At 35.2% G+C, this 72,089-nt stretch overlaps 3 protein-coding genes across 8 annotated transcripts; 2 read left to right on the top strand and 1 right to left on the bottom strand.

Annotated features, from left to right (window-relative positions):
- The first annotated feature begins 3,948 nt into the window (after positions 1–3,948).
- On the top strand, positions 3,949–25,049 carry LOC129927278 (uncharacterized). 4 transcript variants are annotated; one of them, XM_056035647.1, is made up of 9 exons: positions 3,949–4,108; positions 11,144–11,565; positions 13,176–13,323; positions 18,076–18,267; positions 18,934–18,999; positions 19,621–19,902; positions 20,481–20,590; positions 21,792–21,888; positions 24,355–25,049. In XM_056035647.1, exons 6-9 carry the CDS (start codon positions 19,878–19,880, stop codon positions 24,789–24,791), a joined length of 669 nt encoding a protein of 222 aa, XP_055891622.1. In that variant the 5' UTR covers positions 3,949–4,108; positions 11,144–11,565; positions 13,176–13,323; positions 18,076–18,267; positions 18,934–18,999; positions 19,621–19,877; the 3' UTR covers positions 24,792–25,049. The 4 variants fall into 4 exon arrangements, with proteins under 4 accessions (XP_055891622.1, XP_055891621.1, XP_055891623.1 ...); XM_056035646.1 differs by lacking the exons at positions 3,949–4,108; positions 11,144–11,565; positions 13,176–13,323 and adding an exon at positions 15,084–16,284; XM_056035648.1 differs by lacking the exons at positions 3,949–4,108; positions 11,144–11,565; positions 13,176–13,323 and adding an exon at positions 15,084–16,284 and having other exon boundaries at positions 19,627–19,902.
- Positions 25,050–26,132: 1,083 nt separating this feature from the next.
- Positions 26,133–39,025, bottom strand: LOC129927276 (protein PFC0760c-like). 3 transcript variants are annotated; one of them, XR_008778918.1, is made up of 3 exons: positions 31,816–32,133; positions 28,555–28,615; positions 26,133–28,028 (listed from the first exon to the last, which is right to left on the bottom strand). XR_008778918.1 is itself a non-coding variant. In XM_056035631.1 (3 exons), exon 1 carries the CDS (start codon positions 38,231–38,233, stop codon positions 34,865–34,867), a length of 3,369 nt encoding a protein of 1,122 aa, XP_055891606.1. In that variant the 5' UTR covers positions 38,234–39,025; the 3' UTR covers positions 26,133–28,028; positions 28,555–28,615; positions 33,090–34,864. The 3 variants fall into 3 exon arrangements, 2 of the variants coding, with proteins under 2 accessions (XP_055891606.1, XP_055891605.1); XM_056035631.1 differs by lacking the exon at positions 31,816–32,133 and adding an exon at positions 33,090–39,025; XM_056035630.1 differs by lacking the exon at positions 31,816–32,133 and adding an exon at positions 32,983–39,025.
- A 1,771-nt stretch (positions 39,026–40,796) lies between these two features.
- On the top strand, positions 40,797–41,564 carry LOC129927164 (uncharacterized). Its single transcript, XM_056034408.1, has one exon. The coding sequence runs from the start codon at positions 40,797–40,799 to the stop codon at positions 41,562–41,564; it is 768 nt and encodes a 255-aa protein (XP_055890383.1).
- The last annotated feature ends 30,525 nt before the right edge of the window (positions 41,565–72,089 follow it).

A 72,089-nucleotide genomic window follows, 5' to 3' on the forward strand; every position in this document is an offset into this window, starting at 1 on the left:
TATTATGGGGTGTTCGCTCAAAATGACCTTTTTAACTGAAAACCTATTCAGCGAAACCCCTATTATAAGCTTAAAAAGCCATTAATAATAATTTAGTTACTGATTTAATCTGTTTTTCTTTTTGTCTTATCTATTGTTATTGTTTGTAAACTGAAATATTAAAATAATAGGCCTATTTTTAACCTTAACCCAACGTCTTCGATTTCGAAGATTAAGGATGAGTGCATCACTACGTGTTTCACATGACTACGCCCAGTTGCGACCAGCATATTTTCCTGCATTTTCTTTCCGTCTAAAATGTTTGACTCGCAGCTCTCCAACAGTCTCTCAAAGGTCATATGCTGGCAGCTACTTTCCTCTATGCCAGTGAGGGTGAAATGACGCTTCAGTTGATCTTAACAGCGCTTATACCTCTGTTTTGCCCTCCTCCTTTTTTTTTAACTGTCTGGTTAACCTCTTGTTACTAATTAATGAGATAATTATGTGTATAAATGTTTAAAAGAAGTGCAGAATTCATTTTCACTGGGTTACCCCACCATTCTGAGATTAGGTTTTCAGATCTCCAACAGTTTTCCAGGAGAAAATATTCGATTTCAGGATAGGAAAAAACGCGAACTATATATTTAGTAATAAATATAAGAGTTACCATATAATATACATTTATAAAATTACAAGATCTCTCCTGAGCCTTTCGTCTCCATGCCCGAAAACCAAGCTGTTGTAGATCTGTCTCCATACATCATCAATCCATCGCATTCAGGATCTGCCATTGGGTCAATCAGCTTGTGTGTGTGGGGGGGATCGAGTTGATGGCGCTTAAGTGCACTGAACATAATTTCTTAAAAAAAAAATAGTTGAGTAACGAGAGTTTATGAAATGGAGAGTAGTACGACGTGGAGTAGCCTATAGGAAGGTGGCGTGATAGAATTTTGTAGTTTCTTTATTTCTTTTAAGAAAAAAAATTGATCGCAAGTTTCGTAGGCTATATAGACATCAGTTCCAAGCAGAGAAAGGAGATGTGGAGCACGAAAAAGTGAAAACAAATTTAGGCTTTATGCCACAAGGAGGACAATAGTTATAATGCTTCATGGAAGAAGTTAGATGATAGAACTAATTGAAGCATAATTTCCTATATTTTAACATGCTATTTCGCTATTTTTTACGGCCTTTCGCTCATTATGACTCCCGCGAAAATTGCGTTAGCTGATTATGTCCGACCCATACCGCAAGTTGACTTGAATTATAAATTTAATAGCTGATATGGAAAAAAGAGTCAAATTTAGTTTTATAGCCCAATAGCTGAGGAGTCCGCAGATGTTTTCATTATAAAATTCTAAACTAAAAACTGGCACAAAAGCGTTCGCTATTGGTCCTATCCCATAGATATGTATAGATCTAGATCTAATTTTCTTCTACAAGATGACTAGTCTAGATTCTAGGTCTAGATCTAATTACCACTTTGATATTCACTTTGTAAATAAGACATCAACTACTCAGGTCAAACATTTGTTATTGTTGAAATAGATCTATATAGATCTATAAATAAATGTTAGCACTATTGTAGAAAAAAACAAACATAGAGTCTGTATAGATTTAGATCTAAATCTAAGTGATTTTTTTATCTATTTTTTTTTAAGAAATTATGTTCAGTGCACAGTAGCACCATCAACTCGTTCCCCCCCACACAGGCTGGGCCTGTTCTAATTCTATATACAATAGATACTTAATCTCTGGATATATAATATAAATAAAAAATAAATCACATTTTATTTTTTGTATCGGCAGTCTAGAATATAGAGTTAGATCTAATTTTTGATTTCTAATAAAAATGATGGTAAAAGAAATTATTTCGATACGACTTGAGTCTATTGACATTGCATTTATAAAGCTAGAATTTTTCAGAATCTATAAATAGTAAAACTTTCATTTTCTAAGACTTAAACTCTGTCCAACACAACATTCATCACATTTTATATTTTTCAGATGAAGATGCATAGCGGGCTTCATTATATTGCTTTTGGAACAGAGCCACATACAGATTAATAAAACCAGCTTTTTTGAGTAACAGGAAGGACTTGAAAACTACATATTAAAACAACAAGCAGCAAAGAAGAAAATTTAAGGCAAGTTGTTTTTCTAAATATTTTGATTTATTATTTAAAATGAACTTCATTGTTTCTTTTGTTGTATGCATAATACAGAACAGGCAAATTATGAAAATAATCTTGACTAAAATCTTTCAATCTAGATTAGATTTAGATTTAACTTTTTAGAACCGATTTCCACAGGGGATGGGAATGGGCAGGGTTTAAACCCGGAACCATTGGTAAGTCTGAACAGTCCATCACACAAAATGCATGACCAGGCAGATATCTTGATTTGAATTACTAACTAAGATACTTTATAAAAAACAACAACTAGTTCTTGGCGTCCATTGTTATTCAAACAGTTACATAGTTACAAAAATTGATCTTGAAATAAAATGTTTTTTTTTTTAAAATAAACAAGTTAACCTTAAAGACCTTACGATCTATAAGGCAGATGATGTAAAGGTCACCTGTTTCTGTGGACCACGGTTAACGAGGATGTCTTGGCCAGCACAATGAACAACCACCTTACTTTTCCCCAACTAATGTCAAATACCAATTAAACCTGGTTGGACTCAGAGGTATCCCAAAATTCAAAATACCAGTCTTTAACGAGATTCGAACCTGGTACTGCAGGTTTCACTAAGGGCCTCTTTTGAATGAATAGATCTACAATTTTCATACTAATAGATAAGATAATAATAATTAATATACAAACAATACTTCAATTCATTTCTTTTATTTCCACAAATAAATGAATGCATATTATGATTTGAATAAATATATCTATATATTAAATTATATAAATATTTCTCATTGGATAGCTTGGATATAATACAGGTACAAAAAAAAAAATACACTGTCTCACATTTACACATATTTATATATAATTTAACTACTATAATTATGAATGTACACAAATTATTTTTTTTAACACACATTATTTCAAATATTCTAGGTAAACCAGCCTATTCTTCTTTTTTCTTCTTCATCGTTCTCATTGTTATGTTGGAGTGTTCATATGACTAGACCAATACATGAGATGAACTGCGCAGTGGTTTCCAAATCAGGGAGCTCTCCATATAGTTTTCTTTCTATTGGGGTGATTTGGGGCCAATGTCTTATACGGGCCTCTTGGTAGAGAGAGCAGTTTTGGAGGACGTGGTCGGCATTTTCTGGTGATACTCCACATGGGCAGATTTCACTGGTTCCAATTTTGAGCATCCGGAACATGTGTTGTCGCATTCTGTTGTGTCCGGTCCTGAGTCGAAAGATTAGACGTTGGTCTTGTCGGGATAGCTTATAGTATGCATCATCTTTCTTGTGATTTGGATGGGAGCTCGTCCATTTCTCATTTATTTTATCTACAATTAATTTCTTCATTTCTTCTGGATAGAGTGCAGAGTTTACTTGTGAGTTTGTTCTCCCACTCTTGGCGAGTGTGTCAGCCTTCTCATTTCCTGCTAGTTGTATGTGAGCTGGTATCCATTGAATAACAGTTTTTTTGCTGTTGTGGTTGAGCTTTGTGAGTGCTGTTCAACCAGCCTATGTATTAGCTGACATGTTTAAAATTCATCCCACAACTGCATCTAAGACAGGGGTGGGCAAATGTGGCCCAGCGGAATGTTTTATGCGGCCTGCTGACACCTACAGCAGACATGCCTATAGTCCCGCATTATGCGGAAATGGCCCGCAAAATCATCAAAAAAAGCTCACATGTTCCGCCGTTCCGCATTCACGATTTTTTGTTCCAAGTCTGAATTCCGACACTAAAAAAAAATTGCCATTTTATTATTATTTATTAATAGTGCGAATTGAAAATACTGAGTGCAAAATAAAATATATATATAGGTCTGTGTTTATTGTTTACATTTCATCTACTTCCGGACCCGGTGTGTCCTAAATTTACGAAGAAATGGTTGAAGACTAGATCTACATCTAGTTCTAGACATAGATCTCTAGATCTACTGATCTAGTAGTCTAGGTCTAGATATTAGAATTAGATCTATTCTTAGAATCTAGTAAGTGCTAATTAGCCAAATATTCCATTCAAATCCCTTTCTTTTCACGACAATGGCTCTACTACAGTACTCTAAGTCTACTAGAATTTACTAGATCTAGTCTAGATCTATCTATCATCATCTAGACTCTAGACCTAGACAATCTAGGAATCTAGTCTTAGTCTAGACTAGGCTACTAGATAGGTCTAGGTCACTAGACTTCTAGATCTAGAATCTAGACTAGATTTAGATTAGAATGAATAGATTTCAATAGATCTAATCTAGTCTAGATTGTTTTTTAGATGATTTGATAGATTATCATACTTTCATAGATCATGCTAAATAAGGCTATTAGATCTACTTTTCTTATTACATAGTCTAAATTAGTTTCTAGATCTAGAAGTAGGGCTAGCACTAGATCTAGAAATAGACTTAGAAGGTGATAGATTTCTAGATTTCTATGTATCATTATGTAAATTTAGTTCTTAATAAGTCTATTATAGACTATAGATTTAGACATAAATATTTAGATCTCTAATATAATTATTATAGTCTGTGTTCTTAGACATAGAGGACTTATTAGATATAGATCTAGACTAGTACTAGTAGACTCTTAAATTATTTTAGATCTAGAACTATATACAAGATCTAGTGTGACTAGAGTAGAGCCCTAGAATTAGAAAAGGATAGATAATCAAGTAGATCTAGAATAATCTAGACTAGATTTCACTAGATCTAGTCAATAGATTTAGACCTAGTAGTAACAAATAAAAATTATTTGTTTTTTTAGTTTTTGTTCTTTAGGAGGGTTTTTGGGCCAAAGTCTTGTTCGGGTCTCTTGATTTAGAATGCAACATTGAAGGACATGGTCAGCATTCTCTGGTGATGGGCAAGTTTCTCTAGTCCCGACATTTAACTTCCAGAACATATATTGTCTCATTCAGTGAACAAGCCTTTTCCTTTGTGGAGACTAAACAAGCATTACTACTGGTCGATTTTGACTGACTGTAATTTGACAGCATTCACAAGGATAGAAACTAGTAAGCTAGTTCCACAGTTCCGGAACATCATGCACGAGTGTAAAAAGTAAAATACTGCACATCAAGTACAACTGTATATTTGTCAGGATATTTTAATGTAAAATGACAACAACAATTTGAAAAAAAAAATCGTAAAATTGGTTTAAATAATTGCTAACTCTTGTTGTAATTCCTTAACGTGAAGTGTGGGGAAAAAAAAGAAACGTGAATATAATACAGTGTAAATATGAATTAAAAGACATTCTACACAGTTAGCTTAGAGTGTCTCTATAAGTTGTATATAAATATGCGGCCCGCCATTCCCAATTTTTAAAATAATGCGGCCCTCGATACAAAAAGGTTGCCCACCCCTGATCTAAGATATTCATGTACTGTTTTGGATGTTATGTATGTCGACATATCCGATTTGATTTTCTGGCCCAATAAGGAGAGTCTCAGGCCCAAAAAATTTATTTGTACTTATGACAGGAAGATGACAGTAATAAATGACTGTTTTGAAATTTTCATTGAGAGACCTAGCAGCGTTAAAGCACAGGCACAAACCTATTCTTCCTATTAGCACAACACAGTAAAATCTGATTGGAACTCATTACTTTCAATAAATGAATTAAAAGTATTTATACTAAGCTTTATAGTTTCTTTGGATTTAATAGCCTTTAAATTTTTATTTTTAGAAGTGATGTTGTTCACAAGAGAATCAAATTTAACTTTTTGTTTTTTAATGAGGTGATATCAATCTCAGAAACCTTAGTTGGCTACACTTTTTTAAGCTCTGATGGATTTATCCAGTAAGATAACAAGCCTGTAACTGTCTTACTCTCTTTTAGCCTGGTGTTGGCTTCCAGCATAAATAAAGTGTCTGCCACATTTCTTCTTCTTCTTCATCGTTCTCATTGTTATGTTGGAGTGTTCATATGACTAGACCAGTACATGAGATGAACTGCGCAGTGGTTTCCAAATCAGGGAGCTCTCCATATAGTTTTCTTTCTATTGGGGTGATTTGGGGCCAATGTCTTATGCAGGCCTCTTGGTAGAGAGAGCAGTTTTGGAGGACGTGGTCGCCATTTTCTGGTGATACTCCACATGGGCAGATTTCACTGGTTCCAATTTTGAGCAGTTTTTTTGCTGTTGTTGTTGAGCTTTGTAAGTGCTGTTCTGAGGTTTTTAATATGAAGGGAATCAGAGTTTTGCAAGCTTTGGAGGGTTGTTTTCACGTCTGTTAGAAAGACAATCTGACTGTGAGGGGAACTTGGATGATTTGCTAACATGGTAGCAGCTAGTGCTAGTGCTTCCCTTTCTGCTCTGTGACTGTCAGAGAACTCTCCAGTTGCAATGGATTTTTCTAGTTTTCCTCCATCTGGCCATTCGATAAGTATTCCAGCTCCTCCATTTGTGGTGGCTTTATGGGATGAGCCATCCGTGTAAACTCTGATCCACTGATTGCTAGGGTAATTGGTATGTAGAAAACAGTTCACTATTTCCTTGAGCTCTGTTGGTCTGTAATCAGATTTTCTTTTTATGTTTTCAATATGGTCCCTTGTAGTAGGAAGAGGGCTTTCGTCCCAGGGTAGAGATTCATTATAGTGTATTGAGGATTCCAGAGTAATTTTTTCAAGTTGGTGTTTCTTTTTTAGGTTTAGAGATTCCTGTATGAAATTGGTCCTTTTGAGACGTTTTTTTGTGCCAGTTTTGTGGATTTTTGTTCTGAGTGGGTGCCTCTCCAAGGTTTCCAATTTAGTGAATTGGGAAAGGATTTTTATTTCTCTTCTTTCATCCAGAGAGATCAGGGCAGCGGTTTCCTCCATAGCTCTTATGGGTGTTGTTTTTATTGCTCCTGTCATTATCCTTTGACCAATATTTTGAACCTTGTCTATTTTTCTTAGGTTGGTTTGGGCTGCTGAGCCCCATGCTTTGGCACCATATTCTAGTACAGGTCTTACATAACTGGTATAGGTCTTTTTCAGGATGTTGTGATTAGCTCCCCAATCTGTGCCAGCTAATTTTTTCAAGAGGGATAGTCTCTGGATGCCTTTTCTCTGTGTTTTATCTATTTGGTTTTTCCAGGTTAGTCTCGGGTCATAGGTGACTCCAAGATAAGTAGGGCTGTCATTTTTATCTAAAGCTTCCAAATCTAATGTTAATTTTATTGTTTGTTGTTTTGTTGACAGTGAGAATATGGTATATGTGGTCTTTTTTGTGTTGATGGACATGCCCCAGTCTTTGGACCAATTATTGAGTTTATCAAGAGCATCTTGTAATCGAAATTTCGATGTTCCTACATATTCTTCTGTGCTAATTATGGCAAGGTCATCTGCATACATGCTGCTTTTAACTTTTCTAGGTAGGGTTTGATTTAGATCGTTTATGAATATTAGGAAAAGTGTTGGGGATAGGACTCCTCCTTGGGGGACGCCATTTTTTATACCCACTGTGTGGCTTCTTTGTCCTTGCATGCAAACTAAGGCTTTTCTATTATTTAGGTATTCCTTTATCCAGTTGTACATTCTTTGGGATATGTGATGCTGGATTAGCTTGAGCAAGAGACCTTGTTCTCAGACTTTGTCAAATGCTTTTTCTAAGTCAACCCACACATTTGTTGTTGGTTTCTATTCTCGAAAGCCGTCTTCTATTTCTTGTGTGATGAAGGCAATTTGATCTTCTGTTGATCTGCCTTTTCTAAAGCCAGCCTGGGCTTCAGTGAGTAGGTTATTTGACTCAAGGATCCATGTCTGCCACATGAGTGCAGGACTCACCAAGTCCAACTATACAAGAACAGTGGGCTGATAGAATAATACCATCTTCTTCTTATATAATACAGACGTTACTTCAAAAAAGAAGATGATTACGTCCTACTCGTCATGCATATTAACCAATGACTTAAATTCTGCCAAGTCCCTGGTTTTCCTGGCTAGCTCAGGTAACCCATTCCATGCTCTAATAGTACTAGGGAAGAAGGAGTATTTGTACAAATTTGTCCTAGCATATGGGACGAGGAATGTGCCTTTATCTTTGTGTCTTTCAGAGTATTTTATTAAATTTTGTTTTTGTATTTGAAGATTATGGTTCAGTGTTTTATGTATGATTGCTACTTTACTTTTGAGCCTTCTGTCCTGAAGGCTTTCTAAATTTAGTGATTTTACTAAAGGTGTTACTCTAGTGAATATTCGTTTGTTATGAATCTCACTGCTCTATTTTGTGTCTGTTCCAGTTTCTTAATGTTTTCTTGAGTTGAGGGGTCCCAAACGGAGGATGCATATTCTATTATTGGCCTAACCAAGGTTAAATAACATTTTAGTTTTATGTTCTTATTTGATTTATAGAAATTTCTTTTAATAAATCCTAATGCTTTGTTTGATTTTTTTGTAGTTTCATCAATATGTGGATTCCATGATAGTTTTTCATTTATTATAACACCTAGGTATTTTGCGTATTTAGCCTGTGTTACTGGTTTGCCATGAATAAGATAAGGGGAATTAATTTGTTTTAGTTTTTTTGTTACTCTTAACAGCTGACATTTTTCTGGGTGGAAAGACATGCTCCAATTTGATTCCCATTTCTGTAATTCATCTAATTCTCTTTGTAAAATATCTGTGTCTTGTGTTGTTTTTATTGTTCTATATATTATGCAATCGTCTGCAAATAATCTGACTTTTGTTCCTGAAGTAATGCAATTTGGTAAATCATTTATGTAAATTAAAAATAGTAGTGGACCCAAGACTGTTCCTTGAGGTACACCTGAGTTTACTGTTATCGGTGTTGATTTAGAGCCATTTATTATTACAGTTTGTTCTCTCCCTATCAGAAAATCTTTAATCCACTGATGCAGTGGACCATTAATGCCGAAATATTTTAATTTTTTAAGCAAACTATGGTGGTGAACTTTGTCAAAAGCCTTAGAAAAATCTAGTAAGATAGCATCTATTTGTTCACTATTATCTTGACTTATTACTATCCAGGGCTGCAGTACATGCTAACCACTGAGAGTGAAGACCTATTAAAAAGAAAAAAAAAATATTTAAAATACCTGTACATATCAAGACATTGGTCTCATATACATGTAAATACCTTTGAATATCAAGATATTAACTATAATATAACAATATTTATTACTTACCTTTGCTAGTGGTTTAAAAGCCATAACATCTTGAACCCAACCATCTAGGAACTGGTTGTAAGCTGCTAAACTCTTGTAAGCCTGTAGACATTTTCAAAAGTAAAAATAGCAATAACATTTTAATAATAGATGTAGAACTCTTGTAATATAAAGAATTGGTTGGACTTCGAAGCATCCTAAAAATATAGAAATTTAAAAATCCTAGTTTACACCAAAAATTCAATTGAGACTAGTGAAGTGCTTCAGCCGCAACAGCCAAAAGGTTTGGGCTAAGGTGTAATTAGCTTCAAATCTTAAAGAGCATTTGAAAGTTGTAAAAGAAACACAGATCTAGGACCATTAGATTTATCAACAAGTTACTAGTCTTGATGAGCCTAGTCCTAAAAAAAACTTTAAAAAGTCTTCAGCCCTAGACTTAGATCTAAACTGGATAGTAAAGTTTTCTTTGGTTTAGATGCTAGATCTGATCTATATAATACTAGTATCTAATAATAAGTAACTATTATCTGTAACTATAGTCCAAATATATCTTGTGCAGAGATGTGTTTAATGAGCGCCTAAAGGCAGCACTGAAAACCTCCCAGATACCCCATCCCCTCCGGTCCACCAATGAGATTGGACCATAGCGCTCTGAGCATGCTATAACTATAAGCATGAAAGTAGTGCTACATAAAAGCTAAATTTATTTATCTTATCAAGTGACCTAGAAGTGAAGACTAGATCTAGCTATATCTATTAGATAAAAATTTTCATATGCTTAAAATATGCAGCAACAGAGAGATGTAGATTTTAGATGTTATCTAGATTTTCTAGATCTATTCTATAGAGTCTAGATGAGATCTAGAATGATCTACTAAGCCTAAGCATTATGTAGGCTAGACTCTAGATCTAGTCACACTCTAATCTGAGACATCATCCAGATTTTGTATATAATATATCTATGATCTATGTAGCCATAGATCTACATCTAGAATACTAGACCTTGAAGGCTTGAGTAGAGAGTAGATCTCTATCACAATCTATGTAGGCCTACATTATATGTTACAACAATGTTGATCTAGCTCTAGACCAGTGTTTCTCAAACTTTTTTGTCTGCCGGCACAGTAAACAAACTACAAAAATTTCGCGGCACACCACAAAGAGCAACAGATGTTTTATAATAAAAAGGAAAAAAGATTTTGCCTGTTTTTCAGTATTATGTTTAATGTGAATGTTGTGCCTGTTTTTGAGAGCAAATGCGATCTAATCGAGGCTCCAAAGTCGACAAACAAACTCGCATTTCATCGTCTATTGTAAGAAGTCTCTCTCTTTTCTTAGATTTGATTTCAGTCAGTGATGAAAATCCAAACTCACAAAACCATAAAGATGTAAATGGAAGAATTATTTTTATTGCTTTTAAATTGATTACAGGATATAACTTGTTGATTGAAATCCAAAACACATCCAGGCTTTCTCTGAAAACTTGACTTAAGAATTGCATCGTTTTTTAAATCATTGAGCTGCTCTTCTTCTTTAGTTGTAAAATTTGTAGCTTCATTGTTTCCAAATGGAGAGCTGACCCATTTATATTCATTACTTCATACTGTTGAGAAGTAATGCTGCAATACTGACTGCAGGTGTTTCAAAGTGTCCAGAATTTCGGGGGTGATTTCTTTATTTGAAGCACATTCATTGTAAGTACGAAAGCAGTCCTTTCGTGATTTTACTTTGCCACAAAGACAATCAATTTTAACCAAATGATTTTAGTTTTGAGGATGCAATGATGATGGTTTCTGAAGGTCCTTGAAGACTTCAATTCAATGAATTTAATTTGTCAAATAAATCAGAGAGAAATGTCACCTTAACCCACCAAATCTCGTCATGAATAGAAAATCCAAAGTCTTTTTTTTTTTTTTTTTTCAGCCTCCAAGAATGAAATCAGCTCAGCCTTGAGTTGGACGACATGCTTTAACACTTTTCCCCTGGAGAGCCAACAAACGTTGGTGTGATACAGGAGACATTAGTAGTCTGAATCCATTGCTTCACAAAGCTCTGAGGAAAGTCAGAATGCAAGCGGTCGAGATTTGAGGAAGTTTACAACTTGAATCACTTGATCCAGAACAGACATCAAATATTTGAAGGCAAGAGCTTCTCTGTGGATCATGCAGTGAACAACTAATACATTTGGATTTTCTTGACGCACAAGAGTGAAGAATCCCTTTCTATTTCCCTGCATGGTAGGACAGCCATCGGTGCAAATGCTGACACAGTTTGTCTTCACTGTACTTTGAATAGCAAAATGTTTTCGTTCACCACTTAAAAATCTTCGCCTTTGGTCGTAGTTGGTAAGTCTTTTCAAAATAAGAATTTGTTGACACATTTTTCATCCTTTATGAACTGAATAAAAGCTAACAACTGGGCTTTGCACTAATGTCAGTGGATTCATCCACTTGAAGGGACCTGATGTTTTCGAAGTATTCCTTCGGTTGCGCTTTTACAGCTGGATGTTTTGTTTCTAAGTGTCTCTTCAATTTGCTTGGAACAAGCGCCTCATTCAACAGAGCTGAATTGCAGATCAGACAGAATGACAATGGAGAATCTTCAGGTCCTGAAGATATGAAACCATATCCGATGTAATCTTCTTTGTACCTTTGTTTGGTTCCATGCTTTTCATTGAACGCTTTCGCAGTTTCATTCTTACCAACGTATTTCTCCATGGATAACAATGACTAAGGCTTAGTAATAATTTGTTATTATTAGCATACACCTACAAAATTTACATGAAACACATCGCTTATTATAATCGTTACCAATTCAAGAACTGCTGAGCGTCTGCTAAGGCGGCCTACATTTGAGTCATTATAATAATATATGTATAGTGGACAACTCCATAACCTGAAGAGCTAACACCCCTTTCTGTCATAATGTAGCGGTCCACTACTATTACTGGTCGTTGCAAGTTGGGATGTCGTCGCAAGGTAAAATAAAAAATTAATAGTACGCAAACCTGTGTAACGCTGCACGTGTGGCATTCTGAAAACTCCTCGGCACACCTGCAAATCTTCGGCGGCACACAGTTTGAGAAACACTGCCCTCGACAATAATAAATATTGACTATTCAATCTGATTCTACATTTATGTCAAACAATATTATGAATGTAGTAGTCTAGATATGCTAACTTAAATAGTTAGAATATAGATCTAGAATCTAGTCTAGATTAGTTATTAGTAGATCTAGATCTAATCTAGGTCTAACAATAAAATTGATTCGGAATACCTTGAACTCATCCTTTGTGATTGTGTAAGCACTTTCAGTAGAACAAGATTATAAGTGAAGAGATCTGGATAAGCACGCTGGACTGTCGTTCGGACTTATCGATGGTCAGGGGTTCAAACCCTGCCCGCTCCCATCCCCCGCCGTCCTGCGGGAGGTTTGGACTAGGAAGTAATTATCTTCAACTCTGAAGGAACATCCGAAATAAGTAAAACATTTTACAAAACATGTATTTTTTTATTTTTTTTTATCATGAGGCCCATACAAAATACTGGCCCCCCAACAGTCCTTTAGAATAAAGATTGTATGGAAAGCTGCCTGATCTGAAAAGAATGGAGTTCATCTTCGATAAATATATATATATCTGAACCCTACAATTTATAATGAGAACACAGAGAAAAAAAAAACGCAAACAGTATGTAATATTTAAGTTAAACTTTTGTCACACGTCTCATATTTGTTTATATTGACTTTAATATTCACATTTATTCAAGTAAAATAGCTGTATATTTTATACATTTATCCTTAAAATGTGGTGCACTATTGGCCACTAGTTCAAATGTTTGATGTGTTTAAGGCTATATAAGGTTATAACTATTCCTTTGGCTCACATTGAATTAAAATCATACATTGTAATAATTTGTGTGTCTACATCCTCTTATTGTTTATTTGTGTTTTCAGGTGGTAATTTTATTGTTTACCATGGAGTTGTCTACTTTTCAAATTTTACTGACCAAGTTTGTACAGTGACTGATCCATCTGCAGTTTCCGAACCAGTAACTGATATCTCAAAAAAATATTGCTATACTGATGGTGTCTGTCACCTCAGGTAATCTTTCTCTTTTTCTTTTAAATATGTAAAGAAAATTATATGTATGTATTTTTTTATTTAGAAATGGATACTTTTTGTCTAAGGTGGATACTGTTTGTCTAGGGTGGATACTGTTTGTCTAAGGTTGATGTGTTTGACCATGGTGGATAAAACAGAGCATGATCTTTGCAGAAGATGTAGAACATTTTTCCACCATAGAATCCATACATTGAAATGAAAATGTTCAGATTTTATCCATGATCACCTGTCTGAAGATTAGGAACTAGATATAGGTCTTGAAGTATTACACTTAATGATCTATTTAAACAAATAAAAAGAACTCTACTGTTTAACCACAAATATTAATACAATTCGGAAAGACCTTCACATAATCCTTGTTAATTTTTTATTACCTTTTCAATATGTTTAATTTGTTGATTTTTTCTTGAAAAATGTGTAGTTTTGGATACTGGATAGACAACACTTATACCCACACTCTCATTATAAAGTAATTAGTTTCTACTTTTGGACATTATGACAAATAATATAATCCATTGGCTTTGTGGAGGTATCAAAATGCTCTATAAAAAGGAACTTGATTCAAGAAACACAAGGAAGGGAAAAGAGAAATCTATTATACATAAGTAAGAAGTAATGGGATGGAGTATGCACAGTGGATATTAATTTTAAAAAAAGTATTACAAAAAGTAAAGTTTACCTTTCAGACCTTGCGATCTATGGAGCAAATGATGTCAAGGGAATGTTTCTATGGCCAGTGGTTAATGAGCAGGTCCTCATGTGTCCAGCACAATAACTAACCACCTTAATTTTCCCCACCTAAAGTCAGTTACCCATTAGAGTTGGGGGACTGAGGGGCACCCTAAAAATTCAAAATCCCAATCTTCATTGAGGTTCAAACCCTGGACCCCATTGTTTTCCTATGAGGTACACAAATCATTTAGCCGACAAAAAATCAAAATATTGATATAGAAGCGAAATGAAAAATGACTGAGCTTTTGGCCCATGACTTGAAATGCTAATATCTATGTATACTTCTTTATGTTGGCAGATGATCAACATGATTTGTTCATTGAAAGACACTTGAAGGTGTAAGTTGTAAAATGTTTTGAAAGACTTGCCAAAGCATGGCATTCTTGACAGGGATAAACATTGGGAGCAGCTCTAGCTGACTCAGCTCAGAGGATGACATCACAGTTAATTGACATCTTTCTGTTAACAATGCATGGATTATCTTATCTTCTTCATTCTAGGGGAATTATGCATTGAGTGAAGACATCTTGCTGTAGAAGAGAAGAACAATTCAGATAGTTCACATGATTTACAATATGGCTTTGATTGTCTTATGTTAATGGCTGGTAAAGAACTGAAACATATAGGCTGGAGATCACTTGATAGAAATCAAAGTAGGACTGCACTTTTGCACAGAGTAAAGTTGAAGCATGTAGTTACCAAGTGTAAAATAATATTCAAATTGCTATTAGCTAAACTAGTGAAACCTGTAATTAACATTCTTTTCTTATTTGAAGTCTACTGTTAAATTTCAATTATAACATTAACCCTATCAAGTAATTTACAGGTCATGTTTCTGTCTATCAAGCTATTTACTTCTCATATTTCTATGTATTCTTCCATAAATTTCTATGAATGAATTCACCCTTGAGTGGTATATTTTTGTCTGTATTTGCAAATACATATTTGTGTTGCTTTTTGTATTTCTGACTTGCAACTTCTGAATTGAATCTCCTTTCTTTACACAGAAATCTCTGATCTACATTGTATGAGAAAATCATGAAGTGGTTGTTGTCATTGATCCAGAAACTAAGTTGCAATCTGTCTTGATAAATATATCATACAGATTTGATGGTGGCCTATTCAACCCGAGGCGGCTTAAAGCAAAAACAAAAACAAATGCAGCAGTAATCAGAGACTTGCTATTTGCTGACCACTGTGCCCTAAATGCCTGCTCTGAAAACAATCTGCAGATCATCGTCAGTGACTTCTCAAGAGCATGCTCAGACTTTGGCCTTACCATCAATACGAACAAGACTGAAGTCTTATATCTACCTGCTCCTGGGAAAGCCTACTCGGATCCAAGCATTGCTATAAATGGACAGGATATAAATGCAGTGGACAAATTCACATATTTTGGCAGCACACTCTCCAGAAATGGAAAAATCGATAGTGAAATCGACCTGCGTATCGCCAAGGCCAGTGCATCCTACGGCAGACTGTCTACAAATGTCTGGAACAGACGTGGTATCACCACAAACACCAAGCTAGGGGTCTATAGAGCCGTCATCCTCCCTACATTGCTATATGGCTCAGAAACATGGACAGTGTACAGTAAACATGCAAAGAAACTAAACCACTTCCACATGACATGTCTGAGAAAAATACTAAATGTCAAATGGCAAGACAAAATACCAGATACAGAAGTCCTTCGAAGAGCGTGTCTGCAAAGCATCCACACAATCCTGATGCAGTCCCAGCTGCGATGGGCAGGTTACATCTACAGAATGGAAGACCACCGCATCCCTAAACGACTCCTGTATGGCCAACTAAGCGAAGGAAAGCGCTCGCAAGGTGGTCAAAGAAAGCGCTTCAGGGACACCCTCAAAGCTTCTCTGAAGGCGTTCAGCATAGACCCAGGCACCTGGGAGACAGAGGCACATGACAGAGCATCATGGCGTCGCGCTGTGAAAACTGGCGCACAGGTTGCTGGGGAAAAAAGAACAACGCTGGCAGAAGAAAAACGCCAGAAAAGAAAAGCAAGGCCCACGACACTAGCTTCAGCTGGAATAACCTGCCCAGTGTGCGGCCGAACATTCCGGGCTCACATAGGTCTCACCAGCCACATGAGGAGGCATAAAAACCCAGTGCAAAGCCCTCAGCCCCCTGGATGACAAAGTGGTCATCATCAAACCACAATGGACGAACTATAAGTTGCAATCTGTCTTGGTAAGCAGTATTGAAGTTAGGGTGATAGCTTTCTTGGTCACAATAATTTAATTTGAAAATTAAAGTAATTTTTTTTGCTTTAGTAGACAGATTTATAATCATTAAACATTGTTTTAAATGTCTAAAAGATTAATTAAAACTTGTAAAACTGTTGTGAAATTATTTTCACTGTTATCAGTATTTTTTATTCCTAGATTTATCACTGCTTTTAGTTTCCTATATAATCGTTGTGTTACTATTCAAATGTTGTGTAAACATAATTCTTATTACTATTATGCTTTACAAAAAAAGTGAATTATGTTCTTAAAGGCTCACTAAATAGTTTTATTCAACACTTCATACAGTTGGAGAATTTAGGGGAACACTTAGCTTATTTTTTTAGGATGGATTATTTCCTTTTATTTAAATTAAACTATAAAACTAATAAACCATATTCATATTTAATACTTATTTTTAAATATATATCTAGACCTTCATAAAATGCATACAAAAACATGTGAAAAAATTAGGTTGATTAACTTTGATGAAATTGTATACTTGATGATCATATTTTTGTCAATATCAGGAATGATATTTGTCAAATGAATTGTAAAATGTGTTGTGGACTCAAGCCTGTTTTTAGACTTTGACTTTGTTACAACATAATCAGAAAATCCTGCTGCACTTAAATAGACTGTAGGAAACTGAAGTAATGATAGCTTGTATAAATTGTTTGAAATGTTATGGATTCAGACAAACTTGACCAGAGATCATTTAATGGATGATCTGTCAGAAACTAGATCAGTTCAAAGTCCATTGTGATGTTGTAAGGAAAGAATTTCCCTTATGGAGAAGGACTAATAAAATCAAATTGTTTTTTTTTTTCTGCTTTGCTTAATAATTAATTCATGTACTAGTTAATTATTCCAGTAGTTTGTGAAACACCTAGTCAGGCTTTCTGTGGGCAAACAGTTTGGGAAACATTGACATACTATATGAAGCAGATAGTGACTCAAATTATCATATTGACAGCATTTTAACTTTATTTCTGTACAGTTGTAATAGAGTTTTAGAAAAGAACTTTGATACATGGCTCTAGCTTTAGCCATGCATTAATGAATTTAAGTAGTTTTTTTATTTTAGTTGTAGGCAGGGAGTTGATTGGTTGATGTCTCAATATACATGATCATGTATTATGGTCCGGCACTTACGCTGGGTAGGGCATGTATCCCGTATGGAAGATGAACGTATGCCAAAGGCAGTCTTTTTTGGTGAGCTAAAAGGTGGTTGACGTAACAGAGGCGCCCCACGGAAACATTTCAAAGACCAACTTAGGCATCAGCTTTCCTTGGCTGACATAGAAGAGAGCACCTGGTTGCATGTGGCATCTGAAGGATACAGCTGGAGGTCACTCACGAAGGCCGCGGGATACACATTTGAGACCAAAAAAAAATCCGCTGCCGAGGACAAATGCAGACGGCGAAAAGAAAATCTGAATTAACCACCTGCAAACAATGGTTATGCTTGCCCTGGATGTGGCAAAATATGTAGGTCACTGCTGGGGCTGCGCAGCCATGGGAAATACTGCACTCCTCACTAATCTTTGGACTCCAAGACAAGCCTTATACATGATCATTGTTAAGCTCACTATCAGTTCATTATTTAGAATTTTCTTTAAAAAAAAGCATAAAAAAAAGTTCCCCTTTCAGACCTTATTGTCTATAATAATATAATATTAATAATACATGCTTTGTCCAATACAAGAAAAAATAAATATTAATTGTTTTTTATATTTTTTTTATTTACTGTCAGATGTTTAGTCACTTTGGGAGCAGTGATCTTGAGATTTCGATGCTAGATACTCTCAGATTTGAAAGCCGGTATCTTGGATATTTTCTTAGCTCCTCTAGATCAAGATGGCAAAGAACTTTATAAGGATAGGTCTCCCATCCATCACACAACATTCAAGCACCAATGGGTTTCTTTCAAGGAGTTGAAGATAAGGTTTGAATCAGATTTATCTTTTTACTACCTCTGGCATTTTTTTTATTCGTCTCATGCTAAAAAGTGATAATTTTTTTTTGCAAATTAGAGGACAGAAGGTAATATCAACACTGGCACTGGTGTAGATGAGAGGAGCTGGCAACTGATGCTTTCTGATAGAGACAATTAAACTCTCAAGAAGGCAGTGGAACACACATTTAAGGCCAAAATAAAACCTGTTTTGAAAGACAGGTGCAAAATTCAAAAGGAAACAATTGGATCCTTGAAGGACAACAGCTTTGTCTGCATCAGATGATGAAAAATATGCATGGAGAAAGAGGCTTTGCATAATATTGATGTGTAAAAACAAATGTCACAGATGACAATCTCAGCTCTGCATGGCCTATACAAATGTCTTCCACACATTAGGCTGATTGTTGACAAAGGGCAAAAGATTAGCAGCAAAATCTCAAGTGTGATAATTGAAAAATAGAGTTAGACTTGACTCAAAACATTTTGAAAGGACTTGTAATGACAATATCAATGCAATTTCAGATTAAAACAGAAGGAAAGGCTGGATGAAGACTTGGAGAAAAGTTCATTTTCTAAATAACTTTTTTATGTAAATTTCATTGACTTTCTAGAATTTGAGTTCAATCTATTTAACTGTGTTTATTTTGTGCATAGGTAGTTCCCCTTAACGAAGCTGAGATGAGGCAGTTAAAGCAAAAGGACTGCAATGTTTGTTTCTAGGTAATGTTTTATAGACATAACATTTACCATCCTTTTTATTTATGAAAGTAAAAAAGTTTTTTTTCTTTTCTGGAGAGGGGGGGGGGGGTTTGTGTAAACTGTGGTAAAAAAAAAAATAATAAAGTTGCCCTTTCCAATCTTGTAGTCTATAGGTCAGATGATGTAAAGGTTATCTGATTCTGTGTCCTACGGCTAACGAGGGTGTCATGTGGCCAACAAAATGACAAACCACTTTACTTTTTCCCTAACTAATGTCAGGTACCCAATAGAGCTGGGTCTTTACCAGGATTTGAGCCATGGACCCTGGTTCAGAAGCTAAGCGCCTTACTACTCAGCCACCGCACCTCCCTGTTTGTGGTAATCAGGGTTTGAGTTTTGAGTTTAGGCACATGGGCACAATTTAGGCCATGTCGTTCCCAGGCTATTTTATCTTGATAGGCTATAAATATAAGTGTCAAATATGTTTAAATGTGTATAAGATGCATCTCCAGATAAAGGTGCTACAACTGACCAAATTTTTACAAAATTCATATATAAAGATAAACTAAATCATGAATAGTGATGTGCCTTTAGAACTGTTTCATGGGAGAAAAACATCTAAAATCATTTTTTTTTCTGCAGGACCAGACACAAGAGAATTCGACAACATATGTATCAGAAGATCAAAATCAGAAACTGAAATCTGCCCATTTGGAGTGTCACCAGAGAATGCTGACCATCTCCTCCAAAACTGCTCTCTTTACCAAGAGGCTGTACATGACACTGGCCCCAAAACACCTCAATAGAAAGAAAACTATATGGAGAGTTCCCTGATTTGGAAACCACTGCGAAAATAATCTCATATACTGGTCCAGTCATCTGAATGCTCCAATAAAAAAATGAGAAGGAAGAAGAAAGAAGATTGTATGTACCATTTTTGTTTGTTTGAGGATGGGGAGAAAAGTGTTCTTAGAATTCAAACACCAAAAGTATGTGTCTTTATGAATTCAATGTAATTGATACTAGGCTTTTTGGGCTGAAAATAAAATGCAGGAAATTTTATTGGAAGTGCAGAAAAAAAAAAGAGTTTTTAGCCAAAATAAACACTGTATAGCCTGAGAACAAATCAGGCGGAAGAACCAAGGGTAATGCTAGTATACTATAGAAGTAGAATCTTTTTTTTATGCTTGCAACTTCATTGATGCATAAGTGTCACAAACTGCTTGTTAATGTGATATGAAACATAATTTGTTTTTTTTTGGTACACATATAATCACTCTAAAAAAATTATTTCTAAGATAGATAACTGTCTCTAGTAACCTGCTAGTGGACCATGATGAACCTTTTTCTATCTTGCTTTGTATGATATAAACTTTCCTAGTTTTGACTTTAAATTGTCATTCTAGTTGTGTCAGTTATGCTTATAGGCTGTTAGACAAAAATAGTGAAAACAAGAGTACATAACATTTTCTAAAGAAATTTTAAATATTTTGCATTTTTAGGGAAGCAACATGGCTATCAAAAAGCAGAGACGATACAAACCTCATTAGATGGAGAGTTTTATTTTGTTGGTAAAGTCCTTGGTTTTGAGCCAGCAGAGAAACATAGAAAGGTAATTTGTCAACATTTCAGATTTATCACTAAGAGAAAAGCAGAAAAGCTTTGATGGGCAGCATCTCTGTTGACCCAGTGATCCATCAAACTTGTGGAACAAGTGATGGTGAAGATGTTCATTACAGTGCTTATGTCTGGCAACACTGAATGACTTACATTTTTAGTTCATGCTTTTCAAAATTTAGTGATGAAAGCTGAATTGAAGCCTTCATCTCTGGCCAGTAGTTTATTATTGCTTTTGATTAGCACAACTTCCATGCTCCTATAGCAAGCACAGTGCATTCTGGTTCAATAACTTTTGTTGACATATTGGGGGGGGGGGGGGGAAAGGATATTGGTGAGTCCTTCCTTTAGGCTCTCAGCAAGCACAACGTGGAATCAAATCAAAAATACCTTGTCTACAATGTGATTTCAATTGAAGCTCTCCTCACATACATACTCAAGCAGTTTATAGCTTAGCATTTATAAATTGTATAATGTGTTATGTTTATATGTGTGATTTTTTTTTATGATTTAAAGAAAGAAACTTAAGGATTTTAATTTTTATTCTTTTTGAAATATGTAAGGAATGTTAGTGTATTGTTGGCAACATTGTTGGTGTAAAAATGTACTTTCACTTGGTAGCCAAGAATGCTTATAACTGATATATAATTAATAATAACAATTAATAATAATAATTAACAATAATTTAATACACAAAATGTCCAAAGACACACAATTGTATTAAAAATGTCTGATATTTATGTTGCCAACAATTGCTTTATTGTTTCAATGTTATAGACATTGGAACCTCAGCATTAGGGTCAAATGGTCAGTGCCCCACCAATATTTTTTTTAGATTTATCAATTGGCTATGAACTAAACTGCATTAATCGGAAGCATTAGCTTTCTAAAAAGTAAAATAAAGTCTATTGGCAGATGATGAAAAGGTCTGTTTCTCTGGCCCATGGTTAACAAGGTTGTCATGTCCCCAGCACAATGACCAACTGGCTTTTCTTTTTCTCTAACTTATATTAGGTACCCATTAGAGCTGGGTGGACTCCGAGGTATGCTAAAGATCCCGAAATTAAAATACCTGTCTTCAGAAAATTAAATGTTTAGTTTTTCTTTATGTTACTACAACTTTTTATTTGTTATAACTTTTTTTCATTGAATATAAACATTTCATGAATTATTACATAACACTTATCATTTTGCAGGGCCGTACACATATATGTAAAATACATGCTAGATCTATGAGTGTAGAGAAAGATATTCATTATGAGCTGCTGGCTAGATTATGCCCAAACAGTACAGGTATGTATTCACATTATTATGTCTATATTTATGGGGCAATTAACAATGTTAAAAGAAGTGGGATGTGTAGCTGTTTTGGATAAAATCTCTCGGCTCCCTATCAATGGGGCTTGAGCTGAGTTGTGTTTGCTGAGCCTCTAAATGCAGTACAGAAACCTTTTTACTCGTTTCCACTAAAAGAGATTAGACCATGAGCATGTTATAAGCATGAAAGATGCGCTCTATAAGAAAATAATTAGAAAAATAAAGGAATACCTTGTAGTGAATGGAAAGAGCAAGGATATTTATTTGGTAAAAAATTAAATGACTCCAGATTAATACATTAAAATCCTAAATAAGAACCCTTAAAATGCAAAGTAGCGAAACTTTATTGAAAACTTATAATCAGCCACTACATAAAACATTCACTAACCCTAACATATGACAATCAATGACTACAAAACATTTATAGCTGCCTTTTAGCCTTTTAAGCCAACAATCAGTTGCCTGTTTGCAACTTGCTTAGAACATAAGACTCCATAAAGTTATTAGAGCAATTGAAACTATTTTACCAAGCTGGGTTCAAAGAAGTACTCAAATTTAGTGTTGAGATATTACAGTGAGACTTTCCTAATCCTATTTGATGTTGAGATGAGACTTTGCTAGTCATATTTGGTGTTGAGACATTACATTGAGATTTTCCTAGTCATACTTTGATGTTTAGACTTGACTACTTTCTCTTTCTTCCATTCAAGTTTATACTTTCACTCTGCAATCTAATACTTGATACTCTTTCTATTATTGACAAATTCATGTATGAATACAAGCTATTTGATAGCAATTACTTCATTTTAATGTACATTAGCTTTAAAAACTGTGTATTCATCATAATGTAGTTACCACAATGATAGTTATTGTTTACAAATTTAATTCTCTCACAAACTATGTTCTTTCCTCTCAACAAACACTCTTAATGTTAATCTTCTCATCTACTCTTGATAATGGTATACAGAAGTAAACCTAGATTTCCATTTGAATCAACTTACATTTAAAGAGAAATTCTTCTTCTTCTTCTTCGTTCTCATTGTTATGTTGGAGTGTTCATATGACTAGACCAATACATGAGATGAACTGGGCAGTGGTTTCCAAATCAGGGAGCTCTCCATATAGTTTTCTTTCTATTGGGGTGATTTTGGGCCAATGTCTTATGCAGGCCTCTTGGTAAAGAGAGCAGTTTTGGAGGACATGGTCAGCATTCTCTGGTGATACTCCACATGGGCAGATTTCACTGGTTCCAATTTTGAGCTTGCGGTACATGTGTTGTCGCATTCTGTTGTGTCCGGTCCTGAGTCAAAAGATTAGACGTTGGTCATGTCGGGATAGCTTATAGTAAGCATCATCTTTCTTGTGATTTGGATGAGAGCTCGTCCATTTCTCATTTATTTTATTTACAATTAATTTCTTCATTTCTTCTGGATAGAGTGCAGAGTTTATTTGTGAGTTGGTTCTCCCACTCTTGGCGAGTGTGTCAGCCTTCTCATTTCCTTCTAGTTGTATATGAGCTGGTATCCATTGGATAACAGTTTTTTTGCTGTTGTTGTTGAGCTTTGTAAGTGCTGTTCTAAGGTGTTTAATATAAGAGGAATCAGAGTTTTGCAAGCTTTGGAGGGTTGTTTTCGCATCGGTTAGAAAGACAATCTGACTTTGTGGGGAACTTGGATGATTTGCTATCATGGTAGCAGCTAGTGCTTCCCTTTCTGCTCTGTGACTGTCAGAGAGCTCTCCAGTTGCAATGGAATTTTCTAGTTTTCCTCCATCTGGCCATTCGATAAGTATTCCAGCTCCTCCATTTGTGGTGGCTTTATGGGATGAGCCATCCGTGTAAAATCTGATCCACTGATTGCTAGGGTAATTGGTATGTAGAAAACAGTTCACTATTTCCTTGAGCTCTGTTGGTCTGTTAACAGATTTTCTTTTTATGTTTTCAATATGGTCCCTTATAGTAGGAAGAGGGCTTTCGTCCCAGGGTGGAGATTCATTATGGTTTATTGAGGATTCCAGAGTAATTTTTTCAAGTTGGTGTTTCTTTTTTAGGCTTAGAGATTCCTGTATGAAATTGGTCCTTTTGAGATGGTTTTTGTGCCAGTTTTGTGCAGCGGTTTTCTCCATAGCTCTTATGGGTGTTGTTTTCATTGCTCCTGTCATTTTCCTTAGACCAATATTTTGAACCTTGTCTATTTTTCTTAGGTTGATTTGGGCTGCTGAGCCCCATGCTGTGGTTATAAGAGAAATAAATCTGAATAGTATTTATTTAGAATCTTGTCATACTGATTATTTTGATAGTGACTCCATATTGTCTGTGTTTTTATGCTTTTTTTCTTCTAAGTTTTGAATTAATCTTTTGTTTGTTAATGAATTGGTTAAAAAACAAAAGAGGTCTATTGTTGTTTTTTTTATTTTTACTTTTTTATTTGCTTTTATCAATAGGAGCGGAAATTCGTAGTGTTGGCACAGAAGCTGGAATGTTTGCTATCAGGGTTCATAGGAAGATGGCTACAGAGAAAGATTTTCTGGAAGCAGTAAATAAAGTCATCAAAGCCTACGCCAAATCTAGTGCAACTCCTTGCTACATGACTTACAATGAAATCAATAGTAGCTTGATAGAAATGGCTACTAGAGAATCAGTACAGAACTTGTGTTTACTCACTGATCTGATTTTAAACTTAAGTGAATCATTGTTTGTATTCATGATGTTTTATTTCAACTTATTAAATCATGGTATCTTTCTTATTAAATATGTTGTCAGTGTGGTTTTTACTTTTGTCAGTAATTTGTTACATCTGGATGTTCCTTTGCAATTTAAGATTATTGCATCCCAAACCTCCTGCAGGATAGCTGGGAATGAGTATGGGCATTTCATCTAGTAGGGTAGCTAATAGAATCTGAACATGAATGAACTAGATCAGTGTGCTTGATACTCAGGGCATTAAAAAGCAATGCATGAACAGTACCCAGATGTGGCTTAATATCAATTGATAAAGACACTAGAAAGCATTATGAAAATAATTCTTCAAAAATCAAGTGTACAGAAATAATTTTTTGGGTAAATAGGTTGGCATGTCTTGAGCTTATTTAAAACATAAAAATATATTTTTAAAAATTTAGACAATTAGGTTCCAAACCAAATTGTTGTCATTCAAGTTTGTAAAATTAGGCTTCTAATTACTATTACAATGGCTGCATTGTATATATAAGTACTTGCTTAAATCAATAAGATTTGAGCATTTCTTGTGTAACAGTTAACAGTTGAAAATGTAATAATGCTGAAAAGCGTGCTGCAAATAGTAACAGAGGATCTAGACATTAAAATATTTATGCTAAATAAATTTTAACTTTGGGATGCTGTGGGTGAGAGGTTAAGTGCTTGTCTTCCAAACTGAGGGGATCTAAGGGTTCAAATCTTGCTGAAGAATGGGATCTTTGATTCTTACGATGCCTGAGCCCCTCCTGCCCGAAGCTTACTAGTTAAGGCGCCAGTTACTTGCCTTTACCCCTTCTCCTGATAGTGAGAACAGTTCCACCGGACTCAATATCTGAGCCACACATGAAGGCCATGAGTTGGACTGGTTGTCAGAGGCTATTCGAGATGCATGCCATTTGGAAGCATTTTATAGGTAGTGGAGTGCTTTCATCCAGTACCACTTCCGGCAATAACAACCTTGCTGGCTACCCACCTAGGAGAAGGAAAACTCTGAATTCAAACCTCTGTTGCTTTGCAGCTATACCCAATCATGGAAAAGACTTCGGGAGTCAACCCTGAGGAAAAATCAGGAGCTGGCGACCCTAAGGCAGTTTGCAGCACCCAGTGCTACACTCTGGCAGAACCTGCGACGCCGCTAACCCCAAACTGTATCGGCACTGCCGTTCCTTTGGATACATCAGCTGCATGGAGAGGGAGGAACTGATGTGTGGGCAACATCGTTCCAACCACAGCTAATGCCCAGACATTCATCTCACCGAGATGATCCATAGGAGGCCATAGAATGATGCCTGAGAGTCCAACCAAATCTATTGGGCACCAGACAGTGGTTGGGGAAAGTAACGCTAGTTGGTCATTGTGGTACTTTACTTCTTACAGGGTCATTATCTGTAGATAAAAGTTGCATTGTATAATACGATTTTTACAATAGAGTTGGGTGGCTAATATGATTAAACACAATTAAACTTCAACTATAATTCACAAAAGTGGACTAAACAAGAAGATGGAACATATTAAAACTCTTTTATTGTCTCCCCTACTTACTATTATTTTCTCTAACATTGAACTGGTACTCTTGTGTTCAACATTCTAGGCCATTTAGAGTAGGGTCATAAATACAATTGACTGATGTTTCACAAAACCAATGTTTATGTAAGCATCCAATGTATACATCTCATGACAGTGACACATACATTATATAACAAATAGCAGTATTAACCTGGATTTTAATAGCCAAGATGTAGGTTTTGTTTCATTTAATTTTTTTATTTGAAAAATATTTTATTACAATATAATTATTCTACAATGCTGTCAGAAAGCAAACATCCCAGTCTACAACATAGTGCCCCCCCCCCCCCACCCCTGGGTCAAAACAATTAGGCTTCAAGGAAGTAAGAAAACAAGACTTCATTAGGAATGGAAAAGCATTGCTCTAGTCTTGGTTGGGAAGAGAGTCTTTATGACCATGTCAACAATCCCAACATTCTGTTTCACAAATGGAATGGGGATTGTTGAGTGTGGTAAAGAGCAGGAAGATGGCAGGAGTTCTTGGTGTGCTTAGCAGTCTGCCAATCTCTAGCCCCCGTGTCTGGAGCTTCTGAAGCATTGGAAATAGTAGTGTGATACAGACACCAAGTAGGATCTCTTCCAGACAGAACAATCATTTCAGTCAGGCTGGTGAGAGGAAGCTTTTGTTATTTTTTGCTGGCCTATTGTTTCACAAGCCTTCAGTTCAACTCTTCAGACAGTTTTGAAAAAAAGCTTCAATGAACTAAAAAAGCTTCAATGAACTCAAAAACCTTAGACCATGTAAAATTTTATAAAAAGAAGAATTCCATCAAATCAAATCATAGCTATGTATACAAATTCAGCTTGTAAGTAAAATTAAAACTTAACAAAAATGTAAAATAAAAAATTAATAAAGTACAAATTTAATGAAACCTCTGTGGTTTTACACAAATACTTTTTAAAAAATCATGATAGAAACTAATGACTTATACATGTGACCAACACAAATCATGTCACAAAAAATTACATTATTAATTCAATAGATTGTGCACACACAAAATGAAGAAGCAATAAAGTATAGCTCGGGAAGAATCAATTCAAATGCATTTTAGCATCCAATACTTTACAGTTTATATTTTTAATAATAACAAAAAGCTTTACGCAGTTTATAGTTTGTATGATTGTGAAATAGATTAATGTATGAACTTGGTTGTATATAAACTTTGTACATTGTCAATATCTATATGTTACAACATCTAATCACAGAAAAAATATACCAAGACCACATCATAGCATCATTATCAGAAAGACAACTACAGTGGTATTTAACATTGAAATCATGTAAAAAATTAAAAAAAGGAAAATTCCAACCTTAACAGCTAATAATCAACCTTTGCATAATATACACACTATCCATATGGATATTTACAACAACAAAAACAATCAAAGCTAGCTTTCCCAGTTCAGTGATAGGATTCCAAGGTTGAGTAAATTACTATTTTAATATATATAGAGATTTTTTTTAAAAATTTTGCTACAAAATTTCAAACATCTTTTTTACTAACATAAAATATAAATTTTTAATGGTACAAAATAATAGACTGGTACAAAATAAAATAAAGTGAAAAAGAAACATTTTCCTAAAAGAGAAATATGATAATTAATGAAATGGTGGATACTTGAACATTCATCTGTCTAGTGGATACTTGCACATTCAACTGTCTGGTGGATACTTGAACATTCATCTGTCTAGTGGATACTTGAACATTCAACTGTCTGGTGGATACTTGAACATTCATCTATCTGGTGGATACTTGAACATTCATCAGTCAGGTGGATACTTGAACATTCAACTGTGTTATTGCTTTAAAAGTTAATAAATGAAACTTTTGCGCTGAAAAATAATGATACAAATATGTAATTAGTTACTAGCTATTTGAATTGTATATAATTATTAAATACATCTTGACACTATCATAATGATAACCATTCAATATGCCCATTTCTTCCCAGATTCAACAAATTAGAATCTTTCAAAGATAACAGAAAAAAAAGAAAAGTTTTTAAAGAAAACTGATTAGATACTTAAGATTAAAAAAAGGACTCCTTATGACAAGGCAATTATTAGTTGTTGAATATAAACTTAGCAAGTTGCAAAATACCATAAAATCAGTTTTTCTAGTTTTTGAGATCTAAACATGACAGTCAGATGGTCATACTACCACACAAAACTAATAGCAGCTCTTCCATTTTTGTAAGCCAGTAATAATAAGGCTTGTCTAAGAGTCCGAAGATTAGCGAGGAATGCAGTATTTCCCGTGGCTACACAGCCCCAGCTGTGTCCTACATATTTTGCCACATCCAGGGCAAGATAGTAAAATATGTCTATAAACAACTTATATAAATGTTTATTCACAAACCTTCTATTTACTCAACTCTCCTTGGCAACTTTGACTTTGTTAGGTCAACATATGAAGGGGCCTTAAAAAAAAACAATTTACAACTCATGTTAAAATGTCATTGCATAATTTTATACAAACACTTATATTAGAGCTATTGTTAACTTTACAAATATATTATAGTTACTGTTGATGTGTGTTTTATATAGGTTGCACCAATCGGTGTTTGGGAGTAACATCCTTTGTAACTGTTGTTGTCAACCAATATGGCGTTAGATTAAACAGCTGATTTCATAAACAGCTGATTTCATGTCTTATAAGTTATATCCAGAGTCTTGTTATTATTCGTTCATAATAATCAACATGGTGGCAGCGGTAACAAGAACTATATTTAGATTTATATCAGTGATATAAATCTAGTTAAATTTAAAAAAAAAAATAGATCTAAAGTGTAGATCTAGAATCTAGTAGATTCCAGAGTCTCAGTCTAGAATATTATTAAATATATATATAGAGGCTCAGGGTTATTCAGTTACGGTAGATATACTATAGTGAAGTTTTCGTGGAAGATGGCAGAAGGTCTACTTAAACCACCAACAGAGTTAAAAGTGACTGAAGGTAATGTCAGTGAAAACTTTCGCCAATGGAGAAGACAAGTGGAACTGTTACTGTTAGCAATAGAAGCTGAAGAAAAACCTAAAATCAGACAAAAAGCAATAATATTACATTGTGCTGGACCTCAGGCCCAAGAGATTTGTGAGCAGTTGCAGCATGATGAGAATGAAGACGTAAATGACCCGCAAATATTACTAAAGAAATTACACGACTATTACAACCCCAGAAAAAATGAAGTTCTGGAAAGTTTCAGATTTTGGAACATAGAAAAGGTGTCATCTTGTGATGTGTTCATTACGCAGCTTAGAGCTCAGGCTGAAAAATGTAATTTTAAAGAAAAGGATAGAATGATTAGAGACAAGATTATATTCGCTGTGGAGAAAAGATTGCAGGAGAGATTACTGAATCACGATGATCTTACCTTGAAGAAGTGCATAGAGATATGCCAAACATACAAGCAAACTGCAAAAGGATTGGCAGAGATAAATAAGGAAACTGTTGTGAAGAGAGATAAGATAGAACAGAAGAAAAATGACAACAGAAACAACCTAATAGATTGCTGGTTTTGTGGAGGCAGACATGCAGTGAACAGAACAGCATGCCCAGCTTGGGGAAAAAATTGCAATAAATGCAAAGGCAAAAATCATTTTGCAGTTAAGTGTAAGACTAAGAATAAAATACATATGCATAATGCAATGGATGAATTTGACCAAGAGGAACAATTAAACTCAATTAATGTGTTAAACATAAATAGGGTCAGAATGACAGCACTATTCATAATAAATAGTCAACAAATAAGATTTCAACTGGACACAGGAGCAGATGTTAACATTATATGTAAGAAATACGTTAAAAAGACACAAATTAAGAAGAGTGTTCAAACATTAACAATATGAAATAATTCCAAATTAAAAACCGAGGGCACTGCTAACTTAATAATAACAAATCCTAAAAACAAAAAGAATTATTTGTTAACATTCACAGTTGTAGAGAACCACTATCAATCCTTATTAGGCGGTGAACATGCCAAAGTTTAAGTCTGATCACATTAAATGAAGATAGATTCATATCACAAGTAAACACAATGGATTGTCATCTGGGAGATTTAGGTGAAACATCATTAACTATCAATGAGAACATAGCTCCGGTGGTATCACCTTGTCGTAATATACCATTTGCATTTCAAAAGAAAGTGGAAGCAGAAATAGAGACATTAGTAAAAAGGAAAATATTAATTCCTGTAAATGAACCTACAGATTGGGTCAGCCAGATGGCTGTGGTTCAAAAGCCAAATGGGGATTTAAGGATCTGCATTGAACCAAGACATCTAAACACTGCTTTAAAAAGAGAACATTTTAAGTTACCAACTATGGAAGCTGTAATGCCACCGTTCCTAAATGCTAAAATATTTTCTAAATTGGACGTAAAGGAGGCTTACTGGCATGTACGTCTAGATGAAAAGTCTAGTCTACTAACAACCATGATCACACCATATGGGTGGTACAGATGGTCAAGACTTCCTTTTGGACTAAGTGTAAGTGGAGAAATATTCCAGAAGAAGTTAACAGAAGCATTGTTAGGATTAGAAGGATGCATTAATGTGGCTGATGATATCGTGATTGTGGGATGTGGTCAGTCCAAAGAAGAAGCAGAAAAAGATCACTCTGACAAACTGAAGAGATTAAGAGAGAGATGCAAAGAGAAACGCATTAAATCAAATGAAACAAAAACAAAAACAGTATAGAAACAAGACCAGATAAGTTTCATGGGACACTGCATTAGTGCACAAGGCATAAAGCCTGACACAAAGAAGATCAAAGCTATTCTGGAAATGAAGAAACCAGAAAATAGCCAGGAAGCAAGAAAATTATGTGGAATGGTGCAGTATTTGTCAAAATTTTTGAACAATCTAGCCGAAGTGTCTCAACCATTAAGAGAACTAACAAAGAAAGATTGCAATTTTAGATGGACTGAAAAATGTGAAGAGGCATTCAACAAGATAAAAACAATGATTACCAATACTCCAGTTTTTATATTCTACAACCCTGACAAGAAACTGGAAATACAAGTGGACAGTAGTCAACATGGACTTGGAGCTGTACTAATGCAAGAAGGACAACCAATAGAATTTGCCTCTAGAGCATTGACACCAACTGAAAAACGGTGGGCTCATTGAAAAAGAACTACTTGCCGTGGTTTTTGGGCTAGAAAGATTTAATCAATATACATTTGGAAGACATGTCATAATAATAAATGATCATAAGCCACTTGCAAACATCTTAAGGAAGCCTCTAAACCAGGCTCCAAGAAGATTACAAAACTTGATGTTAAGGAGCAATCGTTATGATTTCTCATTTCAGTGGGTAGAAGGAAACAGTTTACACATTGCTGACACATTATCACGACTGTGCAATCAAGAAGAGAAGCAAGATGAAGTTTTTAACATATGCCAGACACAAGTTGTGGACATACCGGATCCATTATTAGAAAGAATAAAACAAGAAACAGACTTAGATGACACATTAAATAAATTATCAAAGCAAATTATGAATGGATGGCCTCAAAGAAAACAAGATTTAGACAACATGATAAGAACATATTTTGATTTTGCTGATACTTTGGGACTTAGTAATGGAGTAATTTTGAAAGGAGAAAGAATAGTCATACCTTTCAGTATGCGTCAAGAAATGAAGAAAAACCTGCACACAGCACACATTGCATATGATGGAATGATGAGGAGGCCCCAACAGACGATATTCTGGCCAGGCATGGCTGATGAAATAAAGCAGATGGCAGACATGCACTGCTTGTCAAGAAAGAAAACCTATGAACCAGAGAGAAACACTTATACAACATGATGAAGGAAATGTTCCATGGGAAAAAGTTGGAGCTGACCTGATGGAAGTGGATGGAAGACGGTATCTAATTACTGTTGATTATTACTCTAATTTTACTGAGTATGATTATCTTTCAACAACAACATCACAAGATGTGATAAGAAAATTAAAAGGACAATTGTCGCTGCCTAGTTTTAGTTGTAGGCATGACGACGTGAATGTGTCCGTGTGTTGTAGGTATTGTTCCTTAAGTAGATACTCTCTCATACGCACTATATTTGCAGGTGCGTGCGTATACTAGCGTACTCAATTCTTCAAGCACAAACGTTCCGAAACATTAATAAATGCTCTTGTAGCAGACGATAATTTTATTATACATAAAATATAATTCACAAAATATACTGGCGACTTCAGCCGTCACAAAATATAAACCAATAAATACTGGCTGCTCATGCCATGTAGAATAGGTAATCACATCAATGAAATGTTCACAATATAAGTCCGAAGAAATCTCTCAAGTTAACATAAGATCAAATTCATTAAGGTACATATTACAGACAGAGAAAATCGTACATCCACTCTCTGCTGGAGTTCTTCACTAACTAGTTAACATTGACCCTTATTTTAGAGTCCTTTAACTTATTCATGTGTTCTCAGCACGGAATATTACAATGGGTGACTGAGTGTCACATCATGTCACAGAGGTTCTAAAACTGGACTGTGACATACGCCCCACACTCCAAAAAGATTTTTGACCAAAAATCTTTGACAAGTATATTTTACATCAATATCACTGAACAAATATATATATGAGCTTAGTACCTTATTCCATGAAGTGCTGTAAGTTCACTTCAATTGCTCATATCATCTTATATAATCTTAGTAATTATGTATAACATCATATAAATTACTGAGTCCAAAATGTATAATCATTTATATACTTAATTCACTGAGAGCAAAATCACTGAAATATCACACTAATTGTAATGAAAAGTACCTCCATCAAGTGTTAACAGCTTTATGCATACATTTGTACTGAAAAAATTTGTACATGCAATCACATGCTAATCAATATAAAAAAGGAAAAAAATATATAAGTTATACCACATCCAATGTTTTACTATAATTGTAGATGCACAACATTATCAATGTGTATCATTTGACACACTGAGTAAATTTACTCAAAATGATTACAGAAAAAAATTAATGTTTATTTACAATTGTGATGTGCTGTGTCAAAATATTATTCTAAGTTTTGCCATCATCAAGAAAAATAAAAAAAATTAGAGACATGTCAATCCAGTTCAAGGTTGACCTTGCATAAGACTACTATAAATAGTCTGAGTGTAGTATTGAAGTACAATAGTAAACAAATTTCCATGTTTATAAACATTCATTGTAGTATTCAGGTATGTAAAAAATTTTAGACAATACTTACATCTGTGAGTTGTTATGAAAAAAAATTTAGGTCAACAGTTCAAGTAGTTCACTGTTGTTTACATCTCATTGTTTACATTGCTGTGCATGATCAGTAATAAAGTACAATATATACACACAAAATAAACACATCTGGTATTTGTCATATTACAAGTTGACAATAAAATACAATGAGTAAATAGATGATCTGTTATTGATCATAAGCATAAATGTCATCATGACCCAAAAGAAAAGTGTAACAATAAAGTGTCATGACCTATTTGAAAAATGTGTAGAATGTTAATTTGCTTAGTTGACTACTTCTACTTGTTTCTAAGTGATTTTTACTGCTTATTTACTCTATCAGAATGTCCTGGCTGATGTGTTTAATGTCATTATTATCACTTGCTTCATTTTCATGTATTATGTATCTGGATAAAAAGTCAGCTATTACATTTTCATGTCCTGGAATGCTTTGTAAGTCAAATTTGTAATCTGAGAGAATGAGTGTCCATCTGTTTATCCTGTCATTTTTTAGCTCTTTTCTTTTTAGTGCCAGTAATGGTTTATGATCACACTTAATGCTGAAAAATCTTCCTAACAAGTAATTCTTGAGTTTTACAACTGACCATACAATGGCTAATAATTCTTTTTCAATCACTGAGTATTTTCTTTCTGTTTCAGATAGTGTTCTACTGATGTGTACTATTGGCTTAAAAAATGACTCTCTTTGCTGTAGTAAGCATGCCCCAATACCAGTGTTGGAGGCATCAGTGTATAGTGATATTGTTGATGTTGGGTCAATACTGGCTAATTCTAGTTTCTCATTAAATTTATCTTTTAAGTTGCTTAATGCTAGTCTACTTTTTTCATCCATACAAATTGTGTTTCCATGCTTCTTTTTAGTAAATTCAACAAGGGGTTCAATTATCTGTGCATAATTTGGAATGAACTTTCTATAAAAGTTGCAAAGTCCTAATAATGATCTCATGTCTTTCTTAGTCCTAGGTTCTTTTATGTTTTTAATCTTTGTTAGGTTTGTTTCAGTGGGTGTGATTTTGTCATTGGTAATGCAATATCCTAAGAATTGGATTTCAGGCTTGGCTAGGTTTAATTTCTTGGGGGCTAATGTCATGTTGTGTGTTCTTAGTCTTGAAAATATTTGCTCTAGTACATGAATGTGTTCCTGTTGTGAGTTGGTGAAAACACAAATGTCATCTACATAAGACAATACATTATTTATGCCTTCTAATAATTTTGACATGCATTTCTGAAATGTGGCTGTACTATTTATTAAGCCGAATGGCATGACATTCCAGACATAGATACCTTCTAGGCCTGGCATAGTGCATTTGAATGCAGTATATTCCTTAGAGTCAGGGTCCATTTTAATCTGCCAGAAGCCTCTGTTTAAGTCCATTGTTGTGAATAGGGATGATTTACTTAAAGTTGTAATTATACTGTCAGTGGGGTTCTGGGTCTATGATTGTGCATTTGTTTATTTCTCTAAAGTCACAGCAGATTCTTACGCCACTGTCTTTCTTTTTTACAATGACCATGGGTGATGCATATTTACATGTTTCTGATCTCTCTATCTTCCCATCTTTGATTAAGTTGGTCATTTCTGTTCTAACTAGGTCCTCGTATGCTTTGGGGATACTATAGGCTTTTGTCTTAGTTGGTAGTGCTTTGTTGAGTTTTATTGTGTGTTCTATCAGATTGGTACATCCTAGCTTTTGTGTAATTACATCACTATATTTAACTGTCAAATTCTGTAACATATCATTTTCAATATTTGGACTACTGTTGTGTGTGGTGTTTATGGTGCTTGCTATATGTTCTTGTATGTTGTGTTTGGTTTCTACATCAAGTTCAATTATATCTGTGTCAGTTATTTGTCTCTTATCCAATTTAACAAGTTTATCAATATTGAGTTTGCATTCTCTACCATCTTTATCAATGATGTACACTTTGTTATTAATTCTCTCTATAACTTTAAATGGTCCCTCATTCTTATCTTTACAGTGTTTGTTTTCTATCTTAACAAAAACTTGGTCACCTACATTTAGTGTTCTTAGTTTTCTATTTCTGTTTTTTATTTTCCTATGCCTTTCTAGATTTTTGTCCATGTTTATCTCTGCTAGTTTTATTCCTTGTCTAAGCTGTTGTTTGGTCTGAATTATCCAAGGATGGTACTGTTCTATGTTCTCTAAGTTTAACATGTTGTCGGCCCATAACTCTAATGGTCCTTTAGGTTTTCTGTTAAATACAAGCTCATAGGGGCTGAATTTGGTGGTTTCATGGATGCTAGTGTTGTAGGCAAATATAGCATAGCTAAGAGTCTGGTCCCAGGTACTCATTGAGTCTCTTTCTAGCTTATATATCATCTGTTTTACAGTTCTGTTCCATTTCTCTATGACTCCATTTCCCTGTGGTGAGTAGATAGTGCTATGGACGAGGTGGATGTTAGTCATTTCTGCAAATGCCTGGTTAAGGTGGGACTTAAAGTTTGATGCATTGTCTGACAGTAACTTATTAGGGAATCCAAATTTAAGAAAAAGTGTTTTTAAACAATTACATATGTCAATAGCCTTTATATCTTTTAGAGGAAATGCCTCTGCCCATCTAGTGGACATGTCAATGATACCCAAAATATATTTATTCCCTTTACTGCTGGTAGTTAGGGGTCCCATTATGTCCATGGCAATTTTGTCCCAAAAATAGTGAGATTTATCTGATTTTTCTAATGGGGCTCTAGTCACTGTTTTTTGTTTGGCACATTTTGTGCAACTGTTTACATAGTTCTTAATGTCCTTTCCCATCTTTGGCCAGAAGAATTTGTTGGCTATCTTAGTATATACTTTTTTTTTTCCTAAGTGTCCTGCTGTGGGGTCATCATGTGCCATATTTAATATTTTAGCTCTTAAAGTTATAGGGATCAGGATTTGAAGTCTAGTACAGTTTTCTTTCCTGTTGTATCTAATGGCTAAGTTGTTAATTTCTATAAGGTGGTTATTTAAATTTATCTTGTTATAATCTTTGCTTAAGAGGTCTTGTATTGTGGTGTCATTTTTCTGCATAGCTATTAGTTCCTCCCTAGTTATGCCTATTTCATTAAGTAATACAGTGGGGCATTCTATTTCTGGTGTTATTTTTTTGTGTGATCTGGTTTCAACTAATAATGCCTCATGCTTGAATAGGGAATACTTTTGTCTATCTTCCGCCCATTGCATAACTTCTTCTAGTGTTGGATCTTTTACACCTTCTACATTGCCTATTATTAGATCTTGTGCTGGGGTGTCCATGACTATGGCTTCTAGTTCTCCTGTAATACAGGGTGATTCTATTAGGACTTTAGCGGTCTTGCAAATATCAAATTTTTGTATGTTTGCATAGGTCACTTTTACTGTAACTTCCAGATACTGTCCTGGTTCAACTAAAGAGGCTTTAACTATTATTGCCGTGGCTCCACTGTCACGAATTGATCCTACTTCTTTAGAATTGACATAGGATGGAAAGACTTTTATTTTGGACTTATTTGATTGCATATAGGCTACATTTTCCTCTCTATGGGTGTTGGTGTTATTGCCATTGTTGTTTCTATTGTTTCTATTTCCGCTATTGTAGTTGTTTGGGTGGTTGTTTGTGTGGTAGTTAAATTGGTCCCTTCTAGATTGTCTGTTGTTTCTATTATAGTTATTGTGTTTGTAACTGTTTGTAAAATTTCTTCTTTCATTGGGACTTGCACTCTGGTGTGGTCTATATGGTCTATTATTGTAATTATTATTGTGCTTATAGCTGTTTGGGTTGTAGAAATTAGTGTAGCTTCTGTACCTATAATTGTTATTGTAGTTTATAGGAGCTTTGCATTGGTTTTTCACGTGACCTCTTCTCCCACAATTGAAACAAGTCTTGGTGTTAGACCATTTGTATTTATCATTGTTGTTGTTGTTGGATGTTGTTGCTGTGGCTGCAAGTTGGTATAGCTCTCTTTTGTCAATGGTGTGTCCAGGGTGACTGTCTTTAAATAAATTTAGATTCGTTATCAGTTCAGTCTCTGTCTTGATCTTTTTTTCTTTAAGGAAAGTAAATACCAAGTCTGTCACGTTGTTGAGGACATTGTCAATAAGTAGCATGTCTAGGATTTGTGTCGGGTCCTTGATGTCACATTTTGCTAGCTCTAACCATTTTATCATATTAGTCCTCATGTCGAATATTATTCTATTAAAGTCCCCATCTTTTTTCAATTTAGTGTCCCTGAACAGCTTACGATAGAAGTCTGAATTTTTCCCGAAGTGCTCTAGTAATCTAGTCTTTACTGCCGCATAGTCTTTCTTTTGGTCTACAGTTAAAGTGGAAATGATGTTGAGGGGTTCTCCCGACAAGTTTGCTAGTAGGTGTTTGGCCATGTCCTCATTGTTAAGATTATAAGTTGAGGCAATATGCTCAAATTGGACTAAATAGTTTTCAAGTGTTTCATCTTTTGAATTGTATTTATGGAATTTAGAGATGAATGGCTTTGTTGTAGACTGTTGGGTTATAATGTTGGGATTTGTTTTGGCAGCTTCTAGTTTGGCTAACTCTACTTTGTCCTGGCTTTCTCTTTGTTTAGTTTCTAGTTCTTTTAATTCTTTTTGATGAGCTCTTTCAGCAGCTCTTTCTTCCCTATCTTTATCCTTTTCTATTCTATCTTTTTCTTTATCAGCCCTATCTCTTTCCTCCCTTTCTCTCTTTTCAGCCTTTTCTAATTCTTTTTTGATAAATTCCTTTTTCTCATCCCCTTCTAGTTCCATGACTTTCACTAGTTCTAAAATTTTGTCATAGGAAGACATGTTTAATGCTTAGTGTGCTCAAAATAATTAGTTAATTAAGTGAGGAAGAATGTACTGTGTTATGCTTATTAATACAGTGTGTGTCAATTATTTTACATGTGTGTATTATACAATAATAAAAAATTTCAATCAATGGTTATAATGTAATGACAGAATGTAATGAGAATTGTCAAACAAATGTATCGATCTAGATCAAAATTTACTCATTAGTTACTCAATTATAAACTATTCAAATTCAATAGTCATAAATATCAACATATGTTATACATGTGTGCTGTTGTGCCGAAGTAAAATAGTAAAAAATGTAAATTAGTAAAAGAAAGAAATATATGTACAGTATAAGTAAAAGGACAAACACAGAAACAATATAGAGAACAACACAGTCTGCTTTTAAAGAAATTAATAAAAAGTAGAAATGTGACAGGAGAAATACAGATATATGGATACAGGACTTTTAAACAAACAACAATATAGATACAGATTAAGTACACTGACAGAAATACAAACAAGACTCAACAGCTAAATAAATATTTTCCCACTATATTCTATGACCTCCGTACCAACAAGGAGAGCCTCAAACGCATTGGGCCTTATAGAGGTTAAAGAACAAATAGGATAGACCCTAATAGATCCTATTGTTATGATACCCTCAAAAAAACACGTAGAGAAATGAAATCAAAATATGGCTCCAAGAATGCCAAGAGTTATCAATTACTAACTCTACTAACAATCAAGTTTAATTACTGCTATATCAAAGCAAAATCCATGTACTTTATAATCATATGCATGTATTTAATTAGTTAATAATGACTTACAGACTCTTTTCTTGTTGACTAGTGTAGTTTAATCCTCTTCTCTCTTGTAGCTTGTCAAATGCAATTACAGCTTGAGTGGTTCAATAATCCATGTATAAGTAATCCAATTTAAGAATACACGTCACTATGAGCATTAAAGTGGTAGTAGAAAAATAATCCAGTTCAATGCCATAAGATGGCTCAAATTTACAATTAATACAAGTTCTGTCAAGTACTCCAAAATAATAATCCACAGTGGTTAGGAAGTTCACAACTAGGTAATCCAAGATAATTACTTACTAGGGGCTTCTGTTAGTTCAAATTAATATAATCCAGTTCTTGGAAAAATAGAACTTGTACAGTTACTTGTATATTAGGCTATGTATTACTCCTAAGTAGCCCAAATAAATAACATCAAATCAGGATATCCATCAGTATGCTGAAAAAAAAATATTGACCATAAGTAAGAGAATGTCTCAGCTGAGAGCTATTTCTCTACAAGACCTGAATGGTACGACCATGTCAAGGTGCGAGTGTGCCAATGATGAATAGTGGCGAGCACTAGTGATGAAGCGGTGTATCTGTCATCAAACGATGTCTTGAATGGTATAGCTCTTTCTTTCAGACGACACCTGTAGCTCTAGTTAGGAATAGAGTCGTCTTCTGCTTTCGGTTTCACACAGGTGTCACAGGTAGATCTAGGAACAGGGTTGATTAAGTTGAATGGATCTCAGCATGCAGATGTAGAATAGCTTTGGCAAAGCTATTTAGGTTACTTGAATGATTCGGTCTGCATGTAATGGCGTGACTGGTGTTGATGTCTAACTAGTTTATGATGACCTAGATCTAGTTAGAGATGACCTGAATTTCAACATGTGTTGGAATCTTGTCTAGCCAGTGGCGATCAGGCAAGTGCGTTCTGTGGCGTTTTGACACCGAGTTCAAATCTAGATCTAGTGATGTTTTATAGCTTGCTTTATTACAGGTTGGACAGCAATGCCTTGTAAATACCTTGATTTCCTTGTAGATCTTGTGGGCAGACTGGATTTGGTCCTTGTTTAGTTAGACGCCATCTTGAGAAAAAAGTACCGGTCTAAGGTGTAGTCTTGCGCTGTTTACTATAGAGGCAATTGAGATCCGTTGAGAACGTGCAGGTTCACTTGTCTTTTAAGACACCTTTACTGGCCACCAAATGTCGCTGCCTAGTTTTAGTTGTAGGCGTGACGACGTGAATGTGTCCGTGTGTTGTAGGTATTGTTCCTTAAGTAGATACTCTCTCATACGCACTATATTTGCAGGTGCGTGCGTATACTAGCATACTGAACTCTTCAAGCACAAACGTTCCGAAACATTAATAAATGCTCTTGTAGCAGACGATAATTTTATTATACATTAAAATATAATTCACAAAATATACTGGCGACTTCAGCCGTCACAAAATATAAACCAATAAATACTGGCTGCTCATGCCATGTAGAATAGGTAATCACATCAATGAAATGTTCACAATATAAGTCCGAAGAAATCTCTAAAGTTAACATAAGATCAAATTCATTAAGGTACATATTACAGACAGAGAAAATCGTACATCCACTCTCTGCTGGAGTTCTTCACTAACTAGTTAACATTGACCCTTATTTTAGAGTCCTTTAACTTATTCACATGTTCTCAGCACGGAATATTACAATGGGTGACTGAGTGTCACATCATGTCACAGTGGTTCTAAAACTGGACTGTGACAACAATTTGCTCGTTTTGGTGCTCCAAAAATGTTAATAACAGATGGAGGTCCACAATTTAGTTCAAATGAGTTTTTGAGATTCACAAGGCGATGGAACATCAATCACATCAGATCAGATCCTGGTTATCCGAGAACAAATGGGAAGGCGGAAGCTGCTGTAAAGATAATGAAGAATTTAATACTGAAAACTAATCATAATGGTGATGATCCATATGAAGCTTTACTGGAACTCAGAAATACACCTCAGAAATGTACTGGATTTAGCCCAGCTGAAATGTGCCTCAAAAGAAGTCCTCAGACATTAATTCCCAGCACGTCAAAGTGTTTAAGTGAACATGTTGTAGCTGAGAAGAAAGAGAATTACAAACGACAAGTAAAAAGACAATATGATAAGCAAGCTCAGGATTTACCAAAACTCCATCTAGGGCAAACTATTTATTACCAAAACCCAGGTCAAACTGGATGGTATCCTGGAATGATCAGGGAACATCCATCTCCAAGATCTTATAAGATCAAGGGAGATAATGGAGGACTCTACATAAGCAACAGATTTCATATTAGGCCAAGTAAAACTATTTTGAAAGACACTGACACAGATGTCTATGATGGGAATGTCTTGGATGATGATGATGATAATGAAAGGCCAGATTTCTCTGATAACTGTTCTCAACATGCATCACAGTCTGAAGTAGTTTCTCATGTACCAGACAATAATTGTGATAGAAATATGCCAACAAGAACTAGCACTCGAGAAACAAATAGACATGTGTGGCATAGGGATTATGATATGTACTAAGAATTTTTATGACAATATTAATATGCAGGTTGAAATATTTATTCTATATGTGTCAAACTCTCAATTGAAATTTATTTTTATTTTTTTAGTTGTTATAATATTTATAAAATATGATGAGTTATTAATGTTTGTTATTTTAATTGCAAATATTTCTGATATGTATTTTGTTAGCTATAGAAAGGGAAGGATGTTGATGTGTGTTTTATATAGGTTGCACCAATCAGTGTTTGGGAGTAACATCCCTTGTAACTGTTGTTGTCAACCAATATGGCGTTAGATTAAACAGCTGATTTCATGTCTTATAAGTTATATCCAGTCTTTTATTATTCGTTCATAATAATCAACAGTTACTAGATCCTATCACAAACTTTTACCTGGTAATTTGGAGTACTCTTGGGAGTTCAGAGCAGACTGTCTGGCAGTTTCTGTCTTCTTCAAAACAAAAAAAAAACATTTGAACTGTCTTATCCTCACTAAATATTTGTTTACATATTGAAAAAAAAAAAACAACAACCATTTTTAGCATACATTACATGATATAGTAGAGAAGAAAGGTTTGCTGATCAATTAACTTAGGAACTTAAAATGTCAAGCTTAAACTTTGTTCTGACACATAATGATACCTAGACATAGACTCCCAAATAGCTAAGACAGAATGACCAAAAGTGTCTGGCACAGAGAAGCCATCACCATACAAACTTAACTAGAGGTCAGTCTGACTTTTCCTCTCAACAATTCTCTATACTTTGAATCATGGACAGTGTATAGAAGGCATGCCATGAAGCTTAGCTCTAAATGATAGAGCATATGGACACCACACTATGAGAATAGAAGCACAAACTGCAAAGGATAAAGAAAAAAAAAAAGCCTTGAAAGAAGAAAAATAGAAATCCACACAGCCTTACATTTACCCAGTATGCAGCCAAACATTCCAAGCTCATCAGAAAGGCACAAAAAAATGGAATGTGCCACCTAGAGGACAGATGTGTCCTATGAATTATAATGAACGAACTATACATTAAATATGATGTGAGCTGTTAATAGATGTTTTATTTTAGATGATTCAGACAAGAAAGATGATGCCTATTATAAGCTATCCTGACAAGATCAATGCCTAATCTTTCGACTCAGGACTGGACACAACGGAATGAGACAACATATGTACCGGAAGCTCAAAATTGGAACCAGTGAAATCTGCCTATGTGGAGTGTCACCAGAGAATGTCCTTCAAAACTGTTCTCTTTACCATGAGGCCTGTACAAGACACTGACCTCAAAACTGACCTCAAAACACTCCAAAAGAAAGAAAACTATATGGAGAGATCCCTGATTAAAACCACTGCTCAGTTGATATAAAAATATTGGTTAAGTCATCTGAATGCTCCAGCATAAAAATAAGAATGAGGAAGAAGAAGATGATTCAGATGATCCTTCAAAAAAGCCAAGGAAGGTTTTGAAAGATTTTTTAGCCTTTAAAAAAAAAAAAACTACTGATCAAATACTTTTACATTAAGGTAGTAAAGTAAAACAAACAAGAAAAATGAGCCTTACCTGAGCTATGTAAAATGATGCCAAAAGATCAGAAAGTCTTACTGTGCTTATAAACTGAAAATCAAACAAATATTTTAAGATAATCTTAAATGTAGCAATTGACTTTGTATAAGTATGGGTTGAAATGACACTAGAGATGTGGGACAGGTTTCATTCAGTAGGCTAGGCTCATTTTCAATTATTCTAAGAATATTTTTTTTTCCTTTTTCAAAACCCATCATGAATTGGACAGGTGAACATCAGGGCTCTGTTGAAGCACATTATAAAAGAAACTTATTTATCTGAAATAGGGAGCTAGCCTTTCCTGAGCTAGCCAGGAAAACCAGTGACTTGGCAGAATTTAAGTCATTGGTTAATTTGCATGACTAAATGCATGACGCATAGGACGTAATCATGTTCTTTTTTGAAGTAACGTCTGTATTATATAAGATAAGATAGGGAGGCTTTGTGCTTAGTTGAAATGCACCTGTACCAGAACAAATAACAATTTTTAAAACCAATTAAAACAAAAATGTTGTTTTTTAGTACTTTTCATAAATATAATCTTTTTTTTTTTTTTTTCAAACATAGTTGGGTTCTTTGGGTAGATTAATTTAAATTGTGGGAGAGGTACTATTACTTCATGGTGTAGTAAATGACATATTGATTAATTATTTTGTCATGAGTGTGCTAACAATTAAGACAAATGAGAAGCAACCTTTTTTTTTTAAAACTTAATTAAAAGAAAAAAAAAACTTACTGTAAATCAATTAAAATGACATCTTAGGTCCCTCAAATTCAATCCCATCAAAACTGTAGAAGAGAGATGTTTCACAATTATTAAGTTATTGGAGCAGCTAATAGAACAATATAATCTCATTGACCCATACAAATGTTATTTAATCAAACACTTTTTGATAATTTGATAAAACACTCATTTTTTTTATTAGAAAAAAAAAATTTTGTCCCATAATAAAAACTGTTGATAGAAAAAAATTAACAATTTGGTTTTAACCCAATATCTGTAGACTCTAATAGTAGTACTAAAAGAATTACTTGTCTAAATGTTCAATATTCTAATACAACTTTGTAATTCCAACATATAAGACACAAAGTATTTTGAAACCCCACTGTTTTGAAAATACATTTGATCTGAGTGAGATAAAGGGAAGTGAGACTACACAGACAAATCAATCATCTTTTCTTTTTAAATAATTTACTTTCCATTTTAATTCTTGGAATTATATTAAAAAAAATGGGAGAATAATAATTGTAACAGTAGTTTTGATACATTTGTGTTTTATTTGAAGAGTTAAAAAAACAGTACTGAGAAACTTGAAACAAAAATGTACAAACTTAAAACAAAGCGTGTAAATGTAAAGTAAGAACTATTTTTTTTAAAACTCATACCTTTATTTCAGCAGGGCGGTAATACTTTCTATTTTTGTCCTCTATAGCTGTTTTGTACCTATCTCTAGGAAAATGTTTGATACCAAAGTTGCCTTTAACTTGCGAATGACCTTCTCAATTGTTTTCATTCTAACATCATCTTCATTTACGGCTAATGCAGGCCAACCTACGGAGAGGCATCAGTGTTCTGCGATACAAAAAAAAAAAAAAAGTCATTTAGAAAAGTTCAAGGATACAAGAGTATGCAAATATCAAGATCCAGGACTCTTACACATTTAAAGTTCACAAGATTAGGTTTTGAGGAATATACATGGCAGCAGAGTAGTCAAGTGCTTGGTTTCCTGATGAAACTGACTAGATCTCACATTATGACATTCTTCTTCTTCTTCTAGCCAGCTTTATTGCTGCTGAGCTGTGAGCTCTTTTGCAGACTGTGCCAAGGAAAAAAAGTGTGCTGTTTTCTTCAGTTGTTCAGCACTGCCGTACAGGGTGTTGGTTATGTTGGGCTGTAGTGGAAGTAGGGTCTGCCTAAGGTGGATTAGGGAGGGGCATTCAAAGAGGATATGGTTTACGGTTTCAAAGGGGTGGGCGCAATGTCTTCAAAGGGGTAGTTGTGTGGAGTTTATTTTGTTCAGGTGGTAATTTAATAGTGGTGTGTGTCCTGTTCTTAGTTGGATGATTGTAGATTGTTCTTTGCGGGGGAGGAAGTTAATACTGTCCAGTTTGTTAGGCGTAGTCATTTCTCTGTACATGGCTCTGCCTGTGTTTCCTGATGCCCATTGGTTGAGCCACTCCTCTTTGTGATTGTTGACTAACATTGACCTTAGGGTGAGGTAGTTAACAGGTCTATCTGGTTGTTCCATAGATGAACCTGCCTTTGATAGCTTATCTGCCTTTTCATTTCTCATGATGCCAATGTGTCCAGGGATCCACTGTAGTGTAATATTGATATTTAATTTTGATATCATCTGGTGGATTATCACAATGAGTGTTGTCAACTCTCTTGGGCTGTTTAAGGTGCTGTTGTTAAGTGCTTGCAGAGTAGATTGGGAGTCTGTAAAGACAACAATATCTGATGGTGGTTGCACTCCTTCATATAATTTGTTTTCCACTGTCTGGAGTGCTATGGTAATTGCCTCAATTTCAGCTTGGAAGTTTGAGCAGTAATCACCATAGGGTGCGCTTATCTCAAAGTGTTTATTTTTAGGGAAGACCAGGAAGGCACCAAGACCAGCATTGATGGTAGCTTTGAAAGCCGATCCGTCTGTATAAATATGGATAGCTGTTTTTTGATAGCTTTCGATTGTTTCAAGCGTGCCTACTTTGAGCTCCAGTGGATTTGATTCTTTTGTTAAGGTGTTATTTAGTAAATGTGTTTTGATGGTTGGTTGTTTGTAGTTTAGTCCGGGTGTAATGTTTGAAAACCTGGTAATTTTTTCTCTGTTATTGGGTAGGTGGTGTTTTAGGGCTAGTTCGTCAGTAAGTTGGATCAGAGTCCTTTGCTTTTTTTGGTTGTTTTTCCTATTTCTCTGTGTTAGTAATTTATTTGGATGATCGTCTTCCAACCTTCTGTATCTCTCAATAGCTTCTAATGCTGCTCTGATGCACCTTAACTTAAGAGGTTCAATATTGGAGTCTATTTCACAGGCTGCTGTGGGAGTAGTTCTCATACCTCCACTAATTAACTGCAAGGCTTGGTTTTGGATTGTATCTAATGATGATTGATAGGTTTTGTTGGCAGCTACTTGTATGGAGAGACAGTTATCCATTACAGATCTGACATATCCAGTGTATAACTGTCTTAAGGTTTTCTTTTCAGCTCCCCAGGATGTTCCTGCTAGGTGTTTTATTATGTTTAATCTTTGTGATTTCCCCTTTCTTTTAAATCTGCCATAAAGTGTTTTAGAGACAGTCTTTGGTCTAGTTTTACACCAAGATATGTTGGATTTTCTTCTTTATTTATTGGCTGAGAGTCTATTTTTAGGATGTAGTTTCTTTTTGCTGTTTTGTTGCTGTGGCTAAAGATTGAATAAACTGACTTTTCTTTGTTTATTTCCATTTTCCATAATTTTGAATATGTGGAGATAGTTGTGAGGGCTCTATTTAGTTTGGCACTGGATATTTCTCTGTAGTCCAAATTAAAAGGTCGTCTGCATAAAGTGCCTTATTGACAGAAATGAGGTCTGGGAGGTCATTCATGAAGATTAGAAAGAGAGTGCAGCTAAGGGCTGAACCTTGTGGTAGTCCTTCTTCCAAACTTTTTTTTACTAGCGATGGCACCTTCGAATCGGGTTTGGATGGTTCTGTTTTTTAAGAATGCCCTGATCCAGCTGTACATTTTTCCATGGATGCCCATTTTTTTCATCTTCAAAAATAGACTTTTTCTCCACACTCTATCATAGGCTTGCTGCAAATCTATAAATACTGCTGTAGTGTTCCAAAGGACTGTCAATGCCGGTGGTGAAAGTGGGGATAAGCACCCACTTTCCAAGAAATGCTCCCATGGCTTGCGTCTCTAAATGCCTCTGACAGTCAAATCCAGCTCCTGGCCTTCACGTGTGATTTTCTCAAAAATCCGGCGGAACCTGTTCTTACAAACTGACAGGAGAAGGGATGAAAGGCGGAACACTGGCGCCTCAAAACCAGTTTAGCTTCGTGTTGATGGGGCACGTCAGCCTAAATAACGCAACCCATCTAGGAGAAGGAAAACTCCAAACCTCCACTCTGTGGCGATACTCCCCCGTGTGGGTATAGGGGCTTGGAAATGACCAAGAGAAATAAATAACCCCACTGCCTTTCCACTTGCATTTCACTAAGTGAATAATAGTGGACCTTCCCCCCCTCTAGGTGCTTTTTGACGGAGGTCTGGATTGCACTACACCAGACAGAGGTTCTAATACATTCTAATACTAGACATAAACCCATCATGAAGTGTTTTTTTTCTAAATCTGGTGAATGTGATATCGTGAAGGGGCCTGGATCCAGGATGTGATGATTCCACAGAGCATACCCAGGGCACAGTCCACTTTAAGCTTTCTACTGCAGAAAAGTTCCATTTGGAGAGCTCTATGGATGGCGGAGAATGGACCATTGGCCAACCCCACCTTGTCCCATGGATATTCCGGTTACAGTCTTCAGACCTAGATGTTTCCTTTTATGTCAGTATTGGAGAAAATTGCCAAGACCGAAAACTCACTTAAAATGCGGGGACTATATATTTATATATTTTAAAAAAGCCTGAGGAAACACCCAGCCTACACTAAATGCCAAGGAATTTAACGAAATCCATACGAGCTCAGACGTCGCCTCGTAAAAGGTCTGCGCATGGCAGTTTCTTCCAGGACTGCCTGTGATAAGTCAGCTACTGGAAATAAAAAACAGACTAGCAGCAAACACCTAAACCTTTTGCAACTCAACATCTAAACAAGACAACAGAACTCCAACACATACTCAAGAAGCATGATATACACATAGCGCTATTACAAGAAACACTACTGCCCAAGAAAAAAATAAACATCACAGGCTACACACAGTACAGATGCCTTTGCACCAAATGCCAGGGAATTATGACCCTCATAAGAAACGACACACAAGCCACAGTAAAACAAATACAGAACAATACAGACATCGACACGCAGGAAATACTTCTTGGGAGAGGAGGAACAAAGTACACCATCAAAAACTACTATTTCCCACCATCATCAACAGCAGAAATAGACATACAACTACCACACTACACAAGGACAATAATAGCTGGCGACTTCAATGCACACACACCTTCCCTAGGCTACCCACACTACAACAAGCGTGGCAAAGAAATAGAGGATGTAACAAATGCCTCTAACCTACAACTTCTGCAAAACAAAACTACACCTCCAACTTTCCTCCACAGAGCACACAACACAACTAGCAGACCTGACCTAACTTTTATCTCTACAGACATTACCGACTCTTCTAAAATAACAGTACTTGAAGTAGGGGTGCACCGGATAGTACTTTTTGATATCCGGCCGGATATGACCGGATAGTAAAATTTGATATTCGGCCGGGGCCGAATACCTAAGTGTCTTGTAAATAGCTTGTATTGCTGAGCATTTTACGAAACTGTTAAATAACATACCTATATTTGATGGTATTATTTTTTTTCCTTTTATATACCTTATTGTTTTAAACTCTGTTACTGATTGATTTATTCAAGCTTAACAGTATTTATAAACAAAAATTAATCTGTGTAGCATGTACGAGGCCACCAACCATAAAGGCTGTGTGTTGGAGGGTCAATGTAAAATATGTTAGTATATATTTAACTAGTTACTAATGTAAATCTCTCATCTGGCTTGTATGGTGGTTGGATGTAGGCTATGTGTTCAAGAATTTCTGACCAACAACTGGTCATCAGACTTGTAATTTTAAGTCCAAAGACTGCTTCTGGTTCTGGCTTCAAGGGATTAATACTGATAGCTGTTAGTTAATAGTTGGAATCTGAAGCGTAGTAGTTCATATATTTATTAATCCATTTGCGGCAAACGATATTTTATTAACAGCAGGAACATCTATTATACCTACTCATAGCCTGAGCCTTAAATGTTGCGAAGCATAGATTTAATTGTAGTCTGTAGGCCTATTATTGGTATCTATGTTTAGATCTACTGTTATATAGATCTAAGAAAATCACGAAAATCAACTATAGAAGAAAAAAAACTCATTCACACCCTCCGTACCAAAAAAACAACATAAATAGACTCTGTGTTCGACTGATAGTAACAATCTGGTCAGATAGACTTAGTGAGCCTACACATGTAGTCCTAGTGTAGTGTGTATAGATGGTGGTGTTGACCATCATGCGTTTTTGTTCTTGGGCATACGCAACAGTGTTTAGTGTGCAGGCGAAAAAAGATAACACATTGGCATGGTCAGTCAAGCATATAGATAAATTATATCTGTACCTTAGTTACAGAGGTCAAGTGCTTCTTAACATTCCAGCATATTTTTTCTTTGTTTGCTAGATCTAATTGTGGTGCTTTAGATCAATTTATTTTCTGTGATGTTAAATGTTACTGTAAGGTTTTCCTTAATATATTAAGTCAATAGATTAAAACAATGATATTAGTTTTCTTTCTAAAAGTTTTAATACAAGGGGAAAAAATACATACACGCACACATGCACATATTTGTTTTATTTTATTGTGCAACGAACATGTTTTCAGCGCCCTAAATGACATTTCTCTCCAAGTAAACAAACTTAGTCTCATCATCTAGTGACCTCTAGACAGTGTCAATATTTCTCAACAATCTGCGTTAATCCATTCTGGCTTAAGAATGGTCAATGTCTATCAATACATTGTCATGGATTAAACAAATAAGAAGTTGGGGGTGATGAGTCTCTTTAGCCTTCCCTTTAAAGATAACCCTGGTCAGTGTCTGTTTGGCTTGTAGTCCAGCCTCCTAATTGAGACTTAAAGTAAACAAACTTATTGTCCCGGCCAATAGTATAAATGGTGTGGCTTGTGTTCCAGACCCTTGATTGACAACTTATCTCATAATAAACAAACTCATACCAGATTAACCTTATAGAGATTTGGCTTGTATTCCCGCCCCTAATAAAAATTCTACTCCAAGTAAACAAACTCAGTTCCCTCATAAGATGTGACCTCTGGAAAGTGTCAACACGTTGACATCTGGCTTAATGTGGTCAGCTGCCTATCTGTGAACTCAATGTTATGGACTAAACAAACAAAATGAGGTAGGGGTTGCTCATCTCTACCTCTGGAGATATACTCGCACATCTAGACAATCAGCTTGACATAGTTAAGAAATATTACATGGTTACTAGACCACTCAAAGGTCAAGACAAGCTTTTAAAGTGTGCCAGACATCACTGCTACGTATGTAATACGAATTTATAATGTAAAGTCTAGTCCACCACCCAATATCAAACCTAGTTCCCTCGTGTGACCTCTAGAGAGTGCTTACGTCCATCGTATCTGACTTGGGTTCACCTGTCAATCAATGAACTCAATGTGATGGGCTAAACAAATAAAAGGGGGAGGGAGATGTTCATCTAGAAATATACCTGGTTACCTTAGAGGTGTGGCTCTTGTAGTCCAGCCCCCCCCCCATAAAGATTAACTACTAAGTAAACAAACTCAGTTCCCTCGAAAGGTGTGACCACTAGAGAGTGTCAATACGCTGACATTAAACCTAAGTCCATCGTATTTAACTTGTGGTCACCTGCCTATAAAAAAAAACTCAATGTGATGGACTAAAGGGGTGGGAGTTGTTCATCTCTACCTCTGGAGATATACCCGCACAGCTAGACAGACGTCTGGTCAGCATGACATAGTCAAGGAATGTAGCATTTTAACATGTTAACTTACTCAAAGGTCAAGACAAATTGAAAAAAGTGCCAGCCATTGCTGCTCTGTATGTAAAGCGCATTTATGATGTAAAGTTTCATCTCTATTTATATTAAGTTATTAACATGCCTTGTCTTTATAACAAACGATATTTGGTGCATATGCATAATGGCTCTATTTCTAAGCACATTATTTTGTTTTCATATAAGCATTAATACATTCTATAACAGACAGTAATGGAACGAGGTCCACTTTATGCATATTAAATAGGTGTATTTTTTACTATCCGGTTTACTATCCGGTAGTGATATCCGAATAGTGAGCCGAATAGCACCAGATAGTAAAAAATGCCGGATATTCGGCAGAAGCCGGAGCAGGAGGGACTATCCAGTGCACCCCTAACTTGAAGACATAGGTAGTGACCACAGGCCTATACTCCTCAATATTGGAATGCCAGGTAGATACCAATCCAACAAAACAACTAGATGGAACTATAAAAAAGCTAACTGGGCAGCTTTTTCACAAGAAACAGACACAAGACTATCAAGCATAATTGAGACAGATGTCAATTCAACCTACACAACTATAGTCTCCAACATCTTACAAGCAGCAAAAAAATACATCCCTCGAGGCCAAGTTAAGAAATACAAACCTTTTTGGACACCTGAATTAGATAAATTAGTAAAAGAAAGAAACATGGCCAGGAAGACTATAGAAAAAAACCCTACTAGAGAGAACAAGACAACGTACAACAAATTGACAGGGCTTATAAGATACAAAATTAAAACAGAAAAAAAGAAAAAGTGGACCACAACATGCGAACAACTAGATCTAAACAAGGATGGTCGAAAGGCCTGGACCCTTCTGCACCGGCTAGCAGGAAAGAAACAAATAACAAACCCCCAACCTATAAAAGGCAATGACGACATAATAACAGAAAACCTTAAAAAGGCTGAAACATTCAATAAATATTTTGCCAACATTAACAAGTCAAAGCCAAGAAAACAACTGGACCAGGCCTTCAGTAATATCTTAAAGAAAGAAGAAAAAGCTCCAACAGTCAACTGTCAGATCTTTGACACTCCCTTCACTCTACATGAGCTCAATACTGCTCTAAAAAGCCTCAAGTCATTCAAGAAAATCCCCTGGACCCGATAAAATAACAAATGAAATGATTCAGGGACTAGGACCACAGGCCCAAAACTGTATACTTAACTTTATCAACCATACATGGAAAACTGGAGACATACCACAGGAATGGAGAACCGCAAACATAATACCCATTTTAAAGAAAAATAAACCACCTGGAGACCCAAAAAGTTATAGACCAATATCTCACATTATGCCATAAAAGTGCTTTATTTTCAACTAGTCCTGCTACATCTGTAGATTCATTTATTTGCAATGCATATGTACTGCATATTTCTTATTTTCAAAGCAAGTAACAATTTTTTTTGATGGCTCAGCAAATGGTATGATTTAATAATTGGTATAAGTAATTACCCTCCCCCCTCCCCAAATAAATGAAAACAACCTAACATAAACATAAAATTAAAATACATGATGCAAAATAGAGCTATGAGATTTATAACAAACAATTATTCACGTTTGAGTAACACCATTGGTCACTAAATTTAGAGATGCTTCTGAACTAAAGACTAAAAAGTAAAGTAGTAAAACATTAAACACTGAACAATAATTTGCAAATACAAAATACACCTAATATACTAAGAAAGACACAAAGATAAAGGCACATTTCTTTTTCCATATGCTAGGACAAATTTGTCCAAGTATTCCTTCCCCGGTGTCATTAGAGCATTGAACAGTTTGTCTGAATTAGCCAGGTTAATCATGCAAAATGAAAACCATATAGTGGACTGTGCAGAGACCTAATAATGGGATATTCAAAATTAATCTCAGTTCCTATTACTCAAACATGAATACAAACTGAAAATAGAAAGAGTTGCTGTGGTTGAGAATAGGAGATGTAAGACTAATAGCAGTTGTAGACTGAGTGATCTACAAAAATGAAGTTTCTCTGCTAGGCTGCCTAGTACCTAGTACATACATTCTTTTTTCTTTGGCCTCATATTACAATGGTAAAATGGTTATAAAGAGGTGAATAAAATATGGTTAAATATAGATAAGCTCTGAAGAGGATACAAACAGATCTCCAAACTGGCCACAGCACCAGAGCCCATGTACTATGCTAATAGCTTTGACCATCAAGTCCCCAAAAAGAACCTTTCAAGTTAGTTAGGTTATTAGGACTCATTGTTTTGCACTTTGCCAAGAGTCTGCCCACATACTTTTTTTTTTACTTTTGTTATCTTTCCATGGGCATTTTTTTTTACAAAGAGGCTTTGTTCTTTGCTTACCTCAGAGTTTGATTCCCATGGTCAGATAGTTTCAAATATTGTTCTGTTCCTGTGGTGGGCATCAATATTAACAAAAATCCCAGACCAGGTGGCTCCATGCTCACCAAATAAGTTACATTCATTGACTGCCTTAATGCTGCTCTAGCAATGCCAACTGAAATGATGACAAAAACAATAATATATTTCTTAAAACATCTTGCATTTCTTGCTTATAAGATAAGATAAGATTATGTGTTCTATTTCATTAAATTAGATGTCAATGAATAAAAAATAGATATCCAGTATTATATTTATTTTTTGGGGGATATCTGTTTCCATTGTTATGTTTTTTTTACCATTGTTATATCTAGTAAGCATGCATCTCTATTCTTCCATTGTTTAAGTTACCAGCATGCATCTCCATTTGTTTAATTATCAGGTTCTCTGTCCCCATTATTATATTTACCTGGCATGAATCTCTGTGCTTTTATTGTTATATTTGCCTGGCATGAATCTCTATGCTTCCATTGTTATATTTACCTGGCATGAATCTCTATGCTTCCATTGTTATATTTACCTGGCATGAATCTCTATGCTTCTAGTGTTATATTTACCTGGCATGAATCTCTATGCTTCCATTGTTATATTTCCTCTTTCCCACATCCCAGAGTCAGGTGTTCTATAAGCTCATAGTCAGGTGTTCTATAAGCTCTCTCCACATAAAAAACTAGATTCTGTATGAAGTTGACTTCATCTGTTGAATGAATCCCCTGAAATAAAAGTAGAAAGAATTCATTCATGCTTTTAAGCATCATTTCTGCAATCATCAAATACAAATTCAACTTATAAATATGATAAGAGTGGCACAACACATCTTTTTTAAATCAATGTTGCCTTTCATGATACTGTACCATTGTTAATTGGGAGAACTAAAAAAAAATCCTTTTCAATAAATACCAAGAATAACAATAAAAAGAAAGATTTTGTTATTGGTTATTTAAATAACAATATGAGTACAAGCAACAAGTACAGGTAATAATGAAAGTGCCATGATGTAGAAGATACTGTGTCTGGCAGAGAAGGGGCAAAGTTGAACAACTGGCAACTAAGCCAGGTAATCTTCAGGTAGGAAAGGCATATTAGCTTTAGCTTGCCATCCATCTAGAAGGAAAAAACTGAATCCAAACTCTGCTGCCTTGCGGCTATGCCCAACATGGGAATAGCTTTGGTAGTCAAACCTGAGGAAAAAATCAGGAACTTGTGACCTTTGGGCAGCTTGCAGCACACATGCTACATCCTGGCAGAACCTGTGAAGTCATTGATACCAAGCAGTATCAGCACCTGTGTTCCCAAGGAAAAAAAAACAACTTTTTTTGGAGCAACATTGTTCTGACCATAGCTAATGTCCAGGTCATCCTCCAATTTTCATGAGATGATCCCTAGTTGCAGGTGACTGAAAAGGCCATTGTTATTGTGGGAGAAAAAAAAAGGTTATAGTTCTTTTTCCCCTCATTCTTTGACATACTTATGGTTTTATAATTAGAAATGGAGGTGCAATGGATGAGCAGTAAGCCCCTGGCTTCTGAGCTGGGTGTCCCGGGTTCGAATCCTGGTAAAGGCTGCAATTTTTATTTCAGGATCTTTGGGGGCCTTTGAGTCCATCCAGCTCTAATGGGTACCTGACATTAGTTAGGGAAAAGTAAAGGCGGTTGGTCATTGTGCTGGCCTCATGACACCCTTGTTAACTGTGGGCCACAGAAAAAGATTTCATCATCTGCCCTATAGACTGCAAGGTCTGAAAGGTGAACTTTACTTTTTTTTTTACTATAATTAGAAATGAAAATATTACTTGCTGAAACAGTATTTCTATTTACTGGTAATCCTGGAGATATAGTGCAACTCTGTAATACAATAGAAATATTATTTTTTTATTCTTGTAAGACACACAAAGGTTCAGCAAGTTCAAGTTCCTATAAAATGTTGTATATCTTGAGCTATGCTAGGTAAGTATATTTGTTACATCTAAAGTGTGCTAAATGAAATAACATCTAAAAATATTAAGAATATTAAGAAACAGTTTCAGGTGAAATAAAATTTTCAAGCGAAATCCTTTAAAACTTTTTCCCATGTCTCTCTATGCTTTAAATAACTAATAACTTTTTCACAACTTCAAGACATTTGATGATTTGTACTGGTGACTGATCATTTCATCCCTGGTCACATCATCCCCAATCAATTCATCCTTGGTCACTTTGTCCCCATTTAAATATTTTTTTCTAGTTGTGTAACTGTGCTGTTAAGGCTTCACCTTTAAGCCCTTGTTTATCTAATATATAAATATGTTTATTTAGAACACTTTTTGATATTTGACAGTTATTATAGTGTTCCCCTCCACTCTTCATAATTTTTGAGAAGTGAAATAATATATGTAAATAAGTAGATATATTGTAATGCAGGCTTTGTATTTAGTTCTATTGTTACTGTTTGTTATAGGGATGCCAATATTATCCTGCACATTTTTTGTTAATGTTATGAACAAATGCCAAGGTGTGGTGGAAGTAGGGGAAATCTCTTGAGAGATACAAGTACAATTAGAATAATTATGACCTTGCCACTCTAGGCTTATTACTTATCAAAAAAGGTAAATGTGTGGTGAAAGTGATGGATATCTTTTGAGAGATGAAAATGATTAAAATACTTATGATCATGCTGCTGATAACTTTTCTCCTGACGGCCATCTTTTTTTATTTTATCTTTAATTGTCAATCATTCTTTCTTGAATAAGAGCATGCAATTTCAAACCCAGATATAACATTTTATTTTTTCTAATTTCTAATAAATGCTGACAGCAAGAAATACGTAACACTGGCTAAGAAATTAAGAATGATGTACAGCAGGGGTGGGCAAATTATGGCCCGCGGGCCACATGCGGCCCGCCGGAGTGTTGTATGCGGCCCGCCGACACTTACAGAAATCAGGTGTGCCCACAGTATATACAAATAAAAATGCAAATATATTAAAAATATATCTTTATAAATTATTGAAACTGTCTCATTATAAAAAGTTTCAAGTAAACGAAGATTACGCTTATTGGCTATATATCAATACACTCAATTCAAGACACTATCTCTGATCAGTATTTATTCAATGCTATAAAGAACTGTGTTGAGTGTTGGGTAGGCTTGGAACACGATGGCAAGAGCAACAACTGATGCAGCTCGATCTTTGACTGAGATAAACTCTAAACAGGAAAGTTTGCGCAAAGCTGCATAAAATTTCATTACACGGAAGGGGTTAAACTTTCAACAGCCCAATGAATTCGCTAGCTTAGCATGGACTTAGTTACCAATATTTCTAATGAAAAGTGGAAGACAGATTTGGTGATTTTGTTATAGGTGCTATTACAATTGGTTGTTTGCATATGAAATGTTAATGCATGTTAAATCTTTTCAAACAAAGCTTTCTCATTTCTACAAACAAGAAAAAGAAAACAGGTTTTGTCATTTTCCTTTGCTGAAAGGTGGAACTATTTATAGTGAAATGATGAAAAGTACAACACTTATTTAGATTCCTTAATTGTGCAATTTATAAAAGCAAATTTTAAATGTCTAAAAAACCATTTTGCAATACCATCAGCTCACTAGAAACTGATTCAGCTCCAGAGGACATAACTCCAAGCAAAGAGAAGTCCCAGTTAGTACTTCCACGGGAGTCTTATGGGTGCCTGAAGCTGTATTTCCACACGTAAAAAGAAACCTTGCTGCTGTTCACACTATTTGGGTACAAATACATCTGTTCCTCTTCTTCGTCGTCCTCATTTTACATGTATATTTTGAGATGACATTTCTTCGAATAGACTCTGTTATATAGGACGGTTTTGGGGTCAGAGTCTTGTTCGGGTCACTTGATTTAGTATGCACCATTGAAGGACATGGTCAGCACTCTCAGGTGATGCTCCACAAGGGCAGGTATCCCTCGTCCCGACTTTTAACTTCCAGAACATATATTGTCTCTTTTTTTGTATGTGTGGGAACTAAACAAGTATTATCACTGGTCGATGTTGACTGACTGTAATTTGACATCAGTCACAAGGGTAACAACTAGTAAGCTAGTTCCATAGTTCCGGAACATAATGTACGAGTGTAAAAAGTAAAATACTGCACATTAAGTACAACTGTATATTTGTGGGGATAATATAATATTAAAAGACAACAGCAATGTTTTTAAAAAATTGTAAAATTGGTTTTTAAAAGTTGCTAGCTGTTGTTGTAATTCCTCAACATGGAGTGTGAAAAAAACAAACAACGTGAATAAAATACAGTGTAAATATGAGTTAAAAGACATTCTGCACAGTTAGCTAGCGTATCTTTTCTAAGTTGTATATATATATTCCCAATTTTTTTTTAATGCGGCCCTCGATACAAAAATGTTGCCCACCCCTGATGTACAGCAATACGAATCAATGGATTGTCTTCTGTACCAACTATCAATAGCCTATCTTATCTTTCAATTAACATGCAAAAACAATTTAGCTCTATAAACGTTAGTTCTATATCTATAAATGATTTCAATTAACATGCAAAATAATCTTTACATTAGCTCTATATCTATAAATGTTAAATTTTTATATTTTTAATGACATTATATTCTGTTCTTAGTTAATGTGTCACACTTTTTGTCTTGTAAATGAAATAAAATGAAATACTGTTAATTTCAACCTTTTTACAATTATTATTTGGTGGATAAGAGGATGAAATGACTAGCGGATGAAATAACCAGGGGATGAAATGAACAGGAGATGAAATGACCAGGGGATGAAGTGACCAAAGATGAATTGACTGCGATGAAGTGACTGTGAATGAAATGACCGGGAACCATTTGTATCAGTCTCTTGCTGTTCTTAGTGATCTTTAGTTCCTAAAGCTAATTATATTTATTTTCTAAATCTGTGTCATGCATAGTGTATGAAATATTTAGATATGTAAACAAAGAAATAATCTTGAGACTCACATCCATATTTGTGAATCAGCTGAAAGTGTCAAGGCTCTACATCCATAAAACAATGATTTGACTAATGACTGCATAAGTATAGAGTGGGGGTTAGCGTGATATTGTTATTGTTCAACCATTCCAGTAGATTCCCACCCCTTGTCAACCTGAAATAACTATGAAAAGAAGGTTTTCCATCTGTCATGATCTTTCCCAGGTGAAAAGAAAGGTCATATTGTCTCTCACAACAGTTTTAATCTAGTCAACTAGACTCTCTGAAGTGTCTTTGCACTAATATTATAGAAGAGCAATGTTAATTTCATTTCACAGTTCTTTAGTATGGGACAATCTTTCACAAATTAATCACAAGCTAAAGATTTGTTTTGTATTATTCTTACACTGTAAAACACTAAACTTATTATTTTTTTTTGTTGTAGATTTAAGATTTTGGTTGATAATTTTTAACATTTAAAGCTATAAGCTTTTCTTTTTTATATCTTATCTTCTTATCTTATACTATACAGACCTTACTTCAAAAATGTTATAAATAGGGATTGTTAGAGGGAAGCACTGATCATGTTGATGACACTTAAAGTATATAAATAATGTTTGCATCAGTCAAACACACCAGAAGACTTTTTAAAAATGATATTGAATTGCTCATGTTAATTAGTCACTTAATGACTTAAGAAAATTGAAGACTATTTCCTCTCATCCCAAACCTCATGGAGGATGGGAGAGGATTGTGGCAGACAGATTTTAAACCCAGAGCCATCAGTCCAAAGCAGGTGTACAGTTAGCATAATTGTACTATGAAATTGGCTAACTTTGGCAGACTCATTTCATGATTGAAAAAGATTAATTGAGAATTTAAAGAACTAGAAATCATTTATTTGTCTCTCTGAGCATTCTATCAAGTTTTGTTTTTTAATTGTTAATCTACTGTTTAGTTTATGTACTTTTGTTGCAATGCTAAATGTCTTTTGATCCTGAAGTCTCTAAACCTAGTGTTTCACTGACCTAGTTGGCCTCACTGCTGTTTTTTTAAGACTGTTCTAGTATTGGTATGTTTCCTTCAGTTGAGGAATCCAAATCAAAGGTGTTCATTTATTATCTGAAATATAGGTTAAATAGCATTTCTATTTTTGTTCTTATTAAATTGGAAAAACATTGTGGTGGTGTTTTTTTAAAACTCCTGACAAATGGCATACAAAAAAAAATCCATTTTGATCAAACAGGTCTTATGTCTGCTTGGTGGCACATGATCTATTATCTACTCAGGGATGTAAGACATCCTCCATCAGGCATTTATCCTATATGCTCTGTATATTGCTGAATTGTTCACTTGTAAGGTAATTTGTTATGTGTGCAGCATAGTGTGAATGTGGAAAGGTGCAAATTTGTGTTGAAATAGGAAGAGAAGAAACCGAAAAATGGAGTAATTTAATTGACATATTATTGTTTGTTAATCAAGATTAAGAGTCTCATCTGCTCCTAACATAACTAATTTACTGACTCGTTTTAGGATTATTCATTTTTAGATTAGAATCAATGTCCAAGCACTCATGCACTATCCATGTAACTTTTGCTTTTTACATTAGGTTACTAATAGTTTTATCTTTCTACATGGCTGTGTCTTTGGCTACAGATTCCTGATGACCAAGAAACAACTTACTTGCAAATGTTCATATTCTTTGCCTCTGTATGTTGGGTAACCAGTGACAAGATCCAATGTAGAGTGCAGGGCATATGCTGGACTTAATTGGATTTGAACTTTTCTACCTTTGGAAAAGAAAAAACAATTGTACTCAAATCTAGTTTAAATTTGATATATACTTAACACACTAAAATATTCAGACAAAATTATTCATTCAATTTATTATCTTCATTATTGTCAAATAGTTAAGGTTATGTTTGTACGATTTTCTATTTCATGTCAACTGGAAACATTTTAAATTTGAAGTCTACTAGAAAACATTATATGCTTTTTGTTACCATGGAGAAACTTTTTCTTGACATTTAATTGAGAACAATGATGAATGTGCTTTTTATTTAAAGACACATAAGTTAATAATGCTATTTGATTGAGAAATATCTAATGAAAGATAACTTAATAATGCAGCCAACTATTTCTTCTTCTTCTTCATCGTTCTCATTGTTATGTTGGAGTGTTCATATGACTAGACCAATACATGAGATGAACTGCGCAGTGGTTTCCAAATCAGGGAGCTCTCCATATAGTTTTCTTTCTATTGGGGTGATTTGGGGCCAATGTCTTATACGGGCCTCTTGGTAAAGAGAGCAGTTTTGGAGGACGTGTTCGGCATTCTCTGGTGATACTCCACATGGGCAGATTTCACTGGTTCCAATTTTGAGCTTCTGGTGCATGTGTTGTCGCATTCTGTTGTGTCCGGTCCTGAGTCGAAAGATTAGACGTTGGTCTTGTCGGGATAGCTTATAGTAAGCGTCATCTTTCTTGTGATTTGGATGAGAGATCGTCCATTTCTCATTTATTTTGTTTACAATTAATTTCTTCATTTCTTCTGGATAGAGTGCAGAGTTTATTTGAGAGTTAGTTCTCCCACTCTTGGCGAGTGTGTCAGCCTTCTCATTTCCTTCTAGTTGTATATGGGCTGGTATCCATTGAATAACAGTTTTTTTGCTGTTGTTGTTGAGCTTTGTAAGTGCTGTTCTGAGGTTTTTAATATAAGAGGAATAAGAGGAGTTTTGCAAGCTTTGGAGGGTTGTTTTTGCATCAGTTAGCAAGACAATATGACTGTGAGGGGAACTTGGATGATTTGCTAGCATGGTAGCAGCTAGTGCTAGTGCTTCCCTTTCTGCTCTGTGACTGTCAGAGAGCTCTCCAGTTGCAATGGATTTTTCTAGTTTTCCTCCATCTGGCCATTCGATAAGTATTCCAGCTCCTCCATTTGTGGTGGCTTTATGGGATGAGCCATCCGTGTAAACTCTGATCCACTGATTGCTAGGGTAATTGGTATGTAGAAAACAGTTCACTATTTCCTTGAGCTCTGTTGGTCTGTAATCAGATTTTCTTTTTATATTTTCAATATGGTCCCTTATAGTAGGAAGAGGGCTTTCGTCCCAGGGTAGAGATTCGTTATAGTGTATCGAGGATTCCAGAGTTATTTTTTCAAGTTGGTGTTTCTTTTTTAGGTTTAGAGATTCCTGTAAGAAATTGGTCCTTTTGAGACGGTTTTTTGTGCCAGTTTTGTGGATTTTTGTTCTGAGTGGGTGCCTTTCCAAGGTTTCCAATTTAGTGAATTGGGAAAGGATTTTTATCTCTTCTTTCATCCAGAGAGATCAGGGCAGCGGTTTCCTCCATAGCTCTTATGGGTGTTGTTTTGTCATAATCCTTAAACCAATATTTTGAACCTTGTCTATTTTTCTTAGGTTGGTTTGGGCTGCTGAGCCCCATGCTGAGGCACCATATTCTAGTACAGGTCTTACATAACTGGTATAGGTCTTTTTCAGGATGTTGTGATTAGCTCCCCAATCTGTGCCAGCTAATTTTTTCAAGAGGGATAGTCTCTGGATGCCTTTACTCTGTGTTTTATCTATTTGGTTTTTCCAGGTTAGTCTCGGGTCATAGGTGACTCCAAGATATGTAGGGCTGTCATTTTTTTCTAAAGCTTCCTTATCTAATGTTAATATTATTGTTTGTTGTTTTGTTGACAGTGGGAATATGGTATATGTTGTCTTTTTTGTGTTAATGGACATGCCCCAGTCTTTGGACCAATTATTGAGTATATCGAGAGCATCCTGTAATTGAAATTTCGATGTTCCTACATATTCTTCTGTGCTAATTAAGGCAAGGTCATCTGCATACATGCTGCTTTTAACTTTTCTTTTTTATACCCACTGTGTGGCTTCTTTGTCCTTGCATGCAAACTAAGGCTTTTCTATTATTTAGATATTCCTTTATCCAGTTGTACATTCTGTGGGATATGTGATGCTGGATTAGCTTGAGCAAGAGACCTTGTTCCCAGACTTTGTCAAATGCTTTTTCTAAGTCAACCCACACAATTGTTGTTGGTTTCTTTTCTTGAAAGCCGTCTTCTATTTCTTGTGTGATGAAGGCAATTTGATCTTCTGTTGATCTGCCTTTTCTAAAGCCAGCCTGGGCTTCAGTGAGTAGGTTATTTGACTCAAGGATCCATGTCAGCCTTCTATTTATCACTCTTTCCATCAGTTTGCAAGTACAGCTAGTGAGGCTGATGGGACGGTAGCTATCCAGTTTATTTCTTGGTTTGCCGTGCTTTAGTATAGGGATCATAATGGCTTTTTTCCAGATGTTTGGAATTCTGCCAGATTTCCAGCTAGCATTGAATATTTGTAGCAGTTTTCTTTTGGCTTGAGGACCCAAGTGAAGAAGCATGTCATTAGATATTTTGTCTGGGCACGGGGCTTGTTTTGGTTTGAGGACTTTTAGGGATTCATCTAGTTCCTTCATTTTAAGATTAGTGGTCATTCCCAAGGAGTAAGCTGGATTGTTTTCTTAAATTTTATCTTGTATTTCTGAGTTTACATCTTTATTTCTACTTTCATTAATTTGTATTTGTCCTACGCTTTGGAAAAACTTAATGAATTCATTTGCTGCTTCTTGGCCTTTCAGGGGTTTGTTGTCCTTTTCTATTACTATAGGAGTTGTTCTGTTTTCTTCCTGGTTGAGACATTTGGCTATACGCCAGAGTTTGTGGCTGTCTCTATCTTTGTTTAGTTGTTCTGTTTTTTCATGCCAACTTTTCCTCATGGCGGAAAGGTAATTTTTCCTGAAAACTGCGTTAGCTGCTTTTAGATTTATGTTATTTTCTATACAAGGGTTATTTTCTACTGTGTTTGTTTCTGGCTTCAATAGTGGCATTGTGGAGTTGTTGAAGGTGATCAGACCAGTTGGGGATATAATCTTTTCTTGCACCTCTGGGAATTGATTCCTTAGCTGCTAGGAGGATTGCTTTGGAGAAAGCTGAGAATGACTTATTAACCTGATTTGATTTGCAGTTTATTGAAGTTGTGTATAGGTCTGTGAGCTTTGAGAATAGGTGCCAGTTGGCTTTTTTGTAGTTCCATCTGGGGATGGTGGAGTTTTCTGATATTTTGAAGGAGGTATCGATACTGATCAATATGGGTCTGTGGTCACTGGTGGCTAGCTGGTCTGCAACTTCTCTGGTGCACTTTTTGGATAAGTTGTCAGTTGCAAAGGCTAGATCTGGAGTGGTTGATGTTAGCCAGGCTCTTGAGAAAAAGGTTGGTTTATCCTCAGGTTTATTAAGCAAGATAAGTCTGTTCTCTGCTTGCCATTCTTCAATTTCTTCTCCCCTGGCATTTAGGTCTGGGTATCCCCAGCTCTGAGAGTGACTATTCATATCTTCTAAGATTAGACAGTCTTCTTGGTCAGGTATTTGTATGTGGTCAATCTCTATTTCCTTGTCTGGTGGGAAGTAGCAGTTAAATAGATTAATATTTCCATCTGGGAGAATTAGCTTAGTTCCCATTATTTCTGATTCTGAGGAGTTGGGCATAGTTATGTCTGTGGTAGGGATGTCATTTTTAATGAGGGTTAGGATTCCTCCTTTGGGTCTGATTTCTCTATCTTGTCTGATGCAGGTGTAGCCTCTAATGGAGAAACGAAGATTACTGTTCAAATGAGTTTCTTGGATGCAAGCTACATCAATTTCTTTCTCATGCAGAAATATTTTTAGAGCTTCTTTTTTCTTTTGGATGCCCTCTGCGTTCCATTGTAAGATTTTTAGACTTTTGGTCTTGGAGTGTTGGCCAGTAGTTTTTACTTTCTTGTCCCTGCTCCTGGCTCCACAGGCAGAGACAGAAGAACCACCAGCTCGCTTGTGTAGGCTCCTTCGAGGCGGAGAGCCGGGCCCCCTACCTGCGCGGCGGGATTCCACAGGCAGGACACCACATCTATTAGAATGGTTACTGAACTCCAACATAGATGAGGTTAGTGTCAATGTGTTATGCGCCAGGAGGCCCATTGACTCCGACTTCAGCCTGCTTTTCTTTCTGGGTGTGCTCCCATAGCCTTTGATCATCCAAGATCATCTGCAAGGCAGCAGGTGTTTATTTTCGGAGTTTTCTCTCCTAGATGAACTGCTATCCCTAGCTAACAAGTTTCATCTACCCGGGTTTAGAGTTAGAGCACCCTATACTCGCTTTTTGCAATCATTTCCCTGGATTTCTGAGATGTTTTTAGTAAATATTCTAACCACTGGAATACTTCATCTCATCCTCCATGACTGCAAACCAGTTGGTCCATGGCTGTTTATTTGCTATTCACAGCTAACCCTTATATCTAAGGGTTTTTCCCCTATCCGCAACCTGGGGATGCGCTTGGTAGAAGGTGGTTACTCCCCCAAGAGCCAACTATTGATTTGTAGAGAAGTTTTATACCACCAATAAATATTTTTTTAGAGCTGCACATGTCTTGGATTTCCAAACTAAGAAAGCATATTGTTAAGTAATTTACGTGCAGACCCTGGGACCCAGGAGTAATCCAAACCTAGTTATTTTATGCACTGCCAAAACAATATGATTTTAATATTGATATGCAATGATATTCTATGCTTGGTTGTAAACAAACTACTCACTTTATCTGCCTGTCATATCCAACATTGCACATGGAAAAGTGTTTGAGATGAACCATAGTCGCTCTAAGACTGAAGGAGGCCAACTTGAATATCCAACATTGCAACATACCTATCATCAGCTTGGCCCAACTAATGATACTGCCCTGGTCATCATCAATCTTTCTGGATAGAAATAATCAAGTAATTAATTATGTGCATACAAAGATACTAATTTTCAATTAGTCATCAAAACTGTACTAATTTTCAAGTCAACATGCACCAATTAAATATTAATTATGACCAAAAAATGGACCCTAACCTTTAAAATAAATCTTTGTAACACAATCTTAAGGTTTAATTTTTTCCAAGTTATTTTGTTAGCTAAAATATTTATTATCATAAACAACTAAACACTCCTGGCATCTGACTTACAGTGAGACATTAACTAACAAAGGATTGCTATCTATTCTGATGAAAATCTGACTGAAATGAAATTATGTTTCATAGTTTAATAAAGAAACTTATTTCTGGGTAGATTTTTGTTTGGTGTTTGAGAACCAATTTATTTGTAACCATTGCAGTATCTTTACTTGGAAGACACTTTGACCAAAAGTAGATACCAGAGGATAATAACTAACTAAAACCAGTTTAGAATTAGGAATTATACACACTTCAAGTCAAAAAAGAAATATACAACCCTGATATTGGAAAAAAAAAGAAACATAATTATAAACTGTTTTAACCCTATACCACATGTATCCCAAATGCTTCAATACCTATTAATTTTTTTGACACATAAATCTTTCCTTATGAAACGCTAACAAATGGAGTTAATGCCACCTGAGGTTTTCAATTTAGAAATCTCTATCCCTACTAGTGCTAGGTGAGTTTTTATTAATATAAAAGTGGCAGACTTTGAAAAAAAAAAAGGCAGCAGCTAAAAATACCAAACATGAAATGATAAAGCTGAAATACTTATAAACTTGAGCCAGTGACCAAACAGCAACTGCACAGTAAATAGAATCCTGAACATGAGCTATTCTATTTGTATTCTTGTCAGATCCAATAGAAGGAAAAAGACCATTGATAGGACTCTGGTTTCGCAAGATTTGATGTTTTGCTGGTGATACAATAAGATTCAAATTAGGAACATTTGTAATCAATACATACATTTTTGAGATAAAATATATTAAATCATCAAATACTGAATTACAAAATAAATTAACAAAAAGAGTTAAAAAATGATGGGTGAAATGTTACCATGATTGTCCAGAGTTTCATACCCTGCCATCCTAAAGGAGATTAGGGGTAGGATGTAATAATAATGAAGGAATGCCCAAATGTTGTTGTTTTTTAATTGAAAATCATTTTTTATTCTGCTTGAACTATAATATATCATGGGCATTTTTTAATTGTCTTGAGCTTTGCTAATACCAGCAAGTGTTCATTTTGATTTCTTTATTACAGTAGCTTTCTTGTATACACAACTTTTGATGTTTTATTAGTTTTTCCTTTCCACTTTGATGTTTGTGCTCTGGACTTTTGATCTGGTTGTTGACTGAATCAATCATGTCCCAATGTAGTCCAATTAACCTAAATTGACTGTATTAGTGATATTGATAACTACTAAATTTAATATTGTCTGTGGCATTTTACGTCTCGAGAGACGATCTTTTCCCTTTGCAACTTCTTGTGTGACTAAAGAGGCCAATCCTTGATACATAGCTGCGATTGCAGGTTGGGCATATATAATCACCAGGCGCCATTGCATTTTCACCCTTCTTTCTGCTTCTGTTGTGTATGACATCTGCAATCTGTGACCCTTCCTTTATGCTCTCTCTCCATGTGGATCTGTCCAGTGCCACCTCTTCCCAGTTGCCAGTGTCGATTTTGAAGAGCTTCATGTCACGATTGCATACACCCGTATAACGTAAAAGTGGGCGACCAGCGGCTCTCCTGCCTTCTATTAGATCGCCATACAGGATGTCCTGTGGAAGTCGACCTACTGGCATTCTACGAACGTGGCCAAGCCAGCCAAGGCGTCTGCTGCTGATTACAGAGCAGATGTCCTGGCATCCTGCTCTATGTAGCACTTCCTCATTGGTTATCTTATCTTGCCACCTTATTTTAAAGATCCGCCTTAGGCATCGGAGGTGGAAGACATTCAGCTTTTTTTCCTGCCATGAGTAGGTTGACCATGTTTCACTTCCGTACAGCAAGGTGCTCAACACACAGGTCGGGTAGACTAGGGCTTTAGTACTGCTAGTCAGCAATATGTTGTCCCAGACTCTTTTCTGCAACCGTGACATGGTGGCCATTGCCTTGGCTATCCTGTTGTTTATGTCTTGATCCAGTAGAGTGTTGTTGGATATGATGGAGCCAAGGTAACAAAAGTGATCAACAATTTCTAGTGGTTGGCCATTAATGCTTACTTGAGGTGCAGTGTTTGTGTTTTGGACAAGTATCTTAGTCTTGCTTTGACTGATGTTTAAGCCGAACTTCTGGCAAGCAGCAGATAGTTTGTCAACCATAGCTGAATATCAGAATCAGCCACAATAGCTGCATCATCCTGCATCAACAGGAGTTCCCTGACGAGTAGCTTCCTAACCTTGGTTTTTGCCCGCAGCCTTGATACATTAGTTTTCCAGAGGATCTTGTATGGAGAAACACACCTTCGTTTATGTCGCTGTACGCATTATGCAGTAGACAGGAGAAGAATATGCCAAACAGAGTAGGTGCGAGCACACATCCCTGCTTGACACCACTGCAAACCTCAAAAGGTGCTGATTGGGCTCCATTGAATTTGACAGTACATTTAGTATCCTCGTGAAAACACTCAATTAACTTCAGTAGTTTGGGAGGGAAACCTATTTTCCTCAGGAGTTTGAAAAGGCCACTTCTGCTGACCATGTCAAAAGCTTTAGTCAAATCAACAAAAACGATGTAAAGGGGTCTGTCTCTCTCTCTGAATTTCTCCTGCAGTAGTCGTAGAGAAGATATCATGTCTATAGTGGATCTACCGCTCCTGAATCCACACTGAGACTCTGGGTAGACTCTAGAAGCTATCACCTGCAGCCTGGATAGTGCCACTCTAGCAAAGATTTTGCCCACTATACTGAGGAGAAAGATACCCCTATAGTTGTTGCAGTCACTCCGATCCCCTTTGTTCTTGTATATTGTGACTATAGTTGCGTCACGCATGTCCTGTGGGACATGACCTGTTTCCCAACAGCGGCAGATTTAATATTAGAGGAATAGAAAAGTACCAGACATAACGTATTGGCTATGGGTTAGTAGCACTTTTTCATAGCAAAATTTTAGGGGCACAGACAGAAAGACAAGTTAAAAAGTGATTTAGCTAAGAAAAAAAAGTCAAATTTATAACATATGTATATTTAAAAAAATGCTATTTTCTCATTGGGCTAGAGCAAACTTTTATTACTAGATTACAGTGATGTTTTGTTAGTGAGTTATGGAGATGTTTTTTTTAATGATTAACACAACGTTATTGTATGGAGGTTTTGTAAATAAAGAACTTACAGAGCATATAAAAACCATTAAGTTTTATGTTCAGCATATGAGGTTCTTTTTCTTTTGTTACTAAATCTCCAATTCATGCATCTGGACATTGTGTCTTCATTTTGTTCCTTTGTTTACTATAAACAACTGTCAATGAATGACTGGTTCAACAATCTGTAGAAAAGAATAAGTCTAATGAAAGGAAATGGCATTTCAATATTCAAGATCATGTCTTCAAACCCTGAAATGTGACTATTAGTTAAAGTAAATACAAATGATATCCATCTTATTCATGGTTGTGTAAACAATGAAATATTAGAATATTAGAAAAAAGAGCTGCATTTATCTTTTTCTCTATTTTTTTAATGAATTTTCTAAACACATGAATGTTGGTAGGGTTCACAGTTTAATCCCCTACAGTTAAAACAAGATAATTAATTCTAAAACTTATTAAAAAACATTTTATCAAAAACAAAATTTCTAAGGAAAAAAAAGTAAATGTTTCCAAATTAAATAATTGATATCTCCATCTCAGTGGTGCTTAAAGTCACAATGTCAAATTTTTTGATGGTATACAAACATAAGAATTCATTATTTTTACAAACTTCACATGTTGCAACTTAAACATCCAGACAACAAAAGAAAATGAAATATATGATATACACTATCAAGTGTAATAAAGTCCACTGTTCATCTTGACCGAGTTATTTAGTGTTTTTATATAAAAGCTGAACCCAGGGACAATTAAACTTGATGAGAAACCAATGTAGTTTCTAAAGAACTAGATTTAATAGAAAGCTGTAACATATATTTGTGAGCTCATTTTTCCTAAACTAAATGTTGTGCTCAGAGGACAAAGATTTTCATCTGTTAATGATGTCATCATCATGTTTGTAAATAATATTTTTTTAAGCAGAAAGATGATTAATTTTACACTATAAAGTTAACAGTATTCATAAAATTGAACACAAACAAAATAATTATTAATGAATGAAAGTATTTGTTTAAATCATGTATGCTTTAACACGATTGGGACTCAATGTTGTTAATACTTGTTATATTTGAGTTACATTCCTTTGTAATTGTTAGTTATGTGTCCTTTGTTGCGCACAAGCAGTATGATGTATGAATTAAATGTCTATGTCCCCACCCTTTGTGACAACTGTCAGAACATTTAATCCAATAACTATTTATTGAGTTGAACTATGAGAAAATGAGAATTTCAAAGTGTAAGAATACATAGTAAAGAGAAAGTAAAGTTCCTCTTTCAAACCATACAGTCTATAGGGAAGATGATGTTAAGATCATCTGTTTCTTTGGCCAATGGTTAACAAGCAGGGTGTCATATGGCCAGCACAACAACCAACCGCTTTTACTTTCCCCAACTAAAGTCAGATGCCCATTAGAGTAGGGGCGCCCTAAAAATCATGAAGCTCAAAATCCCAGTTTTCACAGAGATTCAAACCCAGGACCTCAGGTTTGAAAGCCATGCGCTTAACCACTCAGCTACCACACCCCCCTAAGTAATGCATATGGACATGAAATAATTTAAAGTTGAACAATTATATCAAGTGTTTGATTACAAAATTAGACAAAAATTAAAGTCTGTGTTTCAAACTATTCAAAACAAATGCAGTCTGGTAGGTGGGGAACAGAAAGTGGTAGCTACTTCATTTTACACTATATGTAGATCTACACACTATAATCTATGTATCTTATCTTTTGGTAAGAATCTCAACTGCATTTTTAATTGCACATCAAAATTAATCAAATTATGTCTGTAGACATCTAGAGCATTTTTCACCACCTACCACAGTAATTTATTAGCCCCATCACGAACCATGCAAGGATAAATATCTACATCATGCATGGCAGCATGTGTCATGATGATAGATCTATGATTGTAGGTCTACTATCAAATTTAACGAGTAACAACATGATCTGCTATGGCTATATTTAGGCTATATTTTAGATCAATCGAGATTTGAGATGCCAAAACATGGTAATGACCTGGTTTATTATTGATTATTGTGTTATCTCGAACTTCGCCGAGTGCAAAAGAAACGAAGCTGCATCGCATCAGTCGAGAGAAAGAAGAAGAAAGCTAACGTAGGACAGATGCATATGTGGTGGGTTTGGCACAGAAGACAACTAAATTCTAATGATGAAAGGAACTCGTAGGACGATTCCTAACTGTTTATTATACATTTAAGACCTGCCAAAGGCAAACATAAAACATAATAACAATAATGAGCATTAACTAAAAATAATTAATAAGCAGTAAATGGTTAGACCAAGTTGTAGACACAACATCAAAGTCTAAATACTAAATCTTAACAAAAAACGAAAAGAAAATCATATAGTGTAAACCAACCATCTCGTCTTATACAAACACAAGAGAGATATGGAACACCCGAAACATTACAAAAAATAAAAGACATTAACAATTAAATAGAACAACTGGTTCATAAAAGCCAGTATCTACACACTGGTTGTAGAATTAGATTAACAAGATGGACATTTAACTCTTTGACTGCTGTGTTTTTTTTTTCATAAAAATGCTACTTTTTTAAAAAAAATAAGAAAATGTTCCAAACATGGCTAAAACAAAAATTTATTGTTTAAGTACCAATAATGCTATAGTAACATATTTGGTATCAAAGTAAAGGTAAATGAATGGAGAATGTGAAAATGTAAACATCTTTCTATTTAAATATAAGATACAAATTATAATCTAAATAATATGACACTCAGAAAAAAAAATGGATGCCAACTTTAGAACTTTTGAGACCTAAATTTAGATTTTGTTCTTTGTATTACTGTTGAAACAGCATATTTAGACTATTTACAGCATTTTCAAAAAGAAATCTGATAAAACAGTCAATAAAAGATGATGAATCATTGATTATATTATTATTTTTACCTGTTTTTTTTAGTCTGAAAAAAAGTGAAAATTATTGCGCTTTTCATTACTACCAATAACAATAGATACCAGTACTAAATCTATCAACCAAATGCACTCAAATATTATGTACATTTGAATCAATGGGATATAGATCTAGATTTGTCTTCTTTTTATTTGCCTAGAACATCTTTTATTCTAATACTAGACCAGTGCAAGACATAGGCTAGCGAGAGATCAAAGCCTAAATCTCTAACTAGATGAAGGACAATAAAAATCCTAATTCATATTACCTAAGATATAGACATCTAATAGATCATTATTACTGTTCCTTTGTGATAAATTATGGATTTAGAATAGTTTTATACTTTACTTTTATTTAGTAGTAAACCTTTTGGAGTGCAACTTGAACCAGTATTGTGATGGTGATGATTTTTACCAAAAAGCAATACTAAAAAAAATTGCTAGAAAATATACCAAGAAAAGGCCTAGCATGGTGGATGAATATTGGATTTAGATCTGCCATTTCTGTTGTTTTCATTTATCTTAGGCTTAGTTCTATAGGAATCTACAAAGGTGTAAAGATAAAAGCATAGATCTAGTCAACCTTGATCTACATTCAGGACCTAGCCCTATAGTCTAAGGCTAAGGCCTAAGCAAGGCAATACTAGATCTAAGTCTAAATGCTAATAATGTCCAAGTCTGCTTCATCCTATGCTAAATCTTGATCAAGATCTTCATTATTACAATTCATAGAAGTATAAATAAAACAATAAAGCTTCTTCAGTAGTAAACATTGTGGGTGTGTCTTGGACAAGCATAGCCATGATGTTGTAGATTTTTACAGATAAAGAATACTAAAAA

The sequence above is a fragment of the Biomphalaria glabrata genome, chromosome 7, assembly GCF_947242115.1.
Source record: "Biomphalaria glabrata chromosome 7, xgBioGlab47.1, whole genome shotgun sequence".
Taxonomy (NCBI): Eukaryota; Metazoa; Mollusca; class Gastropoda; family Planorbidae; genus Biomphalaria; species Biomphalaria glabrata.

Excerpts from the sequence above, each read along its gene's own strand:
- LOC129927278 (XM_056035647.1), top strand. The coding sequence starts at position 19,878 with ATGAGAAGGAAGAAGAAAGAAGATT. Across the intron at positions 19,903-20,480 it reads AAGGAAGAAGAAAGAAGATT|GGAAGCAACATGGCTATCAA; the intron begins GTATGTACCATT and ends TTGCATTTTTAG. Across the intron at positions 21,889-24,354 it reads ATTATGCCCAAACAGTACAG|GAGCGGAAATTCGTAGTGTT; the intron begins GTATGTATTCAC and ends TTTTATCAATAG.
- LOC129927276 (XM_056035631.1), bottom strand. The coding sequence starts at position 38,233 with ATGTCTTCCTATGACAAAATTTTAGAACTAGTGAAAGTCATGGAACTA.
- LOC129927164 (XM_056034408.1), top strand. The coding sequence starts at position 40,797 with ATGTTAATAACAGATGGAGGTCCACAATTTAGTTCAAATGAGTTTTTG.